Genomic DNA, 71,494 nt, shown 5'->3' on the forward strand with positions numbered 1-71,494 from the left:
ACCTCATTTCGCTTGACCTGCTTGGTGTCTGCTTGCTTTGCTCCAGCCACACTGGCTTTCTTTCTGTTCCTTGGACATCCCAAGAGTTTGTCCACCTGAGGGCCTTTGCATTAGCTGTTCCTCCTGTCTGAAATGCTCTTCTTCTAGATCTTTCCATGGCTGGTTCCTTCTTTCCATCCATAGCCCAGCTCAAATGTCACCTCAAAGAAACCGTCTCCAACCACCCACTCTAAAGTAGTTCCTTTAGATAGAGAGTACCAATTTTTTTTATCACTTCACCTTGTCTTATTGTCATCCTAATACTTATTACTCTCTGAAATCTTCCAGTTCATTTATTCATTGACCAATTTTAATCTGCCTCTCTGTGCCTACTCTATTGAGAGTAGAGACCATGCCTATATTATCAAAATGTGCAAGTCTGTGATTGAATGAATAAATGAATGCATGAATGAATGAATGAATGATTGTTGCCAGGCCTCTTGAGTTTTGACCACTCTTGGGTCCTCTTGAGAGAGGCTTAGATTCAGTGTGTATCTCCTTTGGACAAAACTCTAAGCCACTTAAGTTACCAACCAAGAGAACCAATATTTAGTTCTCAAATATCCATCAAGAGAAGTCAAGTGTAAGAAAGACCCAAACATCATCAGAGATGGCTGGTGACCTTCAGGAGCACAGCTTCAATGGAGTAGAGGAGGCAGTGGAATTAAATTACAGCAAAATGGGAGTGAATGGAAGGGAAGGAAGTGAGCACTGGAAACTCTTGGAAGAAATCTGTCAGGGATGGAAAAAGAAAGGTTCACCTTTTCTGTTGATTTTTTGAGATGGACTTTACTTGCTTATATAGTCTGGGGGCAAACAACCACTAGCACCAGCCAACACTCATAGGCCACGGACTAAGTTCTTTACATGTATGTTAGTTTTATATATTCACAATGTGTAGTAAATCAGCACAAATTTAGCAGCTTAAAACAACACTCATTTATTATGTCATAGCTTCTGTGGCCCAGGAGTCTGGCATGGCTTAGTTAGGTCCTCTCCTTCGGGTCTCACAAGTTGCAATCAAGATGTCAACCAAACTGTGTTCTTATCTAGAAGCTCAATTGGGGAATAATCTGCACCTAAGTTCACTCAGATAGTTGGCAGAATTCAGTTCCTTGAGGTTGTAGCACTGAGGGCCCTGGCTTCTTGCTGGCTGTTGGCTAAAATCCACCTGCAGCCACTATAGACCACTTGCAGCATCTAGAGGTCACCCACAATTGGTTCCTAGAGGCCACCTTCACCTCCTAGAGGCATCTTCAGCTCCCACAGGCTATCTGCAGCTCCTAGAAGCCACCTTCAGCTTCTTGTCATGTGGACTCAGGGCCACTTACTTCATCAAGCCAACCAGGAAAGTCTCCAGAGCAATTCTGCTAGGAAAAGGAGATCTCATACAATGTAATGTAATTATGGGAGAGACATCCCATCATCTTTGTCATATTCTTTTGGTTAGAAGCCTGTCCTGCACCACACCAAGGGAAGGGGATTACCCAGAGGTGTGAACACCGGGAGGGAGGGGTCATGGGGACCACCCTAGAGTCTGCCCACCATAACGTGCATTTAATCCTCATAGTATGTATTTAACCTTCAGAAATACCCGGTAAGGCCCATTTTATGGAGGAAAATGCTGGTGATAAGTCAGGGAAAGGATGATTGATGGAACAGGAAACTAAAGCAACAGGAAAGAAAAGAACGCAGAGAGCATAGCTGAGGGATTCTCCTGTAACCTCAGGAGAGACACCTCAGTCACTGATACTGGAAAAGAAGAAAGAAGGGAGACATGCAGGTAAGCTTGCAAGATTGAGGTGATATCCACAGGATTTGTTATCCTTGGTATTTGCTCAAAAGAAATGGAAGGATGTCCATAGAAAGACTCATATGTAAATATTAATAGCAGCATTATTCATAATAGACAAAAATGGAAACAATTCAAATATTCATCAACCAGTGCATGGATAAGGAAAATGTGTATATGTATAACATGGAATACAACTCAGCAATGAAAAGGAACAAACGACTGATACATGCTGCAACATGGATGAACCTCAAAAACATTGTCAGGTGAAAGAACCATACACAAAAGAGACACCAAACATGTCCAGAAAAGGCAAATCTATAGAGACAGTAAGTGGATAAGTGCTTGCCAAGGGCTGAGGTTGGGAACTGGGAGTGACTGTGTATGTGTACAAGATTTTTTTTGTGAGTTGATGGAAATGTTCTAAAATTAGAATGTGGTGCTGGTTTCACAATTCTGTAAATACACTAAAAATCATTGTATTGTGCAATTAAAATGGGTGAATTTTATGATATGTAAATTATACCTCATAAAGCTGGTTGAAAAAAACGATTGGGGTAGTAAATTGACAAAGTATCTCCCATCCCCTGCAAATGGATATTTTCTCTCTGAAGGAGGTAAGGTCGTATGCTGAGGATGGGAAGTGGGGAGGGATGTGGGGGCTTGTAGAAAAGGAAAGAAGACAGAAAAGGCCAGAATAGGGGACTGTAGGCAAAGTTAAAATGTGGAAGGACAGATTGCCAGCAGAGCCAAGGGCCCAGCCCAGGCTCAAGATCAGGAGTTGATGGTGGAGCCAGTCTACAGGGTTGTACAATACTTTCCAACCCTGCTGACTTCAGAAGCCCAATTGCCAAAGCAGGTTTGGTGGGTGGAGGACAGTTAGATTGACTCAGACTTGGCATTTTGCTGGGTGGAATGGAAAAAAGGGACAAGGAGATTGAAATACAGGCAAGCAAATCCCAGGCTCTATGGAGGAAGGGGATCAACTTGATGGCTGGTCGTATCTCTGATGGGTAGCGAAAGAAGCAATGCTGGGGCTCTTGGCAGGAGCCCGATGACCAGAGACACTGAGGAAGGTTCAGAGAGCGCGGGTCCCAAGAAAGGCAGGGGACAGGCTGGGTGGGAGTGAGGGCCCGGAGGTACGATCAGAAGGGGACAGCACGTATGCTGGCTCCTTTACCCCTCATTGTCCTCAATTGTCAATGTCCTTTGGAAAGTATGACACCCAGACCTGAACCTACCACCCCTCCCATTTCAACTTCTCCCTCTGCCAGTCCTGCTTTCTTCACTCCCTCCCAGGTGTTTTTTCTAACCACACTCCCCAATAAACTGTGGACACAAGATCATAGATTTTCAGAGTCTGTGTCCCGGGAAACCTGACCCCCCCAACTCCCACGTGCTGTGGCCTGAGCAGGGCGGCCCAGGTTTAAATAGTCCTTTGGGGCAGCTTGGAGCAGTGGTGAAGAACCTGGGTTCTGCGCGTCTGTATTTCAACTCCTGCTTCCACCACCAATCTCTAGTGGTGCGCCCCTGGAAAAATCGCTAAACTGCTCTCAGCAGTTTGTTCCCTTGTCTGCAAATTAGGGATAATAATAGCATCTACCTCTTCGGGCAGTTGTGAAGATCAAATGGGACATTGCTTTAAAACCCCAAGTATGGTGCTTGTCATGAATAAGACTCTGCACGGGGAGCTGTTATGTACCCGTGGCGGAGCTTTGACTGATTCTGGGCTTACTGTTAACTCACAGCCCTAAAGCTATGCGGTGGGGGCTGCTGTAAGCCAGCAATTGGGTTTGGGACCCAAGGGCAAAATTTCACATTGAGACTTATGACATTTCCTCTTGTAAATCAGCCTCTTGGTCCAGCCGGAGGAGGTCTGTTTGATTCCCTGTCCTCAGCAGCGACTCTGCGGCTGTGTACTGTGTGCCTGGTTGCAGGCAGGTACCTTGGCGGATCTCTGAGTCTCTGGGGGGAAATCTAGGCACCCGGACCCTCTGAATCTCTTCATGCCACCTCTGGCTGAGGTCCTGGACCACTCGGCCAAGAAAGGAAAATATAAAAAAAAAAATACAATCCCTTGGCTCCTCGAACAGTCTTTGGGGGTTGGGGTGGGGGGCAACCTCTTGTATTGGGTGACTCGCTGGGGCTCAGAACCCCCTCTTCCCAGTTATCTCAACCCTTTGGAGGCAAAGACGCCCCCACCCCCACCCCTGCCAGCCTCCCTCCTGGGGTGCCTTCCATTCACGCTCCACGTCCCCCAAGAAGGAGGATCGATGCTTTCTGTGTCTCCCGGAGACGGACCTGTGCGTTCCCGCAGGAAAATATTGACAGCCTCGCCTCCCTCTCGGATCTTCCATACTTCATTTGTGAAAAGAACTGTAATTACCCTCAAGGAGTCATTGGAGAAAAAGTGTACAAATTGAAAAGGACTGGAAATGGGCACCTCTGGCTGCGGAGAAAACACTTTCAATATTGAACCATTCTCTCCCCGGCCTGTGCATTCCCGTTTTCTTGGCACTTAGCATTTCTGCTGCAAACTGTGGCATTCTTTGTACCCACCCTGACAATGGGCATTTGACGTGGAGGGCAGCGAGATTAATGAAAGACCCGAGTTTTCCATTTCTCCCTTCAACAGCTAACTACTTTCTTTCAACTTCTACTGCTAAATAGCCTGGACAATTAATAAAGCTTTGGCTGTACTTCGGTTTTTTTCTCTCTTTCTTCCTTTCTTCCCACACAGTTGGTTGTTTATGCTGCCTTAACCTAACCGTCCAGTGGCCTTGTGAGCTGGCACGGAGACTTAGATCTTGCCAAGTGTGGAGAGTTCTGAGATCAAGGGAAGAAAAGGTCCCTGTGAAAGGGGAGTTAGCTGAGGACAAGATGCTCAAAGTTTTACCCTAGACCCTGAAAGGTAACCCCTAGCACCCTGTGCAGCTGCCCCTCCCAAGGTTTCCATGTAGTCTCGAGGTTGGTCTGTGCTGAGAACCAACACAACCCTTGTGTCCCCTGGAACACAGAATTTGTGCTGCCTCGAGTTCCCATTGTTTGACCCTTGACAGAGGTTCAAGGTCATCCCCCTGAGCCCATGTTATTCCCACACGGCAAGTGAGGATTGCTGTGGGGCAGACAGGGAAGGAATCTTCCAGAACACATCTAGAAGTTGAACGGTGACCATGAACCTCTATAGCAATGGACAGAGTGGGGGGGCCTCCTACTGCCTGCTCCCGTGGCGGGCACTTAGAGGGGACCTTCAAATACCAGCCAAGGGTGAGAAAGTTGCTCAGGGCTCCTCTGTTCTCAACCTATTTCCTTTATTTATTTATTTTTTTCACATGGGCAGGCACCGGGAACCGAACCCAGGTCCTCTGGAATGGCAGGAGAGCATTCTTGCCTGCTGAGCCACTGTGGCCCAACCCATTTCCTTTTAATCTTGCCTCCCCAGCTCTGAACTCTTGACTGTAGGACATGGAATTCAATCTGGCCATGCCTTCCCCCACCCCCCGCCACCCCTCCCCAAGGTTTCTGATGCTGATGCTTTGCTCTTACACAGACTCTGCTGGGCTCCCTCCCCTGCCCCAACCTCTTCTGGTAACAATTGTTATATTAACAGCATATGTTTATGGGCTCTTGATATACTTTGGCTTATTTAGTCCTCATATGGTCCTATGAGGAGGGTGCTATTGGTACCACCCCCATTTTAGAGATGAGGAAATGGAGGCACAGAAATATTCAGTCATTTGCCTAAGGCAGAGTTTCTCAAGGTCGTCACTACTGACAGTTTGGTCCAATAATTCCTAATCACTGGGAGCTGTTCTGTGCATCATGGGGTATAAGGCACCATCCCCAGCCTCCTCCACCCACTAGATGACAGGAACACAAAGCCTCATCCCAGTGGTAACAATCAAAGATGTCTCAGATACTTGATTTTTTGCTTCTCTCCTAGCTTAGCCTGGGCTTGACTCTCTGCTGGAAACTGGAAGCTCAAAGTTACGGCTAAGACTTTAGCCTACACTTCACGGCATCTCATGTCCATTCCAACCTCTCATATGGCACCAAGTCAGGCCAACTGGGCTCCTGGAGGAGGGTGGGCACACTTCCTAGACAGCACAAGACCTTTCCACGCCTGCACAGTTCCTGGCTGTGGCCAAGCCTCCTGGCTACCCGGCTGTGCTCGAGATTTGGGCCCAAAGAGCATAGCTCTAAGTGCACAGGGACTCTGGATTCACAAGTGTAACCCATGATTCCATCTCACCTCCTGGCCCACTGTTCTTAGGACAGGGGATAAGGAGATACACACACACACACACAACCACACACACACAACTACACATACACACAATGGTTTCCTAGGGACTGTGAAAGGATCCTACATTTTCTCTTTAAGAACATATGAGATTCCCATTTGTGTTCACTGACCTTGCAAAGGCTCTTCAACTTTGACTTTTGTTGATTCTAGAAATGGTAAGGGTTTTGGAGTCTGTGGAGAAAGAATTGTAATTAAAATGGCGAGTTAATTGCCCTCGGTGGCCATGGTTTCTGCCCTTGGCTTATGTCCATCTCTCCTTCCACAAAGGAGAAAGGAAGGTATTAAACTAGTGAAACCAGAGAATGTTGTTCATTCCCTCTCTTTCTCCCTCTCTGTTTCTCTCACACGCACGCGATGCACACCCTCGTGTATGTAGTGATTGTGAAAAGCTGTGCATTTCTTTAACCAGAGCTTTTCTCTGCCTGTTCCTTCCATAATGAACGAGAAAGGACTTGATCATGTCATTCTCCTGGGAAATGTATCTGCTCTTTCTAAACATATAGCAGCTCGGAGGTGCTCGCTGCTTTTCATCGCCTGCTATAATCACTCGTGTTTTATTGGCACATAAAAAGGCTTCCTGTAAAACATATCAAGGCTTCCAATTCTGAATGAAAAGCGCTTGATGTGAAATCTCTCCACGAACAGGAGTCACAATCAAGCCAGGGCAGATGGCATCTTCCCTGCGTGGACACGGGACAGAGCATCTGGGTGTGTGGCCTGGCGCCCACCCGCCCAGCCATCCTGGGGAGGCACAGCCTGGCCAGGTGCCCCAAGAATCCCACCCCTGCTCTTTTACCTAGGGCTGAGCCATCACAGCTGTGTTCAGACACATAGCAAGGGGAACTCAAAGCCCCAGGCAAACACGATGTCTGGATCCCAGATGGCTGTTTTATTAGGAGATTCAGAAAAAAAAAGTATTATTATCTTCATGTGCAAACAAACATGGCAATAGAGAGCAGAATACCAAATGTGTGTGCATTTTTGACGTTGGACCTCCCTCCCTCTCTGACCGCAGCCTCTGGGGGACACCTCTCCCCAGAGATGTTCCCAGAGCACTTCGGGGCCTGGACCCTGGCTTCACTGGGCCCTGGATGGATGGTCCTACGGCCTGGGAAGCAGACCTGAGGGCAAAGCCCAGGCTCTCATCTTTGGCCTATGAGCTTTGCAAAGGGTGGACTCTTGACTTATTTGTCTTGATGTTCCCCAATGCATGGATCCTTCCATGGAGCTCAGGTAACTGAGTGAAGAAAGACTAGAAATGGTTTGGGGTTGGGGAGGGCAGTTGAGGCAATGCCATGGGAAGTTTTATTACCCCAAAGGGAGGTTGGGAGGCGGGAGGAGGCTACTGTCTTGGTGCAGCTTCTCTGGTCACAAGGAACAGAGACCCATTCAGGAGTTTATGCCAAAAATACATGTCCTGGAATGGAAGTGTTTCAGGAATCGCGATGCACTTGGAGCCAACTGCTTCCAACGTGCAACTCAATCTTGGACCCACATCAAGGAGGCCTCTTCTCTCTGAGGCTCTGCTCTGCCCCCCTCCTTCACCAAGCAGCTCCTGCCCTCGGTGTCCTCACTCCTCACTCCTCTAAGAGGGAGGGGTCTCTGAACCACCAGCAGTAGCAACTTAGTCCCACCGCAGACCTATTTAATCAGAGTCTGTGTTTTACTGAGATCCCCAGGTGATGCAAATGCACGTTCAAGATTAAGAAGTGCCCTCAGTTATCATCTCTGCTCTCTTACAACCTCAGCTTACACGTGGCTTTGGCTTGCAGGGACGACTGGCATCCTTCTACCTCCAGCCACGCTGCTGGCTGAGGGGTCTCCCGTGTCCCCTCTTCAACTCCCTTAGAGAGGGAGTCTGATTGGCCCAGCTCCTGTTTTGACTCTAGACCGTAGGTCATAGGTCATGGACTCTGGCCCACTCTCAGGTCAGGTGCCCAACTCCGGACCGATCAGCTGTCCAGCAGCGTCACGTGGCATGCAGTGTGGCTTCCCAAGCATGAAAGTTGTCGCCTGCAGAAGGGGTGTGGGCAGCCAGGCACCGGCACAGCACAGGGAGGTCCTGGGGACAATTCTCATTCCGAAGTGGTTTCACTCTCACTCCTCCCATTTTGGTCTACAGCAGAGTGAGGCGATAGATGTCCTCCCTAGCAGTACTCCCACCCCACCCCTCCCCCAGTCATAGTAATAGCTCATATAGTGTATCCACAGTTAAGGAGGCATTAACATAGTGTCTCTTTTTACCCCAATGACCCTGTGCGGTAGGCAGGGCAGGGCCTATTTTTCTCAGGTGAGAGAACTCAGGCTCAAAGGAGAGCACGGAGGCCCCAGCCTCATACCGTTAGCAGCAGCAAGGTCAGAACTCAGGCCTGGGGCTTCTGTCCCCAAAGTCTGGTGCTCTGGCCTCCTCCAGTTGCTGCCTCCAATGAGGTCTCTGCCCCAGCTTCACAAGACAGTGTCAGGATTAGAGCTCTGAGACCAAGAGAGGAGAGAATAAGGACCTGCTATGAGCTGGTGGCATAGTTCACGGGTAGGGTCACAGAAGTTAGACGCGGCTTCCACCTACTAGCCGTATAAACATGGGTGACTACAATAACACTCACTCATGTTTATGAAGTGCTTGTATGTGCCAGGTCCTCTTCTAAGAGCTTTGGGTGTGTTAATTTGTTTGATCCTGGTAATAGTCCTATGATGCAGTTACCATTATTATGCCCATGATATATAAAGAAACTCTGGCACAGAGAGGTTGTGCAACTTCTCCAAGGTCACACAGCCAGGAAGCTGAGGAATCCGGGATTTGAACTCAGGCACCCTGGCTGCAGAACAAGCACAGAGCTGCCTCTCCGGTTAGCTTCATTGTACCTATTTTTCTTTCAGCGGTTGTTCCCCAAGGGTAGACCCCCGACCAGCAGCAATCGCATCACCTAGGGACTCGTTAGAATGTCCCATCCTAGACCTACTGAACGAGAAAGGAGGGGCCAGATCCGAGCAATCTGGGATTTCAAAAGTCCTCCAGGTGATTCTGACTCATGCCAAAGTTTGAGAACCAGTGCGTTACGATGTTTATAAAATTCTTGGCGCAGCATTCAGCAAATGTTAGCTATTATCATGACCAGCTTTATTTTGAGAAGAGGGAGCAATTGTTGTGGGAAAGATAAAAAACAAAATAAAACCCACCTGCTTCTCTGGTGACGTGCCATATAACGCAACTTAAACTGGCAAAAAAATATTCAAGCAAAAACTGGGGGGAGAGATTTTGACAAAACCTCACCATGGTGCACCTGGCACCTGGCACCTGTTCCTGGCAAAGTGGGCGCAGCCCGTCCAAAGGGGCAGAGCCCATCTTGTCTCTTGAAGGACGCAGTTACCTGCACCACGAACCCCATGTGCTTTGGTTAATATGCTGGCCAGCTGATTCACTACCTTCAGAGCTAGACCCACCTCTGGTTCCCTCTGGACATCCCAACAGCCCACATGGCCTTTTTACTCAAGATGACGCGGCCACAGCCCCTGTCTTTCTTGTCGCTCGCGTGTCACCCTCACTGGAGACAGGCCTTCCCTTCCTCTGGCCAGCTATGTAATTAGCTTGGAATTACCCAGCAGTCTCTGGGGAATTGCTTCTGTCAAGAGCATAACAAGCTTATCTGTTTAGCCTGAATTATAACACCATGTGCTCAGTGTACATCTGACCGCCTTCCCCACGCTCTGGGCCTGGATGGATTTGTGAATAATTTCGCCACCACAATTACTTTACAATTTTGAACCTTCGTTGGCAACTTAATGCATAGTTAGCAGTGAGAAGCTGCATTCATCGCGACTTCAAACAAAGGCTTTCCAATCAGGCGACGGGCTCCTAGTCAGACCCGAGGGAGGCTGGTGAGTCCCTTACCCCATGGCAGGGAGCCGTCCTTCCTCCCCCCACCTCGCCCAGGCCACACCCCCAGCATGGAGCGCCCTGCGCCAGGGCCTTTGCAGAGCTCTGTGAACTAACATTTTTTTCTCGTTTTCTTAGCATTTGAATTTCTATCCACTTTTGTGAAGGGGGGTGGGTGAGTGGAAGACAACGGCAGTTTCACCTCTCTGCTTCTTGCCTCCAGTATCTCTCTTCCTAATCGCGGCTCCCTCCAGCACATCTGTCCATCCACAAGTGTTAATTGAGTGGCATTCCTAGAAGGCGGAACTGGCTGGTCCCTTAGAGATTATCTATTCCAGCAGTTTTCAAAGTCTGATCCCCAAGATTCCAGAGGTGCCTCAGAGGCTGCTTTACGGGAACTAGTGAGGGAGGGAAGGGCTCTTGGCTCTACCCGGGTGCTAGTAAGAGAAGTTCCCTTTTCATTTATTTTACACATTGGAGTTCTGTCTGAATAATAGGGTTTACCCAGTAAACATTTCTGAAAACCCCCCATTCTAACTTAACACGGGTTAGAAACTCAGAAATCAGTCCCCAAATACAGCTTTGTTTGTTCACAAACTGTGTGACCCTGTGCTCAGGCTACTTAACCCCTCTGAGCCTCATCTATTAAATGGGAATAACAATAGATTTGTTCTGCAGATTCACTGAGCTAATGTGTGAAATATCCAGCCCAGTGTCTGGCGTGTACTAAGTCTTCAATAGATCAACAAGTATAAGCTGGTATTATTAATTTGGGTTTGCTAAGGCCCCAGGCCCAAGAATACATGTCACAAGCCGTTTTGCAACAGAGAATCCATCTCCAAAGGAAAGGAAAAAACCTGGCATGGACTGAGCAGGTTCTTATCACTTCATCTCCATCATCAGCGTGTGAGGGTAGACCTTCTGACCTGCATTTTACAGAGAAGGAAACTGCAGCTCCAAGAGACGGAGTAACCCAGGCAGCCTCACTGACACAATTCCGCCTTCCTTAGCTGGTCTGAGCAGGTGCTTCTGCAGTCACTTTAACTAAAAGGCTTCTTGCAGGCTCTCAGGAGAGAGCCTGGGTTATTGGCAGGGTCCTTAACCCATGTTAGCTGTTTCTCCCCCAAGTAGGCAGACTCTATTTAGTCTTAATGCTGCCATTTGATTGTGTTTGCTTTCATAGCATTCTACTTCTACAGTATGTATTGCTATTAGCTACTCCACAGCCCTGGTTTTGCTTTGTTCTTTTTTTTAGTCTCCCCACTTTCATAAGTGATGAAAGAGACTTCCTAAGGGGGCTTCCCATGTGTATGCATGTGGGGGCGGGGCACACAGAAGAGGGGATGGTGAAGCTCTTTGCAAATTCTGAAGCTGTAGGCAAATGAAAGTTGTTATTCTCTCTCTGTATGGATGCATGGAAAGGGGACTGGGTATTCAGTTGTTCATTAAGTTATTCACCTACTATTCCTCAAGGACTAAGGATACCGTGGGGACAAGACAGACCTGACCACTGCCCTTGAGGGAGCCCAGACTCCAATGGGGACAGCAGCTAGTTAAAAGAGAAGTGGGAAGGCTGGGTGTTGGTGCCACAATAACGGAACTCCACCTTGCTGGAGTCCCATCTTTGCACCCTGCTCAGGACAGGGTCTGGAGGAGGACACGGTCAGGTTTGCTGAATGAATACTTACGAGTAAACCGTGGTCTTCTACCTAACTGGTCTATCTGTTTCATACCTAGTCCTTCCTCTGGAGTCTTTAGGGTTTATTAAGACCCATATTTGTCCCTAGGACGATATCCAGTGTCGGGGTGCTGCATGGCTGCCACTAGCCCCCTCACCTCTTGTGTTGCAAATGAAGCCCTCTGGGAGAGTTTACTCTGCCTGCCACTGAGACAGAGTCACATTTCCAGGCTGCTCTGGTTCCCTAACTTCCCTTCTCTGGATTCCTTCTAAGAACTGAGTGATCCCAGCAGGGCCAGGGCGAGCAGAAGAAACAAAACTCACATTTTCAATACACTCAGTTACACGCACACATATGTGTGTGCAATATACTCAGTTACACACCACGCTCCTACACAGATGTGGATGCCCAAGATAGGCGTGGCCATCCAAACAGACCTGCTCCCCCACTCAGAGGCATGTGACAGACACACACGCATGCGTGCACACACAGAGCACAGATGCATTCGGCCACCAGGTCCTCGTGCAGAAACCTGCTACACACCCAGTGCTGCAAGACACGGAGGACAGTCTCCACCTGCATGAATTTTCAGTCTGGGGGAAGAGTCAAAGGATACACAAGATAATACAAAAATAAGTATATATAACACATGGAAATAAATGCATTGAAGACGTTATCAGGACACTGTGAAAAAATAGCAGGGACTATGTACATTAATTCGGATGAAGAAGAAAATAGTAGGGGAAAGGGGGTTTCAGGCAGGGGGACCACATGTGCAAAACAGCTTGACATATTCAAGGAACCTGAAGACGGAAGTCAAGTACAGGAGCACCTAAGACACATACACACAAACAAGGAAATATACACAGAGACAGGCAGGTGCCTCGAGTACATATACTGCATATACATAGAGGCACAAAGCACTCACATATATACTTATGCACATAGACCCGTGTGGACACACATGCAGACACACACACGTGTAAATACACAGAGCAGAACATAGCAGTACACAGAGCTACATACTTCAAGATGAACTTAGCAAGGACACACAAAAACGAGCCAGAGAATATACTCAGAAGCCCTGATACCTCCCAGATGCACAGATAGTCATTAACCCACAAATACTTGCACATTTGCCCACGTGCACATGTGAATGCATCCAGACACTAGGTGTGCACCTACCACACATACGCACGTCTGCCCGCATGCACTCATATGGTTTGTACACATGTGCACACATGCATGAGTAAGGAAACAGTATGCATTCCAGAGCTTCAGAAAGCTGAAAGACTCCTGAGCCCCACATTGTTAAAGTCAATGGTTGTTAAGTAGCTAATCCCTCATTCAAGTTTCTGAACATTTGGGGCATAATCCGTGGCCTCCTCCATTTCTGCGCAGCTTTGAAAGGATTCTGGAGGGTGAGGACAAGAGAAGGGAGATTGGAGTCTTGGAGTCCTTGACGCTTGTTAAGCCTTCTCCCGAAGGCCGCGTCTCCCCTGGGCTGTACGCAGATGTCAATCTCACAACGGGGCTTTGCTCTGTAATCCATTCTCCTCTGCCTTTCTTCGGAGATTAAACAAGTGTCCTGCTGGCCACCGATGCCAGCTACAGCCCCCCGGGGTCTGGAGGCTCTCTTTTTCCAGGTGGGGAGGGCTTCTGGAGGTTCTAGATATCCCCTCTCACTAGAGCGTGAACAAGGGTGAGTCTGAGGACCCTACTTTCTGGGGACATGTGACTCAGCCAAGAAGGCCAAGAGATTTGAGCAAAAAAAATGTGTAAATAAAATAAAAACCTCTAAAAACATCAGATCAGGCCTGTTTGGAAACAGTGTGAATAAAGTGTCAGCTGAGCAGCCCAAACAGAGAGTCACTTAATGTTTCTGAACCTCTACTTTGTCATCTGTAAAATGGGCCTAATCATAGCTTTGCTCCCACCTCATTGGGTGATTTGTAAGACCAGTAAGATAATGGATCTCCAGCTTCTTTACAGGACCTGTGAGGCCACTTAGTGATTAACCCTTGTGTCCATTAAAAACTATTATGTACCCCAGAAAAGCCATGTTTTAATCCTGATCCAATCTTGTGGGGCCAGACCTATTGTTTAGGGTGGAGACTTTTGCTTGGATTGTTTCCATGGAGGTTGACAATTGAAGGTGTGACCTTTTGATTTGATGGAGCTGTTACTCTGCCCATTTAAAGTGGGTCTTGATTAGTTTACTGGAATCCTTCAAAAGGGGAAACATTTTGGAGGAAGTTTAGATACTTAGAGAAGTGACAGAGTCAACAGGAGGTCCAGAAGTTTGGAGATGTAGAAAGTAAACGCCTGTGGAGAAGCTGTTTGAAACCAGAAGCCGAAAGACCCCAGCAGAGGACAGCTGACAGAGATGTTCTGGACCCCATCATCCTTTCTTGAGTCAGGGTGTCTTTCTCTGGATGCCTAAGTTTGGACATTTTTACAGCATTAGAACTGTAAACTTGCAACGTAAGAAATTCCCTTTATAAAAGCCAACCCATTTCTGATATAATGCATCCTGGCAGCATTAACAAACCCAAACAATCGTCTTTCCCTCTGACTGCCCCTTCCAGCCTCATTGCTTGCCTCCCTGTCCCCACCACCTCCCTCCTACATGTCAATTCAATCACATCAAACAACATGAAGTTTCTCAAATGCATCCTGTTGTTTCTTGCTGTGCACTTTGTCCAGTGAAATGCTCCTTGGAATGTTCTTCCCTCACTTGTTTCTCAACGAATTCCTCTGAAGAAGCAAGAGGTGTGGCCTCCTCCACGGAGCCTGCCCTGATCCACCGAAGCAGCACCAAATATTCCTCCTCTGTGATCCCTATAGCCCCTTGCTCCGGTCCTTAGCAAGGCAGCTCTCCTTTGCTGGATCTGCACTACCACATTCTCCTGCCCCATCTGAACCCTGTGAGCACAGGGCCCAATTCCTGGTCATCTCCCTCCCAGCATCCAGCCCGCAGGTGTTCAGAAATAACTTGTCAGATGTTGATTGGGCCATAAAGCGCAATGAGAATGAAAGATAATGTGGATTTCTTTTAAAGCAGCAATTTTCTTTCTTTCTTTTTTTTTATAAGTTGTAGGTTTACAGAACAATCATGCATAAAATAACGTTCCCCTATACCACCCTCATACAGACACCGTGCCTTAGTGCAAGTACATTTGTTAACAATTCATGAAAGAACATTTTAATAATCGTCTGTCATTTGCAGTAGGCTCACTGTGTTGAACAGTCCTTTTATTTTAAAGTTTTCTATATACATTCTAGCAATGTATATACAATCTAAAATTTCCCCTTTTAACCACATTCAAATAGATAATATGGGGGTGTTAATTACATTCACAGTTCTGTGCTGCCATCACCACCACCCAGCACCAAAACTTCACCATTAAACCAAATAGAAATGTGGTACAATTAAGTATGAACTCCCCATCCCCCTCGCCCACCCTAGCCTGAGCAGCTATTCATCTTTAAAAGTCAAATGTAGAACAAATTGTTGTGCAGTGCTTTTGACATTTATTACTTTTTTTTGTATATATGCTATTTTTCACAAAAAAAGAAAAAAACATCGATTGTGATGATAGAAAAAATATTTATTCCTTCTAGCCTCCTATGTTCTGGAGCAGCTAGAAGGAAAAATTTGAGATAATGGTATAGTAACCCATGCCAAACTTTGGGATCTGTCCTGTAACTACTTGTTGAGGGTGCTCTGAAAACTATTGCTTTTTTCTTTCTTTGCTTTGTATATATGTTATATTATACAATAAAAATAAGTTTTAAAAAAACATTTAAAAAAAAGTCAAATACAGAATTCCTCTTCGGGAAAGTCCTTTTGGAAATCAAAGGTTGAAGCCCACTGCCATCCTCCCCATCTCAGAACACAGCCAGAATAAGCTAGAAAGGGAAAGGGAGAAGAAAGAAAAAGGCGAATTGCAGTCTCCATTCCCACCCCCAAACTTCAGCAAAGTCAACTACACACAAATTCCTTCTGTTGGTGATGCTTAGAGGAAAGCAAAGAAAAGGGGTCATGCTGAATGGCAGGAGGGAGAGGCAAGTAGTTCCAGGAAGAGAGAGGCAGCGGGAAGCCGGAGGGAGAGGCAGCCCTGTAAACCCAAGTCTCCGGGAATTGGCAGGAATTTTGCAGCAGGCGCTGGGCTGCCACAGGGGTGGGCAGGACTCAAGTCCAGCCACGAGCCCAGAGCCTGAAGGATACTGGACAGCTGAGAGCTCAGTGAGGGAAATAAAAGGTTTCATTGGTCTGCAGAAGACCTGACCCCTGGGGACCAGAGGCAGGTGAGCAGGGGCCGTTTCCTGGAGACAGTGGGGCCTGGATTAGCTCTCAGAGGTGAGAAGCTAATGGGGTGTGTCAGGGGTCAGGGGGAGCTATAGCCACCCTAGGGGAGGGTCACCCTGCCGTGTCCTGGTTCATACCTGCCCCGTGGACAAAAGGGGCTGAGACTCTGTTGAACCACAACCCTTCTACTGCTGCCTCCTTCCTTTGGCCAGCCAGAGCAGCTGAGGTGGGGGGCAGGGGGGGGATGCGTAGTGAGCAGGAGGCTCCAAACATGCCCGGCACGCCTGCCCCTGGGGAGGCAGAGCAGGGTTCACCCGACTCACAGCCGTTCAGCACGTCTATTAAATTAAATTGAGCAATTACGCTCGGTGTAGAGGCAGAGGTGATGGAGCGGGAGGAAGGCCTGTGAGGAAAGGGGAATGCAAATGCCTCATTCCAGTTGCCCGTGCTGATCCTTACTTACCCGGCCCGGCTCCCCTGCCCAAGTCTGCCTGACTCAAGCCATGCTCACAGCCACGGAGCCACCCCCAGTGCTGAGGTTGGATGGATGGAGTGTGACCCGGGGGCTCTTGGGTCCCGCAGGTAACTCAGGATGAGCTCCAATGGAAACTTAGAACAGGGAGAGTGTGAAAATGTGAGCGACCGCGGGAGACAGCTGGGGGACTTGCCGCTGGTTGATCAGAGAAGACGGTGCAAGGAGCAGCACGCGGGGCTGAAACATATGGAGCAGTTGAGGGGAAACTCCTTAGGGACGGTTTTCCCAGGAAGGGGAAAGAATACAGCTCATCCTTTTCTCCAACAGCTACTTATTGGGCACCTGCCAGGTGCCAGTTCTCAGCCTTCACAGGAGAGTTCAGGAGACCAATTAGGTTGGAATTGAAGGGTCTGTGCAAAGGGAGAGGTGTCCCGACCTGAATGGTGCATTTGGAGCCCCCGGATAAAGTGCTCCTATCTCCTCTCCGATCAAGAGAAAACTTGGAGGAAGAAGCCTTGAATCGGCAGGGAGGTGGGGACAGGGAGAGAAGCCAAAGGTGGAAGAAGGAAAGGGACAGAGGTGTCTTTGGCGGCTGATTCATGAGCCTTCTGTGCCAACCCAGCAGAAATGCCTGTGTCGTGGCTGGCAGGCGGGGTCAGAGGTCTTCTGCTCAAGGACCGGCTGAGCGAGGCCGGCTGTATTGACAACGGCACAGAGAAGGGGACTGGAGGGAAGTGAGAAGACGGGGTGGGACCCAAAGCTCACCTCAGGAGTTGGCAGTCAAGTGGCCTTTGGTGCAGCGTCCCAGGCAGATCCCTGCACTGGGAGCAAGGAGGCACGGCTGCTGCACATTTGGACGAGGGCCTCCACCAGCAGCCAGGTGTCAGGGAGGGGCTTCAGCTCTAGGCAGGGCCAGAAGCTTCCAGAGAAGCTGGGTGGAGTTCAGGGCAGCTCGAGGCCCTGCGGGCACATCAGACAGAGCAGAACAGAGCCCTGGTGTGGACATGGCTCCCGATGGCCATCCCACTGCAGCCAGGCTCGGCCGGGGACCCGGAGAGTAGGTGGCAAGAGGGCAGAAGGGGTGGAGGAAGGCTGGCCTGCCTTTTGGGAAGAGATGTGGCAAAAATTACAAAAGCAGAATGAAATGAGTCTTTCCCAAAACGATGCTCTTTAGGTTTGCTGACGAGGCAGGAGCTCATACCATTCCTCACCCTAATCCCCGCTGGTCCTCACGGAACCCCAGGTGGAGGGGGCTTTTCAACGCCGTCTGCGGGCTGTGGAGGGGCCCTCGGGCATTCTGGGTCAGGGACTCTGAGTCGAGCACGGCAGCTCTTGTTGTGATACTAGAACACGAACTAGTGCAACCCATCCTGGCTGGTGACAGAACCACGACGCTGGAAGGAACTGCGAAGAGTTTGGGCCAAGACCGTGAAGTAATACCATTCGTGTCCATTCGATTGGTAAAAATTTAGAAGCCCAAGGATACCAAGAGTGGAAGAAGATGTGGATTTGATGGGACTTCAAACATTCCTACAAGTGCAAATTGGCACAACTAACCTGGAAGACAATTTGGTTTGATCTCGTAAAACTGAGCAATTCAAATACCCAGTGCCCTGGCAATCCCACTCCTAGGCTTATACCTGCAGAAACCACACAACAACCAGACAAACACATCCGTGAAGGCTGAGAGCAGCCGACTGCTCAAAAAGGAAAAGGAAAAACACTGAAATCTGGAGAAAACCCAGCATTCAATGCTGAAGGATGGCTAAATAAACTGTGGTAAGACTCACACAATAGAATGATGTGCAGCAGTGAAAATGAACTACAGTTACACACAGTGACTTGGATAAATCTCAGTAACATAACGTAGAGAGGGAAAACAAGTCTCAGAAAACTACAAGCCATTTGATGCCTTGTTTATAAATACCAAAAAGAAGCACATTAAAATAGCGGTTGTTGAGGTATTAGTGCATGTGTTAAGACAAAAGAAGGGAGGGAGGGTAGAGGGAGAATGAAAAAAAAGAAGGAAAGAGATAAAGGAAGGAAGGCTGGAAGGGAAAGGAAAGACGAGAAAATAAGAACCAACAAAACAGCCTAGTGATTATCTGTAGAGGGAGCAGAATCAGGGAAAAGCACATAAATTGACGTAAGTCACTGGTGATGTCTTAATTTGTGGATTGAGTAGAGGATTCATGGTTGGTCGTTAGATTATTAAACAAAAGCTAAGCAAATAAGTCAATGAAAAAGGATCATGACTAAACAGAATGTATTGCGAAGAAAAGTTTATGATTAAAACAATTTTGTGTTTTAAGGTTAAAAAACAAAAAGAGCTTAGAGCTCCCTTGGAGGTGCCTCTGAAGACCTTCCCCAGCTCTCCCAGTGTCCTCAAGGCGCTCCCACTCCCACGTGCCCCCTTCAATCATCACCCGCCTCCCACTGTCACCTCCCTTCACTTCCTCTGGGCTTCTCCCTGAACCAGCCTGGAGGGGCTGCCCAGAGAGCAGGGCCATGGAAAGAGGGGAGCCCCAGGGCAGAGGGGCGGCGCTGCTTGCTTCACTGCCCAGCAAGGGAGAGTTGCTAGAACCAGTGAATGCAGGGAAGGAGCAGGGGGCTGTTTCCATGTCTGGATTCAATTCTGTCCCTCCTCCTCCCTCTGACCTCTCTTACTGCACTTTTCTGCCATGAGGGGTAGGGGATTTTATGTTCAAGATCTACCCACTCCGAAGCCATAGAATTGTGCCCCCAGCCTTGTCAGGTCCCCGGCTCAGCCACTCCAGCCGTTCATTCACTCTCTGCTCATCCTCTGTTCTTCATTCACCCAAATATACTTTCTGAGAGCCCTCCCTGTGCCAGGTCCTGGTCTCCACCTGGAGGCCACACACAGCAGGGGACACAATGAGCAGTTGGGAGAGGGGAGGCTGGGAGACAGAAACTAAACCCGACCCGTGTGAAAAATGCACAGTATAGAGTATAGATGGTGATACACGGTGTGGAGAAAAACCAAGCTGAACAGAATGAGAGAGAATACCAGGGCTGGGGTAAGGAGCAGGCCACAGTCTTAAATAAAGAGGCCAGGGAAGAGCTTACTGGGAAGGTGACAATTGAGGGGAGAGAGCAAGCTCTGTGGACATGTGGGGAAGAGCATTCTCGGCAGAGGGAAGAGCCAGTGCAAAGGCCTGAGGCGGGAGAAGCTCGTGGGTTCATGGCACAGCAGGGAGGCCAGCGTCCCTGCATGGAAGCTACTGGGTGGGGGGAAGAGGAGGAGATGGGACCAGAGCTGGGAGTCAAGCAAGAAGGGTCTTGAGAGAATTTGGGCTCTTACTCTGGATGGCACAGGCGCCAGTGGTTTTTTTTTTGCACAGAGGACTGACCTGATCTGACCTCACCGCACCACTCTGGCTACTGTGCTGAGAATAGACTGCCGGGAGCCAGGGCCGGAGCAAGTGGGACAGGTTGGCTAAGGCCACAGCCCAGGGACTGGTGGGGTCTGGACCAGGCTGCTGGCAGTGCCGCTGGGATTCTGGTGCAGTCTGGGGGCGAGCAGGGGTTACGTCTTGGATGTGCTCAGCTGAGATGATTATTAGAGACCCACGTGGCTGGCCAGTGCACAATCAAAGATAAACGTCAGGAGTGAGCAGAGAGCCCTGAGCAGAGAGACAGAAAGTGGAGATGGCCTCCGACTGAGGTTTCAGAATATTCAACATCCCTTTATTGCTTCTACCCCACAGGGCCTGCAGGCTTCTGCAGGGCACGGGTTCATTTCCTGGTGATCTCCATTTCTCAGTGTCCACTGCAGGTTCTGGTCCGAGTATATTAACAAGACTTGTTACATGAGTGAGTGAATGAATAAATGGACAAATGAATAAGCTCACAAGCACAAGGGCATGTGAACTTGCTGGTCTGATTCCTGAGGTCCGTGTATGGCCTAAGGAGGGACGTAAAGGAGTGGGCCTCATAACTACAACTACACTACAGGGGGTTTCCTAGAGGCAGCATCCCTTGAGTCCGTCCCTCTATCAGGGGTCCACTCCCGAGGACTGGTGCTCTGGGGGGAGAGTAATGGGAGAGGCATCAGGGCAGGCAGCCGGGATGGAGTTGGCTCAGGGCGCCTGTGCTGACATCACCCCCCAGCCCCACCCGCCCCTCCACCCCTCCCACACACCTGGTTGCCACCCCAGAGAGTGAGAGAGAGACCTCTGCAGAGGCCTGGCTTCTGGGCGAAGACAGAGTGCCCCCTGCCAGGCCTCCTCATTCCCCGTGCTCCAGAGTTCCGCTGGGTCCTCCCTCTCCTCTCTTTCAAGGAGTTAGATTTAGCTGCGTGTTTTTCAAATATTCTTCTTTTTTTTTTTGTATGCTGTATGGCGAGGGGTCACATTTCCTTCCTTTTCCACGTGAGTGTGTGGTTATTGCAGCACCATTTGTTGAATTTTTGTTTGTTTGTTTTTCTTTCTTTGCTTGTTTGTTTGATTTTCAGGAAGTGCATGGGCTGGGAATCGATCCCGGGTCTTCTGCATAGCAATGGGAATTCTACCACTGAACTACCCTGGCATGCCCCCAAACATTCTTTTTAAAAGCCATGGAACCCTGTGGCAAAATCTCCTTGAGTGGAGAGAATCTCAAGTGCACCAACCCAGGCTCTCACAGAGCACAGTTCAAGGGCACGAGGGGCCCCTCGCTGGGTGGGGGTCTGGCTGCACGGCAGACTGAGGGAGCATCCAGCAACAGATTCCCAGACCTCCCCCCACCATCCCTCCACCCCCGCCCCGGAGATTCTGAGCCAGGGGGTCAGAGTTTGCCTAATGCGTAAGCCCCAGTCCTCTGGTTTCTAATCTTTTTTCTTCAGGTCTGAGATTTGCATGGTAAAGAGTTTACCCTCTCTGAGTCTCAGTTTCCTGCTTTATAAAAATGAAGGGTACCTTGTTGGCAGATGAAGATTCAGCAAGACAATGCCCCTAAAGCCAAGAGTGTTCGCTATTGTGATTATGCAAAAGGCTCCGCCAGGTGCTCCTGAGGTGGAGCCAAGTTTGGAGATAAGTAGCTGGGAGGTCACGCCCACCCTGAAGACGCCGTTGTGCCCCCATTGCATTGTGCTCTTCCACCATCCGCTCTGCTCCAGCTCCTACCGCCCAGCTGTGACTGCCTCTCAGCACCCTCTCCTCCTTCCCGCCCTCCCTGCCTCTCACCTGCCTCCTCTCAGCCCTACCCCCGTTCCCGGTGGAGGGATGCAGCCATTCTGCACGGCGTCACCTGGGAGACCAGCAGGTGCTATAGGGACAATGGACTTCATGTGAGCCCCCACCCCCAACCCACCCTGCAGCCTGCAGAAATCGGGGGCCGCTTCTGAAGGTGCTACTTTGGGCCCAGGCTCCACTGGCCCAAACAAAGGCATTTTCTATGGCTGCTGGAAGACGACAATTGTTTCCATTTAGCAAATGTTTGCTGCCAATGCCAGTGTGTTCTCTTGGAAGCCAACGTTTGGTTGAGAAAACAATGCCAAGCTAAATATTTTCTCTGCATAAAAATCCCTTTAATTTTTTAATCATTTGGCAAACATCTCCTTCCTCCCGCCCCTCGCCCTTCTGTTCCTCTCCTCCTCCCTTGCTCTCTGTCTCTGGCTGGGTCTCTGTGACACCCAACATCTGGGCAAGAAGGGAAAGGTGTAGTGGGTCACACAGATATTTCCAACCCTACAGAAGGTGGGCTTTGTGCAGACATACATATGGCTGATATGTTAACGTTGCATTTTTTTTTGAGCATCTTTTAAACTTTTTTTTTATTAATTAAAAAAAAGATTAACTAACACACTTAGAAATCATTCCATTCTACATATGCAATCAGTAATTCTTAATATTATCACATAGATGTATGATCATCATTTCTTAGTACATTTGCATCGATTTAGAAAAAGAAATAGTAAGACAACAGAAAAAGAAATAAAATGATAATATAGAGAAAAAATAAAAATACAAAAATACAAAAAGTATATATAAAAAAACACAAACAAACAAACAAAAAACTATATCTGGATGTTTTATATTTCATGTAGAGGTGGCTTTTTCGGGTCCGTGTCCTACCCTAGTCCCATTTTAGCTGCTTACAGTCAACCTTGGCTAATGGAGGCTGACCAGAGTTGAGGAAGTAGGGGTTGACAATAGTTCTCTATCAATGTGTGACTGATGACTGATGACTCACTTCCTGAGTGTCCCCGACGAGGAAGCCACCTATCTCATTCTCTGTGCCAAAGCTTTAGGGTATTTAATGCTTTGGGCCTCCAAATTCTCTGGATCTGTGGAGGAATTGTGCCCTATCCTGTCTCCTCCCTGACTGCACCTTGGGTGGAGGCTGGACCAATCTGTCTCTCTTCCAACACATGCCCACCCTTCTAAAGCAGCCCTCCTATCACTCTACCTGGGGTCAGGCCTCCCCCGGCATCACCTTAGGCTGCTAACGCATACCTGGAATGATCTTGGCTTTGCCAAGCCCTCAGTTTGAACCTGACCCATGTCTCCTTCCACTAGAAACAAGAATTTACCAGAGGGTAAATCATATCTGGGCAGGGTTTGCAAAATGAATGTATAAATAAATCAAAGAAAGGTAAATGAATGAGTTAAAGAACATGTGAATGAGCAAACGGGTTGAGTGAAGGAATATGTGAGAGACAAAATGAATAAATGAACTCATCTCTGCGTCTGTGCCCTAGGGCACAGCATACACACTGACATTGAAGCTGAGTCAGATAAATGTGAAATTGTGTGGAACAAGTTTTCATGGAACACCTCACTGGGAAAGGGTGATTGTGTTTATTCCTCATCAATGATAAAAGCTCTGCCATCTACAGAAACAGCACAAGCTTTGCCACTTGGGCCACCTATCTAGGTTTGATTCCCAGATCTATCACTTCTTGGCTTGGGACCTTGCTTTGTCACCTGTGTCACAGTGAGGAGCCTGGACTTTATTCTAAATGCATGGAGGATTTCAAGCAGAAGAGAGATGTGCTTGAATTTATATTTTTAAATTATCCCTATTTTGCATGGAGAAGGATTGCACCCCGGAGACAGTTGGAAGTCTCTTGCAGTGGTAGTGGTTAAACCTGCACTGGTCATGGTGGAAACAAGCATAGCAAACTGACTAGAGATATACTATAGACACAGCATCTACTTGCTTATTGGAGGTTGGAAGGTAGGAATGAGATAAAGAGGTGGCTTTGGGTAGGGCTTGCAGCTTTGGTTCCCACATACTGAAACTGGGGAAAGCTGGGTTACGGATAGGTATGGGAGAAGAAGAGTAAGAGGTCTGCATTAGACATACTCAGCTGGAGATGCCCGCCAGACATCCAGGAGAGCTTTCAAGTAGGCAGTTGGCCATAGAAGGTTAGAGTTCAGTGGAGAGGGCGTGGCAAGTGTGGGCATCACCAGTGCATAGATGTGATTTAAAGCCATGGGAGGGAATGAAGTCACTTAGGGAGGAAGAAAGAGAGCCAGGGCATTGGAAGACAGTTGGTGTCAGAGAAGCCAAGGAAAAGCCTGTCTAATTCCAGCACATTCTTAAAACAGCTCAGTGACTCTTGAAGCCTTTAGACTGTGCTGAGCAATATGGCGGCCAACAGGTATACATCATTTGGGCACTTGAAACGTGGTGGGTCCACACTGAGATACACTGTAAGTATAAAATAGATGCCAGATTTCAAGGACTTCAAAGTCTTAGTGTGAAAAACAGAACGTTTATTATCTGTATTAGTCAGGGTTCTCCAGAGAAGTAGAATCAACAGGGAACACTTGCAAATATAAAATTTATCAAAGTGTCTCATGTGACCGCGGGAATGTTGAGTCCAAAATCTACAGGGCAGGCTGTGAAGCTGATGATTCCGATGGAGGGTCTGGATGAACTCCACAGGAGAGGCTCGGCAGCCGAAGCAGGAAGAGAGCCTGTCTCTTCTGAATTCTCCTTAAAAGGCTTCCTATGATTAGATTAAGTATCACTCATTGCAGAAGACACTCCCCTTGGCTGATTACAAATGGAATCAGCTGTGGATGTAGCTGACATGATCATGATTTAGTTCTATGAAATGTCCTCATTGCAACAGACAGGCCAGCACTTGCCCAACATGACAAACAGGTGCCACCATTTGGCCAAGTTGGCACATGAATCTGACCAGGACACTACCTCATTGATACTTTTTTATATTGCTTACATGTGGAATTAGTACAGCTATATCAGGCTAAATAAAATATGGTTATGAAATAAAGTTTATCTGTTCTTTCTACTTATTTTTACTTTTTAAAATATAGTTACCAGAAAATTTGAAGTTACCACAAGGCTCTTATTGTATTTCTATCAGGCGCTGCTGGTGTCATTACCACATAATCATGTTGTTGCTGAAGCATTGCCCCAAGATGTCCCTAAGTCCCCACCTTCCTTTCCTGCAGGCTCCCCCAACCAAGAGTGGGTGTCAGATTTTTCTGCAATGACAAGTTCTCTCTTTAGTCCATATCTCCATGCTTTTATCTAGAAACCACACGCAGTTTTCATCAGGAGAAACACCCCCACACACACACACACATACACACACACAACATGAAACCAAAGAAAGGAGCAAAATTTCCCTGATGCTCTGCCAGGCAACTGCTCCACTTCCCACAACTCCCTGCAGTTTCTTCAAACACAAAGATGTTTGCCACAAAGACAATGAAATCATTTGGGAAAGTGTCAAAGACCATTCAATAGATTGGGAAGTTTGGGAGCCATGAGATTTCCCTGTTCCCCTTAATGGCTTCTAACCTGGGCCTCCATTGAGCTATTTACATTATCTTTCTAGCTCAGAGCAACTCTGGGGGCACCCCTGAGACTATTGAACTGTAAACCCACCAGTCCCAGTGCTCGCAAGGATTGCATTTAGGGTCTGGGGGGTCCTGGGGGTTCTGAGCAATTATTATCCCCGCTTTTGTGGACAGAACTTGGACTCAGTGGATTCAGGTAGTTTGGGGAAGAGTCACCTGCCTGCCCTATAGCCCAGATCAGGTATGTCACCCCACCCCTGAGCCATTAGACAGGAAGGACCCTCAGCGGAGCACAGCAGCGACCTTAGAGATCCAGAGAAAGGCAGGGCGCAAAGAGACACAGGATGAGAGAACCTGAAGATGGCTGATGAGACAGACAGAACAAAAAGAACACAGAACAAAGAGGGGGCCATGGTGACCCAGGGAGGGAAGCTCAAAGGAAGGGAGGTTTGGAAGAGGGGGAATGCTTTCATTCAGGGTAGTTGGCTGAATATCTTCCTCGGGCTAGGTACCGTGCTAGGTGTGGGGGATGCAAAGGTGAGTGAAACAGACCTTGTTCCTGCCCTTGTGAGTTTACGGGCCTGTTGGGAAGACATCAAACTAGCCAATATATATTTATATTGAAAGCTGATAAGTGCATGAAGGAGAGGGATAGATGCTGTGAAAGCCCAACAGAGGCATTTGCACTAATCTGGGAACCAGCAAAGCCTTTCCTGAGGAAATGACATTGGAGATGAGATCTGAAGTGTGATTTGGAGTTAATTGAACAAAAAATGAAACGATAATGCCAAGCAGAGGAAACAACATGTGCAAAGGCCCTGCGGCAAAAAGAGCTGACTGAATTTGAGAAACACACAGCAGTGTAGCTAAAGCAGATGCAGCTAAGGAAAGCAAGGTAGTAGGTAAGTGTAGAGTGGAAGGAAAGGACCAGAAGCCAGATCACATGGGGACTAGGACTAATCGAGATGTCAGAGAGAAGTGGAAACTGCCGAGTACCCAGGGAAGTTAGGGAAGTAGAGCTGAGATTCTGAAGCCAGAAGCTAGAAAGAGCAGGAGGCTTGTGCATCACTAAGGAGAGCAGGTGCGTGGTGACCCGTGGCCCAGGTAGGAATAGAGGACGGTGCCAACAGAGAGGACATCATAGCTGGAGCCAACCAGACCCAGCTCGCATCCCTGCTTTGCCATTACCTGGCTTGGTGGGCCAACTGGCTAAGTGCTTCAGCTCTCTGTGCCCCAACTTCCCCATCTAAAAAAGAGAGAGGTTTTTATTGTGAAGATTAAGTGAGATAATGCTTGGGGATTTCTTAGCAGAACACTGGAACATGGTGTGAACAAAAACTGTAAAGTGAGTTTATTCTATTATTAATATTGTGGCGATAGAATGGGAGACCCTGATGGGGAGCAGCAGCAGGGCTGAGATTTGGGGACAAGAAAGGGAGGGTTGGGTCCCTGGAGGGCCTGGATTGGTGGGAAGCAAAGCCGGAGACAAGGGAGGTGTCCTGGGCAGGGCACGGCCAGGTCCCCAATCCCTTAACTTGGTCACAGTGGTCATGAGCCTCAGTTTCCCTCTCTTCTCCCACACCATCAAGCAGGCAGACAGCGCTGGTGACTGGGCTTCCCATGAAGGAGGTGGAAGGAGAGGCTGTCCCAGGGCTCTGCTCTGGCTGTCTCCCTCCCTTCGACCAGTGACCTCAGCTTCGGAGCTTGAATTAGGTGGTGACCTGGCACCGGTTTCTGAACCTCCTCTATGTCTAGGAGACTTGGCACCTTCTGGGTGGAACATTCCAGGGCCTGGGAGACTGGGCTGCTGCTCAGACCAGCGTCAAAGGATCACAGTCCTCAGGGCTGGAAATTGATGGAGTTCAGAGCATATTAGGTTTTCTTAAAGGTCTCAAACCTTCAATCTACTTTTAAAAGTTACTTTTTGATTTCAAAGGTTTAGGGTTGTTTTAAAAGTGCTGCTTATGCCTGAAGAAATCTAAAACAAGAACTTGGGGATGTGGGAGGTAATTATTACACATGTAATGTGTATTGCTTTTGTCTTCATTATAAAAGTAGCATATGCTCTACCTGGAAACTTGTAAACACAGAAGAAAAAATTTAAAAATTGTTCTAACCCACTATCCAGAGGGACCCACTGGTAATTGTGTTAATTTGGAGTATATATATATATTTGAGCTCTTATATACTGGTCATTGCAGATGAGCTTTTCATACATGATCTTATTTTGTCTGGACAACAACCCTATAAGATAGTATTATTTTCATTTCACAAATGAGGAGAGGGAAGCTCAGAGCAGCTCTGCAGCTTGTTCAAGGTCATTCACATTTGGTGACGAGTAGCAGAGCTGAAATCCAAACCTAAGTTTGTCTGACACTGAGCCCACGCAGATCACCACTCCACTCAACTTCTTCCCCGGGTCACATCCTTAGGGGTTTTTCTTTTCATTTACGTTTATATTTACATTTACACTGACTGCATGTCATCCAGACTGTTTTGGAGTCCACCTTTATCATGTCACAATGCATCATGACTTCTCAAATCAACACAGAATCTTCTACAACCCTGTCTTTAATGTCTGCAGCACATTAGCCATGTAGCTAGCATCACTGGGGGAACCTATTAGAAATGCAAATTCTCAGGCCCCACCCCAGACCTACTGCATCAGAACTTCTGGGATGGGCACCCAAGAATCTGGGTTTTAACAAGACCTTGGGTGATTCTGTTGCTTGCTGAAGTTTGAGAATGGCTCCTTCACACGCCCAGATTTTTCATAACCATTTGTGATAATTGGTACATTTAGATTGGTTGCAGGTTTTTATTATCAAAACACAAGACAAAATAAGCATCCCCATTTGCCCATATCTGTATGATCAAGAAAATGGTTTTAGAATAAAGCAGGTGTCAAAACCAAACAAAAACATAAATTAATAAATGTTAAAGAATGAAGAAAAGCAGGAAAGATTTTGGTCAGACCTAGGGAAGTACCAAAATACCCTTCATTTCTGGAAGGGGTATCTGCCAGGAAGGAACGTTCCAGAGCACTGGAAAGTCACCCGTGGGATAGCCCAGCCCTGCAGACACCCCAGGAGATGCCCTGCTGATGAGCTTCAGGCCTGTTCTCACAGTCTCTGGGCTTTGCAGCATAATGGCTGAGATGTTTGTTAAACAGACATCTGCTGTCTGGGCCCACCCAGCAGGGGTAGGGCAGAGGGGATCAGTAGCTGAGAAGATGGATTGAGAGGGCAAGCTGGCCACTCACCTCCCAGCTGGTGATTTCATTAAGTGCCGGCTTGCTGAGAGGGCTCTGCCCTGCCAGGCTGCAGAGTCATTAGCCTGAGGCCAAGCCCAGACCTCTAAAATAAACTCCAGATCCTTCCCCAGGGTCTTGGGAGACACCCACCATCTGATGTCAAGTGGAGATCTGTCAGCAGCGCCTTTTGCTGCCTGTTCTGGAGCCCAGGCTACCACTGATGCCTGCCAGTTCTCATTTCCCGGACAGCTACTGAGCCTGCACGTTGGCAGAAAAACTTTCTAGGAGCCTGATGGATCTGAGGAGTGGCTTAACACAAAATATCGAAAAGCAATTTTAACTTTCTGGCATGTGTCAGAAGGAAGCCCACAGCGCACAGTAGGCTGCTCGGCAAGTGTTCTTTGAACCTGAGTCTCGATCCCTCCTGCTTTGGAGAGCTCACCAACCCCCTGCCTGGGAGACAGTGTCGTGGAGCAATCTGTGTTTCAATATCAGACACCTGCAAGTTTGGGGTCCGGCTTTGCCAACGAATGTACAGCCTAGGACAAGTGAATTTACCTCTCCATGCTTCAGTTTCCTCATCTGCAAAATGGGAGAAACAGAGAATAAAATAAAATCATGCTCTTAAAATATAAGTGTTGCTAGATATCATCATTATCATATTTCCAGGTGTGGCAAAGGCTGCATCTATGAATCATCAAACATCTGGAAAGGTGGAAACGACCAGAGAATTGATGCGCCTTTTCAGTTTTGATTGGGCATCTAATTGGCAGATATTTCTTGAGCATCAATATGTGGTAAGCCACTTACTGGCCCACAGGACCCTTTAGTTTGGGGTTTGTAGAAGACTATAAACATGACAAAGAAGCCCTGGGACTGGAAATGCAGGAGAGTAGAGGTGTTGCTGGAAAGGTCAGAAGATGTGGGGCCACAGTTGGCGAGGAGGCCAATCCCTCACCTTGTGTGGGCTCATTCTAAACAGCGGCCGTCACCGACAGCCCCTGTCCCACACTTCCAGAAAAGTTAGACCTTGAGAAATTCCGGGTTAAAAATCTGCCCTCAAACTCCACCGAAGGTTATTCAAAGGAGAAAAAGAAATAAAAATCAATGCGAACCCGGTCTCCAGTTCTGAAGAGCAGCCGCGTCTTGTTTGTAACCTGAAGGGATCAATAAGAGATGCACCTTCTGGTCCATTTTTTAAGCTCGATACCATGGATGCAATTTGGTTGACAATTATGAACAATCAGTTATCTGTACAGTTTCGCTCCCGCCGCTGGCTGCCCGTTCGGGCAATCATGAGCCATTACCGAGGGGGGTGGCATTGGGAGGGGCTGGCTCCTGTGCGCTCACTGCTGCTCATCCAGAAGTAAACGGAATCTGCTTGTTGGGTTGGAGAAGTTACGAGGCCTCCGATGCAGAAACCTTAGCTTCTGGAGTTTTCAGACCCATTAACCAGTGCATAGGTTCCTATTGATTAAATCTATCTTGCCAGCATTGGCAATCTCAGGGGTAGAGAAGATAGATTAGGACTTGCAAGAGTTCAGAAAGTCAGGTGCCCCTTGCTGCCAGAAAAAATGTAGTGGGCATGTGCTCCAAAAAATTGAAGACAAGGGCTCCAATGCATATATGTAAAGGACCGCTCACAGCCGCAGTATTCACAATAGCCAAAAGAGTGAAAAAACCCAAGGGTCCATCAATGGATGAATGGCTAAATAGTGTTATACCCATACCATGGAATATTATTCAGCCATTAAAAGTAATGAATTAATGATCCATGCTAAAACACAGATGAACTTTGAATACATCACATTAAGTGAAAGACATCAGACACTAAATGTCACCTACTATATGATTCCAGTAGAAAAAGCCAGAATGGGTAAATCCAAACAGCCAGAAAACAAATTGGTGATTGCTAGGGAATGGGGGGAGAGGAGAATGGGGAGTAACATATGTATGGGAATAAGGTTTAATTATGGGGTTAGGAAAATATTTTAGGACTGGATAGAGATGTAGTAAATGTCCCTGAATTGTTCACTTTAAAATTAAAATAAAATCGTTAATTTTCTCTTATGCGAATTTCACCTCAATTAAAAAACAAAACAAAACAAAAAAAAACCAAATGTGTTGCAGGCTGACTATTTTCGGGACTCGGACGTCTGAGTCAGGTGGATAAAATGCTGGGTGGTGCCCCCAGGAGTTAGTGGCTCCAGAGACAGGCCTGATCAGGAGCTCATCAATTCTCTTGGATACTTGGCTTGTGGCCTCATTGCTGCAGGGAACCCACAGGAGTAGCCCAGGAAGCATGGCTGGGAACCAGGGGCCTCGAACCCTTTGGGGTCCTGAACTTCTTCAACAACCCGGCAAAAGCTCTGCATCCTCTCTCTAGAGAAAATGCTCAGATACCCTAAGTTTTGCATTCTTTCAGGGACCTCCTGGAGCCTGGGATTAGGATGCCAAGACACATGTTTTGCAGTCAGATAAATTGTTTTTTTGTTTGTTTGTTTCACTTAGCTAACACCTAGGCATCATTCAAATAACAGATTTTATATATACATATATATATATATATATAATTGCAATCTAGGTTCTACCAATTGCGAGCAGTGTGATCTTGGGCAAGCAACCTTAGGTTCCCCATGATTCGGTTTCCTCCATGTCATGGGAATGATAATAGCATTCACCTAACAGAATCGCCAGACAGTTCATGTGAATCAGGAATCCATATTTCTAGCAAGTAGTAAGTGCTTGATAAACATGAGTTAATATCATTATTAGTATGAATGATAATTAATAATAAGAAATAGCTACAGGTCAGGTAATCCCTCTACACTGCGTCTGTAAAATGAAGATCTAAGAGGAGATATCTCACAGGTGCATTTAAGGAAGTATTACTTAAAACAATGTGTGTGAAGCATTTAGCCCCGACCGTGTGCATTGCAGGCATTCAACGAATATTGGCTGTTTATTATGATCAGGATTGCTAATATTTTTTTGCTAGTGAATATTACCGATTATTTCCTATGTACCTACCACCTGCCCAGGTTTGGCTTAGGGCTGAGGGGGATTCTGAAGAGGCCTCGACAGCAAGCCAGCAGCAAGGATAGTGGGGTTTATGAGAGACTTTGGCAGGAGAGTGGGGAAAGGGGAGACAATGAAGCAACCACATGATGCAAGCTGCCAGGTCTCAGCTCTGCCATGGACATACTGGGTGATGTTGGCTAAGGCACTTTCCCTCTCTGGGCAGCACTTACCCCAAGTGTATGGTGGGAGATTGAACTTGATCTTCAAGGGTCTAGACTCTAGTTGGTTCCAACACTTTAATTAATTGTTCGGGAGATTTTCTGTAGCTTATTTTGGGTCTTGACAGATGTGGCTTGATGAAAAGAGCAGACTTAGAGGAAGAAAGACTTGAACAAAAGCAGAGAGTTCCCTTCCTTTGCATTCTCCTTTCCCTCAGAGAAGTAGGATCCACTGTCTTCAGTACTTCCTGGAATCTCCTGGCCATCGTGGGTCATCTCCTTCCTCTGCATCTAGAAGCTTTGAGTTGGGCGGGGGTTGCCAATTCCCACTGCCCCAGCCGGTTAGGCAGCCAGTGCTGTGTCTCTCTCCATCCTCCCCAAGCCCCACTTGAGACCCAGGAATTGTGAGCAGCAAGTCCCATTGACCAGGTTGTCTCATGCTTGATGCCTTGGCCAAGGTGATGGGAGTCCCAGATTATCTGCTTCCACTGTTTGCTTATAGATCTCTCTGAGCCTTAATTACTCCTATTGGGAATAGGGTGGATAGCCCTCGCCTTGCCTTATCACTGGAGCAGAAGGACAGGGCCCCTCTACATAGAGCGGGGACAGTGATGTCATTACCCGCAAAGCCACTGACACTCCCACCAGCCCTTTGAACCAGCTTCATAGCCTCGTGACCCCTAAGAAGGAACTGCTGATGTTTGTGGGTGATGCAGACAGGTATCTGGTATCCTGGATCCCAATCCCCGGTTCCTTTACTTGAGTGCTTCTCCCCATTTCCAAATTCCTAATGCCACCTCCCAGCCTTTCATCTCCACCTCCATGGCCACCCCTGAGCTGATGTTCATCCAGGCCCTTTCCTGGTATTGGGCCTCAGGTCCCACCCCATTCCTGCTGGCCAGCTCCACTAGTTGTTCCTATCCCTCAGCTCAGGATTCTCACCTTTGGTCCAAGTCCTTTCCTCCTTGGGTCAATGCCTAGCCTGTACTCCTAAGAGGAAGTGGGAGTAAGAGGGACTGGGGTGACTCTTGAAACCCTGGGCTGTATTAATGGAAGCATACCAGCTAGGAGGAAGGAAGTGAGAAGCAGTCTTTCTTACCTGACCTTGCCAAACCCCCCAAGTGTTGTGTGTTCAGCTCAGGTCCCCTGCCATACACTCTCAGAGTCCTGGGGGAAACTTCCCTTAGAACCTACTTTTCACTGTTTATAATTCGCCATTTATGTATGCAGCTGTTTGATTCACTTCCTTACCTGACCGCATGTTCCATGAGGCCAAGAGTCATAAGATGGGGCTTAGTTCACCCTCGTATTTCCAGCTCCTGTCTAAAGTATTTGCCTCATATTAGACACTCATATTGATTAAATGTGTGGTTGGATGGATGGGTGGATGGATGCAAAAGCTAAGGGAAAAAGTAAAAACTTTCTGTGCAGTTAGCCCCTTACAGGTGCTTGCTCAAAGGAAGTCAGAAGGGAAAGAAGCCCTACGTTCAGAGGTAAGTGTCCTGGGAGAGACCAGAAGTCACTTCTGAATCAAAACCCAGGTTTCCTCCCAGCTCAGTGCATTGCCAGAAGGAACAGAATTGTGCCAAGGGGCTCTGGATGCATCTCCACATTCTCCCCTGTCGTTGCAACCCTGCCCTCACCTCTCTTCCCATTAGCTAGCAGCCTTTTGTTCTTCTCTCCTTCCTGAAACTCATTCTATTTTCAGGAAATGATCTGATGCACTCAAGAGTATCTGAGACTCACCTGAATTCCTTTCATGGGGTTATTTGCACTTTAATGAGCAGGAAAAAAAAAATAAGTTCAAAAGCTGGTGCTGAGATGGTGGGACAGTAAGCCCTTGTGTGGAGGCACTCCTGATGTTTAGAAAGGTCTCTGAGTGAGGAGGACATGGTCTGGTTGCTGTCCTGAGGACAGGTTTGTAGACCTGCAGCTTCTCTTCCCCTCTTCACCCCCATCTACTGCTCCGAAAAGGTTCTTTATTTCCAGCAAAGGGCTGAGCTCTCAAGGGTGGGTTCTATTCAGAACCCAGCTGCGGCATCTCTCCTCAACCCTCCTCTCCTCTCTGCTGGAGCCTTCCCTTCCAACCCCACTACCTGCCCAGGCCACCCTGTCTGGCTGAAAGCCCCTGCTTCAGCACCCCCCAGAGTTGTGGCTCCTGCATGGGGAAGCAGAGATGGGACTGGAGCAGCAAGGCTACTTAAGAGCCAGGACTGGGTTTGGAGGCAAACCCCAGCCTTCCCTGTAATTAGGCAAGCAGTGGCGGGGAAGGGGAGGGGAGCTGGAAGAGGAGGTGGCACCAGAAAAACAGCCACATGATGAGCTTTTTAAACCATCTCCCAGAAGGCCGAGAGAGCTATCAGCAACCCCCAAAGGGGAGGATCCTGGGGAGAAAGAGGTAGGAGGAGATGGATGGAGAGAAAAGGGGCATTTTTCCAGCCTCCCTGGCATGGGCAATTGCTTTCCCAATGAAAAGCAGGTCCAGTCGAGCTCAAGTGACTGGGCTGGGTAGTGCATTCATCTAGTATTCATGAGCCTGGCATTAGCTCTAATGGCCAGGCACTGTGCGCTCTGGCTTTGATATTCGGCACCCCCAAGAGATGTGGCTTCTCCAGGGGAAGCGGAGGCTGAAACACAGGTGGGTATGGTTGCTGTGACTTACTAACCTCATAACCCTCTTGGAGCCTCAGTTTCCTCATCTGCCAAGTGGAAGCCCATTGCTCCCCCACCTCCTGCATTGAGTTGTCATGAGTGTGGATAGCAGGCTAGTAATTATACAGTGATATTTTTAAGCCTCTTTGTGGTGTACATTTCTAGGCCAGAGGCCTAGATTGTGTGAGATCGCAAAGAACGTTCTGGATATTCTGTAAACCCCACTCCAATAACGTGAGGAAGTTTCTTTTCCTTGCAACCAAAGACTGAGACTGACGCATGGTGGAAGAAATGCCTTTTGTCAGGCTTGGCAGTCCCTAAAAGGGCTCAAGGTGAGGCATTTCTGAGAGCCTCCCTGACTTGTTTTCTTGAGGGCAGAGGAGAGAGCCAATGTGTGGGAGGTCCAAGGAAGCTGGCCCTTCAGCCTCAGGCTCCTGCTCCCCTCCCCAGAAGGCATCTGACCACCTTTGCTTTGTGACTTCTCCCCCCAACTCGCTCTCCCAGAATCTTGGCTAAAGGACATTTACTTTGTTTGTTCCTGAGTCAGAGACAACCAAGAAATCATGAGCGAAACAACAAAAGACAAATATCCTAGTTAAAAAAAAAATGAGTCAAGGACTTAAATAGACATTTCCCCAAAGACGATATTCAAATGGCCAATAAGCACATGAAAAGATGCTCATCATCAACTATTAGAGAAAAGCAAATTAAAAATACAATGAGATACCACTTCACACCCACGAGGATGGCTATTATTTCAAAAAACTGAAAATAATAAGTGTTGACAAGGGTGTGGAGAAATAAGGACTCTCAAACATTGTTGCTGGGAATGTAAAATGGTGCAGCCACTGTGGAAAACAGTGGTGGTAGTTCCTCAGAAAATCAAACATAGATTTACCATGTTCCCTGGCAATTCCTCTCCTAAGTATATATTGAACTGAAAGCAGGGGCTTAGAAGATATCTATACACTAATGTTCATAGCAGCGTTATTCACAACAGCCAAAAGACGAAGGCTACCCAAGGGTCCATTGACAAACAAATGGATAAACAAAATGTGTTATATCCGTAAAGTGGAATATTATTCAACCATAATAAGCAATGATGTACTGGTACACACTACAACATGGATGAAACTTAAAGGATGTCATGTTTAGTGAAACAAGCCAGACCCCAAAGGACAAATATTGTATGATTTCTCTTATATGAAATACTTACAATAAGCAAATTTATAGAAACAGAAAGAGAAAGAATAGTGGTTGCTAGAGGTGGCATAAAGGGAGATATGGAGAGTTATCACTAAATGAATATGACTTTTGATTTTAGGATGATGGAAATAGACAGTGGTAAAAGTTACACAGTACTGCCAATATACTTAATGTCAACTTCAAATGGTTAAAATGACTTTTATGTTATGTATATTTTATCACTGTTAAAAAGAAATAAATATATATATTATTTAAAATAAGGAAGGCTTGAGTGCACTTTTTAGGAAAAGAGATTGAGCACCCAGGTGGCTGATCTTCCTGTGACTCGGTGACCTCAGTAAATGATGGATGAAGCCACCAGGTCTAGGCTGAGATGGAAAGACGGAGGCAGCAGAATTCCTGTTCCAAACTGTGGCCCTCTCCTCCTAGGCATGAGCAAAGCCACAGCTTCCTACATGGTGGGTTGGAGGGACACCCGGCTGGCCAGGTATCACCCTACACTGAAATGTGCCACAGGGCTTCTGGAGGTGTCATGTTCCGAGTGAGAAAGTCACTTGCAAACCTGTTGGCACGATGAAGTTGATCTGTGGGGCTCTTAGGCTCAGAACAGGAGGAGGCCACAGGAGACATGAGTTCAGGGCACTGGAGAAAGAGCCGGGCAGGGTCCTCAAGATGAGCTTGGAGTCACCACTTTGCTGGCATCCCACCTCCCTTACACTTACCTGTTTTTTGCTCAGTCCCCAGGAACAGAAGAGCCAAGAGCTTCCTTACCTCATTTTGCCTGCAAGTCTCTTCTCACCACTTTTGGTGAGAAATTCTGCTCCAAGCAGAATTTTTTCAGTATACATTCATCAAGATGTGTGCCTGTGAGCGAGTGTATATACCTATATATATATATAGGCATGTGCATTTATATGAGTCTGTATATGTATGTGCTTATGTGAGCATGCTGATGTGTGTGACCACATATTTGAGCATGTAGGATGCTACGAATGTTTAATACAGGCAGGAGTCCACGTGCCTGCACAGGTGTGAGCATTCTCAGCTGCCTCCTCCCAGCTCCTTTCCCTCCAACCTCTTTTCCAAGCACAAAGCCTTATTTCCGATTGACAATCTGTCTAAATCTCAAACCTGATGGTCCCAAATTGTCCCTTATTACCCTTTTCCTCAACCCAGTGCTCACTCCAGGCCCAGTGGTGCCCAGGCTGGTACCGGTGCCTACCCAGCCTCCCTCGATGCTCACATCTAACCATTGCAGAAACCTGTGGCTCCTGTCTGTGAAATTTGACCTTCTCTGTTTTCACCGCTACCGTCCTAGACCAGCCACTCACCTGGTCCTCTCACCAGCCTCCGACTGGTCTCCAACCTCTAGGCTGTGAGGCCTCAACGCACCCAGTTAGGGGGAAATGGAGCCATTTTAAAAAGCACTTCCCATTCCAAACCTTTGGCTGGGCTCCTGTGACCTTTGGGGTCAGCTTCACCCAGACCCCAAACTCCCCTCTGATCCTTGCTGCCGGGGACCCTGGCCAAGTTACCACACAACAGTTGTCACAAGGTTGTTACGAAAATCGAACGAGACGACATGTGAAATTACCTGGCAAAGTGTCTGACACCTTTTATGTAATAATATAACAGAATATAATACAAAATAAATATACATTATGTATAATATAAAATGTTATGTATATATTCTTCATTGCAGTTCCTTGGCTTGGGGAAGAAGCAATGTGTGTGTGTGTGTGTATGTGTTTGTAAATTTGTAGAAATGTAGGGAAATGAGTGTTGCAGATAACCACATGCACAGAAATACTTTTATTTACCTACCCTGCTACTCATTCATTCAGCAAGCATCTGTTGACACCTACTATGTACCACGTGTCGGTGCAGATAGAGAAAATCCGGTTCTAGGCTTTAAGAATTTGCCATTCCGTATGAGCTTCTTCTCTAGTCCTAAGCCCTGAGCAAAGTCCAGATTTATCTGGCAGCCCCGAAGCCCCGTTCTCCAGCAGCTTCCGTGGAGGGCATGTGAGGGAGGCCTGGCTCACCCCTCCTGCGCACAGCCGGGGGAACCCACACCTGCAGTCACTGGCCTTGAAAATCGCCCACGAAGGGCTGCTCCGTAACCTGGGAGCCCGTTTTCTGCCCGCCTTTGCTCTGCAGAGTATGAGGCCCTGGGCAGTGCGGAGGGCAGGCGTGGGCACAGGGCCTGGGCCGGGGCGAGGCTCCCGCACAAAAGGATGAGCCTGGCACGGCTGCTCTTGGCTTTTCAGGAGGGGCGGGACGGTGGAGGTCGACGAGACTCCGCCCAACTGAAGTCTCTAATTTACTTTCAGGAAGGAGCTCCATTAACGCGCGCGTTAGGGGAAAAAAACAAAAACACTAATCACCATCCGAAATGTACATGCTATTTCCCATCTGGTGTGCGGAATTGGATCGTCTCAGGAGTCTCGGGAAAATGCAGCAGATGGGCTAGGTTTGGAGTGCTCATCTCCCCACAGGCAGTGGGGAGGAGAGGAAGAGGCTTGGCACGGGAAGGCGGCGTGTGTGAGGGATGCAGCCCCCGACGGCTCCGTCCACTGGGTCCCTAAGGATCCCCCCCACCCCCACTCAGATGCCTACTGCAGCCAGAGCAGCTGTGCCGGCTGCCTGCATGCTTCGTGTCCATTCCAGAGGGCAGCGTCTCAGCCTCTCAGTTTGCAGAAACTCTACTCTGGCTCCAGCGGTGCAAGGGACAGAGCCCGCTGGATTCAGATGCTTACTCATATTGCTTCCTGGCCGTGCAGTTTGGGCAAGACCATTACTGGGGATCATGGTCTGTAGCTCCCAGAGGCACTAGAGGGGCAAATGAAAACTGTAAAACCTGGCACTGCTCAGGGCACGCGTTAGGTGTTTGGATACCCCCCCCCAAGCGGGGGATTTGGGGGGTGCTCCGTCGGGGAGTGAATGTAATGATGTGGACTTCATGACATCATTTGCGTAGGTAGGGCCTGCCGGGCCGAGGTGACAGGTGCCCCAGGTCTCCCTGCTGCACCACAGCAAAGGGGCGTGTGTGCTGCAGACAACGGCTCACCCGGCGACTTTTGAGTGGAGTCAGAAGGAAGACGGGCATGCGCGGCAGGCAGGAGGCTGGGACAGCTCCCAGCAGGTGGAAAGGGAGGAAATGGGAGGAAAAGAATCATGGCGGGGGTGGGGGGGGGGGAAGCAAAGCCCCTGGTGTGGACCAAGGAGAGAGGGCAGGGAGTGAATGGCATTCTCAGAATTTTCCACTCACAGGGTCTTTTTTAGAGAGGATATGATCCCCCTACCCCCTTCTCCATCTGACACCCACAGACGACTGCTGTCCTGTCAGATGGTGGGATGCCACCAACACCTTCTCTTTGCAGTGAATTTCAGTCCCTCACCCTTGGGCACAACCACAATCCCCCCTCCCCCATGTCTAATTAAAGGGAAGAAAGTAATTAACGAAGGGCATGTAACATTCCCTGACACACTGAACTAATAACACCCCCTGCCCCCTCCCCCACTTCCGATCCATGAATATGACACACAGAACAACTCACTGCAACACCAAATTGTTTATTGCTTGCGAAGCTGGAAAGCACTTGAATTAACCTCCTGCATAAGTGGCGTTAGGAAAGATCCAGGCATCTTTAAGTGGAAAGAGGACGTGAGCCAGACAGAGCCCTCGTCAGGGAAGCCAGAGGATGGGGCCTCACGCACTTATTCATTCATACAAGTATTTACTGAGTGCCCACTGTGAATTAACTCCCGTGGTGGGGATACAGAAGAGAATAAGACCAGTATTTGTCCCTGCGGTCTGAGACATAGTGTCTACCACAGCTTTAAAAACGGCAACTGTGTCTCAGGGAGGGCAGGGTCTGCTACACCTGAGAAAGGTGTAGCAGGGATGGGTGGGGGGTTTGGCTAAAATTAGGCAACTGGCAACTCCCTATTCCTGGTTAGTGGAAGAACCTTATCTTCAACAAGTCTATTATGTGCCAGGCTATGAGATGGGCAGAAAAATAAAGCAGATGCTGCCCCTGACCCCAAGGTCATAGTTAAGATGGGGAGACAGACTGTAGCATTAATTGCAGCATTGAAAAGATCTACTCCTTAACTGAGCTGTGTGCAAAGTGCTTTTCTTTGCTTAGGGGAATTGTAGAAAAGATCACAGCTCCTGACACTAGAGTTGGGTTTTGAAGTTTAAATAAGGGTTCCCAGGGGAAAAATTGGTGGCAGAAGATGAGGAAAATCGAAGGCTCAAAAGCTTGAAAAAGTAGATGGCCTGTTTGGGCTGGAATGAAGAGGAGTGGGAGAGGGGAGTTTGTGAAACCGTGGAGATAACATTGGGAAGATAATACACAGCCCATGAGAGTGACGTGGTCTAGACGTTAATAGCCGAGTGGCCTGGGTTCAAACCTGACTCCATCATTTACCAGCTGTGTGACCTGGAACAAGCTACCTTTCTTCTTTGTACCTGAGTTTCTTCTTCAGCAAAGTGAAAATAATAATAGTACCTGCCTCATAGCATGGTTTTGTGGATTAAAAGAGTTAATGTGTGCACGGTGCCTGGCAAGTAGTAAGTATCCAGTAAGTGGCTCAGATTGTTATTTATTTCTTATTGTCACCCACACTGGAGCCATTGGAGGGTTTTAAGCAAAAAGTAGCCCCCTTCAGTTTGCATTTTTAGATAAGTTCCTCCCATAGTGGCCTAGTACAGTAGGTGCCCGGACACCTCTGTCCCAGAATCACCCAGGAATGTGTTTGAATACATTTTCCCAGCCCCCATCTCAGAGTTCCTGAGCCAAAGTTCCTAGGTAAAGGGTCACAAGGGATATATTGAGGATGACGGGAATGTTCTAAAATTGGGCTGTGATAAAGGTTGCATAACTTTGCAAATTTGCTAAAAATCATTGACTTGCATGCTTAAAACGTTTGAAGCTTATGGTATGTAAATGACATCTCAATAAAGCTATTTAAAAAAAAAAAAACCCTGTGTTTGGAGCTGGAGGAGGCTCGGGAGAGGCCCCAGAGCCTGACTCAGGGAGGCTGGTGGGTGGGGCCGGCACAAAGGACAGAAATGTCGAGTAAATCCTGCAGGCAGCTTGTTCGGTGCTCTCCTGGATTTGAGGCTGCTTGGCTGGGCTTAAACTGCTCTTTCATCTTTATCAAGGAAACCACAGGATTTCGCTGAGGGCTCTCCCTCCTCCAGGCTCCCCAGCGCCCGCATGGGCCGCCATTTCAGCGCTTGGCTCATTACAGGTAAAGCTCCATCTGCGGGCGTGGCTCTCAGGTGTTCCGAGAGCGCCTCGAGGACGGATGCACAGGACCCGGCACACAGTAGGTGGCCATGCAGCACACAGTGGGTGCTAGGGTGCACCATTTCTGGCTCCCTTTTCTGTGTGGGGTATGGATGATGCTTTGGTATCTGCTGTTCCCTGGGTCCCCACAACTTGTACCTGTCTTCTCCTAACTCTTATCTGGGTCCTGTTTTGGATCTAGTCCTTCCTTTAACCCTTTGTCCCCTACCTGGATTCTCAAGTTCTCATCTCTTTCTTCAAACCCTCCCCTGGCTCCCTTTGTCCCTTTCTCTGTCCCCATGATCCTTACCTGCATCGCATCTCCTCTGTTATCACCTGCGTCCCTTGCCCCCACAATCTGTCCCCCTGGATTCCACCTGTGGCCCTACGACTACACAGAGTCACCTCAGCCCTTCCTGGTCTCCCGTGGCTTGCTATGCTGTGGGCCACCAGTAACACCTGTTGAAAAAAAAATAAATGAATGGATGAGGGAAGCAGCTGTACAGGTATTTGGAACCAGTCTGAAATGTAATTGGTGTGAAAGTATTTTCCCTTGAACTATCTGGAAAATTGTTTCTCTTTTTTCACTCGATGGTATGTGTGCAGACATGGGCAAGGCCTCACCGTCCCCCACTGGGCAGCTGAATTCTCATCCGGGAGAGGAGTCATGTAAAAGGCCATAACGGACCCCTCCCAGCCACCCTGTCGTGCTCTCCCTTCCCTGGGGCCACCATTCATGACCCAGGTGTCCTGACCCTAAGAAGAAGGGAACCTCTTGTACTGTTAGCAGGGAGTTCCAATGGGCCATGTCAGATACTCCCATATCCCTGAAGAGTGGAGCAACAGAAGCTTGTTTCCTGTCCCCATCACTTCTCAGAGCTTTGCTGGGCTTTTCCGAGCTTCTCTTAGCATCCTGGTGCTCAGACGGGATGTGTGTGTGTATGTGTTTGTGAGCAAAGGGAATCTGCTGACTGAGCCAAGAGCCTGATGTGAAGCCAAACCAGAGAAACGAGGCAGTGGCCGCTGGCATCTGTCCCGGGCCCATTTACTCACCCCAACCAACCCAGGTGGAGGGCAGGAGCCTGGGATTAACTGATTGGCAGAGCCTTGTTCCCCACCGCACAGTCCTTCTGCTGCTTCAGAGCTAATGCTTCTGCTGGGCCTGCCTCCTGCAGCCAGAGCTCCTCCGCGTACCCATCCCGCACGCCTGCCCAAGCTGCCTCTCCACGCTGCCTCTGCAGCTGCATTCTTCCTGCCCTTGGGGAAGATGGCAGCATTTGGCCTTGGAGCCTCTAGATCCAGCCCCTACCTAAGGCTCCCTGAGGTTCCTAACTCTGCATCATGGTGGAGTTGGGCTGCTCCTCTGAGAATCCACCGAGAACCAGTGGGTGCTCCTGAATTGTTTTCCCAGGCTGGTAGTTGGACAGATCCTTTGGGGGTCAGTGGATCCAGGGCTGAGATGCAGGGAGGGGTCAGTCTCATCAACAGGGTCCGGACCAAGAAGAAACCCACGTGGGAAGAGGTGGGCGCTTGAGGGGAAAGGAGGAGCCTGGAGAATGCCAAAACCTGGCAGCAGCTTTAGGGAGCAAGCCCTAGAGATCCCTTCCTCAGCCAGCCAGCGTGCAGCACGGACACAGAGGCCCCGACTCAGCAGTGCCACAGCATCATGTGGGGGAGTAAAGGGACAGCTTGACATGTGTCAGTTCTATCTCAGCCCCTCCCCACCCCGATTGTACACATTCCAGGGTCCGTCTGAGTGAGTGAGTGAGTGAGCCCAGCTGTAAAACACACAGCTCTTTCTCCTTGAGGCTTAGAGGGGTGGATTTTCTCCTGAGTTCTAATCAGGAACAGACTTTGTCCAAGCAGGAGAGAAAGTGGTTCCCTAAGGTCCACTGTGTCCCTACAATGTGCCAGATGCTGTTCTAAGCGCATCACGTGTATTAATTCATTTAATCTGCATAATGACCCTGTGAGGCAGATGTTACTATCCCCATTTTACAGACAAGGAGATGGAGGCACAGGAAACTACATAAATTGCCAGAGATAGTCACCTATAAGAAACCGGGCTGAGATCTGAAGGCAGGCTGTCTGACTCCAGGGTTTCTGCTCTTATCAATCCTAGGAGGTGACAGCCGTGTGCATGTGTGTGTGTGTATGTGTGTGTGTGTGTTATGTGCAGTTGTATGGCCATGAACCTATATTGGTGAAACACCAGGTACAACACCAGGCACAGAGCCTCCTCCCTTACAGAACTGTCCAGCTCCCTTCAGTGAAAGCCTGAGGAATTTCTCCCTTTCTCCTTCCCGCAAAGGAGCCTGTAGCTCACTTCCCTGCCCAGGCTGCCTCTGCCTCTGTCCACTTCCGTGCTAAGCCTCCTGGCCCTCTGCTGCCCGTGGGGTAAGGCGCCAGAAGGAAGAACAGCAGCACAGCAAAGGTACTTCTGGGGGCGGAGGTCCCTGGGCATGAGGCAGGCCTGATTCCCAGCACCTACTGCATTTGGAATTTTGGCCAACCCAAGCCCCATCCCAGACACAAACACCAAGTGTTTCCTCCAACATTTGGCCATTGCTGGAGGAAGATCTTTCTCTGGAGCAAGGCGAGACAAGGTCTGTTTCCTTGGGGATCTGCCGGAACACGAGGTGGGGGGCTAGGACTGCCCCCCTGACCAGATTCCCCCCGTCTGACATCAATGGACAGCCGGGGGGCCCAGTACCCACTCCCCTCTGGATGTGGGGCAGGAGGTAGCCTCTCTTCCCAGCAGCCTGCTGCCCCAGCTTCCCCTGGATCCCCCTGCTGAGTGTTGCGAGCACGTGCTCTTCTCCACTTCCAGCCTGGCTGTGCGCCGCCCTGCCTGTCTTGCGGGCAGAGAAGCATCATACCTGCGTGCCAGAGAGGCACAGGTGTGCCTGCACCGCTCACACAGCGTACCACCTGCTGGAATCTTGGCGGAGGGCAGACTCGGGATGGGATCCACGGGGGAGACAGTCTGTGGCATAATTAAGAGGGAGCAAAACACAAAACAAAACAATGTTTTCCTTCTTCTCTCTTCTCTAGCACTTGCCCTAATTATTTTCCCACTTTAAAAATTCTACATCAACTTTAATTAAGCTGGCCTCGGGCAGGGAAGTCTGGCAAACTTGGAGAAGTTCACTTGTTTATTTTCTTATCACTCAGTGATTGGATTTTCATGGCTCGCTCTGTCTCTCTCTCTCTAAGGAGGGGTGACAGCAGCCTTGCGCCTGCGGGGAGACAGGTGCAGCTGAGGACCGACTCGCAGCAGCCTCCGAGGGAGGCCCTTCTCTTCCACTTCCTTTGTCGGCCAACTTAGACTTTACTTTTGCCTCATCTCCCCTTCGAACCCCTACTTCTTGCTGTACCCTGCAAGGTCAGGGAGTGGTAGAGGAGAGCAATTGTCAAGCAACAGAAAGAGCACTGGACATGGAGCCCAGAAACTTGGAAGCTCAGTTTTGCCACGTAATAGTTGGGGAAAGATCATTCATCCAGTCCTGTGCTCACTTGTTCATTCATTCGCTTATTCTCTCATTTATTTAACCATGCATTCATTCACTCTCTCATCCGTCTGCACACTCATCATTCACTTATTCACTCACTCATTCTTTCACCCGCTCATTCATCTACTCCCCCCTCATCACATTGAGCGAAGTTACCTGCCTGCTTCTACCCTTCCCAGCAAGTTATTTAGGGGCACTTATTTGACCCCTCTCAGCTCATTTCTTCATCCCTGCATCTCTGGGTGTTTCAAGGGAAAAAAGAGATCATGTAAATAGATGACAATGTAGCTGCAAGCCCAGCATGGGGCTACTGTGCAGCACCTCTGTTTCACAGCCAACACTTGACCTGAGCTCTGGATCTTTCTGGGTCTTGGTCTTTGCTGGCAGGACAAACACCCTGGCCCTCTCCAGGGTCAGGGATGTGAGCTGAATCCTGGAGGTTACTGAATTTTGTGATGAAGTGGAGGATATAAGGATATAAGAGCTGGGGTGCTGAAGGAGCCAAGGCAGCTGGGTGGCTTGCAGGGGTGCCCTGGGCTTTAATAGCAGGTTGGATGGTGTTTGAGTCTCAGCCTGAAATGTGACTTAGGCTAGAAGCAGTAGGCAGGTGTCTTTGCTCAGTCTGGTGGAGAAGCAGTGCATGAATGACATAGTGAATGAGTGAATGAGTGAGTGAGTGGATGATGTGTAAGTAGATAAATGAGTGAGTGGGTGATTGAGCAAAGGACTGAAGAAATGAGTGAAGGAGTGGACAACTGAGTGATAGAACAAAGTAGTAGAAGAGTAAGTAAATGAACGAATGAATGAACAAATGAGTAAATGAGTGAGAAAATTAGTGAACAAATGATTAAGCAAAAAACTGAATAAATGAATGGATGAGTGAATACTTGAATGAATCATTGAGTGATTGGATGCATGAACTAGTTAGGGAATGACCGAGTGAATGGATGAGTGGTTGAATGGACAAGAGACTGAGTAAATGAATTGATTGAATGAGTGAATGACTAAGAGGATAAGAAAAAGAATGGATGATCCTGTGAACAAATGAATGAATGTGAGTGAATAAGTGTCTGAGTGAGTGACTGAGTGATTGCGTGATAAATTAAGGAAGGCCTGAATGACTGAGTGAGTGAGTGGGTGGCTCAGTCCCGGGAGGCTGGGAGGTGATGCCTTCCTGCGGGCTGTTTGCCACCTCCCCTCTCCCCACCGGCAGCAGAGCTGGACCAGCTTCCAGCCCATCAGCGGCTGTTCCATTATGTATAGATACAAACAGGATTGCCGTGTATCACTTACTCCTCCACTACAACTGCACCCGGACTATTGAAACGCAGATGTCAGTAAAATAACATATCTCTGGTGGCTTGTCTACCTGTCTCCCTCACTGCTGAGAAATAACTTGCAGCAGCGGGTTAAGCTGACAATAAACACAGGAATTGACTTCAGTGGGAATGAACTTGCCTGACTGTTGACAAAAATCTAAGGTGATGCAGCCTTCGCTGTGCTCGCTGCTTGCTCAGGTGGCAGCCTTGCCACTGCTGTGTTTCTCCCTGCTTGGGATGGGGATGAGGGACAAAGGCCCCTGGTTGATGAAAGGGTGCCTGCCACAGCATCCTGTGAAGACGGCTTTCATAATTAGTGTGTGCTTTGCCACTGAAAAATGCCGTGCAATAAGAGTGGGTACTGGGGAAAGCTGCGTCCTTCCTTCTTCTAGCTCAGGCATTTGGAAAAGGTCAGGCAAGTGCTGGCAGCCACCTCCTTTTAGTCCCACCCCCACCAGAATGAGATGGGGGGTGGGAGAGTTTTTAACTCCCCCTCCCCCAGTCTCCCCCAGGCACCCCCAATCGCAGGCCAGTGGTCGCAAACTCTGGGGAGTGACCGGGAGTCCCAGGGCTTCAGCGTCCAGTTCCCACCAGCAGCCTGCCCGCCGGGCAGTTGGAAGGGAGCTGAAGGAAGGCAGGCTTCGGCAGAGGGCACTCAAGTCCTAGGAAACTGCACTCAGCAAACCCACACGTTTGCTTGGTGGAGGTTTCCCAGGGAAGCAGAGATCGTGAATCTCGCTAACTCGAGCCCCGGGCCTCATCACTCATCATGATTGTGGGGGGATTGAAAGCAGGAGTGGATCCGTCTAAACAAAACACGCACGCAGGGGACTCGTGCAAATGAGTCCGCTCGGCCACCATTGCAGGCCGCCTCCCTCCCCTGTAGAAGCTGGGGGAGGAGTCAGGGGAAGAATCTGGGGAGGGGGCCCGGGAGGGGCCTGGCAGTCTCCAGTTTTGCCCTCCACCCCCACCTGTGAGCCGGTGGGAGCCATGAATCTCCCTGGCAGTGGCTTGGGCCAGCTCAGCCATTTTCGGGGATGTTAATGAAATGCGGGAGCACTTGTCCTTTCAGACAGCAGCCCCTTTTATTTGGGAATGAAAAGCTGCATTAGTCTGAATGAGGTTTGGAGGCCTCATAAATCCGGCTCTGGCTGCCTCGTGGGGGAGCAGGGAGCCGCAGCCCGGCTGGTGGGTAGACTTGTTTACCAACAATGCAAAGAGCCGGGATTGGCAGCTCCCAGTCCCCTGAAATGCGGCTTGAGGTAGCGCCAGTCCCCTGCCTGCTCGGGGCTGGGCAGCGTGGGGTGCCCATGGAGGGAAGAGGAGTTTGCAGGCTTCCCTCCACGAGTTAGGAATGAGCTGGGCTCCCTAGTTTGCCCCAGCGAAGAGCCCAAATCCTATGCTACTTCTGACCTTTCTACGAGCAGCCAAAGAGCCCAGTGGACCACCAGCAGCAGTGAGGACTCTAGACGCTGTCTCCTGCTCCGAAGTTGAGACTGAAAACCTGGAAGTCAGAGGCCTGCATGTGAATCCTGGCCTCGTCATTCACAGGGCCTGGAAAACAGTGCTAGGCAATAAATATTTGTTGAAGGAAGGAAGGATGGCCACATACTAGCTGTGTGATGTTTCACCTCCTACGTAACCTCTCTGAGGCTCGGCATCTTCATCCATAAAATGGAAAAAAGACACAGATCCTATGACAGAGAGTTGTGGAGGGGGTTAGATGAAGTGATGCATGTTAGACAGTGCGAACGTTGTCTGGAACAGAGGAAATGTAATGAATGCCAGTGGTTATCATTATTACTGTTGTTGTCACGCATTTCTCCCTCCGCCAGGCTGCTGCCAGTTTGAGGGAAGCCTCTGTGTTACAAAATGGCTTGTAGCTAAGTCAAGAATAAGGCCTGGACTTGGGCTGGTGACGCCTGCTTGCCTCTGACCCCATGGTTCCAGCTGGGCTGCTGGTCCCAGTGAAGGACCCCACAGCCTCTGCAGCTGGGAGCCTGTTTCCCACGGCAGCCGCCAATGTGGCAGCACAGAGAAGCCTCCATCCACAGCACCCACTCCGGGATGCAGCAGAAGCAAGACCCAGCCTGAGCCACTTCCCTGCGGGTGGGCTCTGGTGGTGACAGGGGCCACAAGTCACACACCCACACTCTCACCATCTGGGGACTCCGCATCCCAACCCCTACCCTCACCCCTGTCTTGGCTTGTGGTGCTGCTTTCCTACGAGCCTTTTCGGAGGCTGCTCCTCCTTCTCCCAATTCCTACCCTTCTTTCCCACCCCCTTCCCCACTCACGCTGGCCCTTACCAGGGCCCTGGTGTGGGGTATGGATCTGCCACTCCTTTCCGCCACTCCTTTACCCTCTTGCTTCTTTCAGTTTCCCCGCAGGCCACTCCTCCTCTGCACCCCACCCCCTCCTGGCAGGGGGCTGCCTACAGGGAAAACCATTCAGAATTGACATCCAGGCCCCTCCACCTCGCCCATCCCCTAACCATCCTTGGGCATTGTAGGGGAAGCCTTTTTAGCTCTGCATCCTTTGCCCGGAGTACAGTTCCTTGTCTAGCCTTTTCCCATTTCTCCCTCATGGCACTTAGTTCTCTTCCTTAGAAAACAGCAAGGCCTTTTGGTTCCAAACCAAACCAGCTACAGAGGCTGATAAATGATGGGGAGGGTCTGTCAGGTGTGGAATGAAGAGGCTCCCCAACTTTATCCTAGAGGGCAGGAGCGCTTTTGCTACCCTCTCCAGCACTTTCTTTTTGCCCGTGTCCACTGGGGCCCCTTACTCTTTATCAAGAGGTGGCAGCTGCTGCTTCTCTGGCTCTGGCCTGCACGGCCTTCCCTCTGGTCCCCTGGGCAACATTTTCCAGTGGCTGTTTGGGAAACCCACCGTTCCTGCTTAAGGATGGCCACAGCCCAAGTATGGTGGAGACAGGCAAGCAGAAGCCACCATTTGCTGGCCGCTCCTCGAAGATGTCCTCAAGGCGGTCACACCTCTTTCCCTTCTTATGCCCAGAGCCCTGGGAGCCTGTCCTCCTCCTCTTCAGGTGGGAGGGAGTCCCCTCTTAATTGCAGGATTGCCTATGCCGTCATCGCCACATTCCCACACAATGCCGTGGTCCCCTGTGCCCAGATAGGGAGCGAAAGACAAGGCGGGGACATTAACAGGCGGGCAGAGCTCAACTAATAATATATTTGTAAGAAAATTAAAGATTTGCTCTTCAGATGTAGGGGACTATGCTCTTACCCGACAGCTGGCAAATGGGAAAGATTGGGAATGATGGAATAGATCAAATTATTTAAATGAGAAAAATAAATTCAGACACAGTCTAGCCGCTGCCCGGTGACAGATCCGTTTATTTATCTACTGTATGGGCATCGCTTTGTCTCTGTCAAAAAGGTCATTAAACTCGCCTAACTGCGAATTTCGCAGCTCCTGCTCCGGCCTCGCTCCACAGCCCTTCCCTTCCCTCGACACCCAGCGCCACTTGAAAAAAAATTCTTTTTATTGCTTATAAACAAGATTATTTTTAACCCTTTCCAGAGTCCCCCCCACCCCCCACGGGTGTCGCTCCATCTCACGGACAATTACCTTTATTCTTTCTTGCTCGGGTGGAGTGGGGGAGGGAAGTCCCAGCCCCTCTTGCATAGTTGGGGAAGGGAATGGAAAAAGCCCCAGGGACCGTCTCACGGCCCCCTAAATCTAAGTGTTAAGCCATCTTCCTCTACCCTCCACTTGTGGTGCGCGGGGCAAGTCCTTGCCTTCCCGCAGCGGAGGGTCTGGCCTTGGTTCCCTCACCCCGTCCAGCTCCTGAGGCTCCCCTCGCCCAGTGTGGACAATTCCCCTTGCATCCTCTCTTCCCCAACCTCCAGCCTCGACTCTGCTTCCGCGAGGGGTAGGGTTGGGGAGGGAAAGCGGTTCGCGATCTTCGGCAGCCGCCGTCCAGTCCACGCCGGCCGCGTGTAAGCTGGGAGGCGAGACTCCGCAGACGGCGGGCTCCGCGTCCCTCTGCTCCCGCCGCGTGCGTCTCCTCCCGCGGGTCGGGCCGCTGGGCTCCCGCCGTCTCTCAGCTCGCGGTGCCGGCTCTCGCGCTCCACGCGCGGCTCCCGGGCTCCGTGCCCTCTCAGTGGAAGGGGCTGTGGGCGGCAGGGCGAATGGGGACGTCTGGGAAGCCAAGAGGGTTCTCGTTTTCCGGGTGTCCCCCCAAACCCGGTGCAGAGTCCACTTCCCCGCCCCCAGCGTCCCCGCGCAGGTGTGTGCGCGCAAGCGACCGCTTCGGCGGGTGTGAGTGTGAAGTGTGTCTGCGCGGGGGAGTGCGCGGAGGGAGCGCGGGCGGCGGGCGGCGCAGGAGGCGGGAGGCAGGGCGCGGAGGAGGGGGCTGGGAGGGAGAGTGTGCGCGCGTGCAACTCCACTCCGGGGCTTTGTGCGAGCCCGGGCGATAGCATCGGCGGCGGCTGGAGGAGGAGCGGCGGGAGACGCGTGCAGCCCGCCAGCCAGCGCCCGGCAGCCGGGGCAGGTGCGACCCAGCGCGGGAGCCGAGCCGACGCCAGCCGGAGCCGAAACAGGAGCAGAGTCCGCGCGGAGCCCGGGCGGAGCCCAGCAGCCTCGCTTGTAGGCGGCCCGTGGGCGGCAGCCGGGCGGGGCGGGCGCCGGCTGGGCTGCCCCCCAGTAAGATGTGCGCGGCGCCGCGGGGCGCCCCCCACTCGCAGCGGCGCTCGGTAGCCGGGCGGCTGGGCCAGGCGGCGCCTCAGGGGCTGCTGCGCGCCCGCGCCTAGAGCTGCCGCCCCAGGGAGCCCGCCACGGCCGCGCCCCGGGTACGCTCGGCGGCGCCCAACGATGACCGCTCCCTGGCGGCGCCTCCGGAGTCTGGTTTGGGAATACTGGGCCGGGCTCCTCGTGTGCGCTTTCTGGATCCCGGACTCGCGCGGGATGCCCCACGTCATCCGTATCGGTAAGGGCTCCCTGGAGCCGGGGGTCCCTGTGCGCCCAGGAGGGGGGGGTGGCCATAGGGTATCCTCTGAACGCGATCCCGAGAGATTTTCCCAACCTCTCTCCGGGCTCCCCGGGGGCCGGTGGACCACCAGGACCTCCCGATGGGGACAAAGTTCCGAAGCCGAGGTCATGGGCCTGACTTTATTGGGAAAGAAGCAGCCCCGCCGCGGCGGGCAAGGGGCCCTTGGCGCGCTCCTGGGAGGTCAGACCTGGCAGTGTTGTGGCGAAGGTGCCAGCCCCACTCCGAGTGGCGAGCGCATTTCCCGGCGACTGCCAGCCAGCCTGACCGGCCACAGACCGAGTTGTGGGATCCGGCTTCGCGGAGTGGGCACCTTGGGGAACGCACCAACTTCTCGCCTCGCCAATGCTGCTTCCCCGCGGCTCCCGCGGCCCCACTCGGGCATGGCTTGATAGGCTGCGGCGGGGACGCAGCGTACGGATTCGCAGGACGAGGGCAACCGGTCCCTTCTTACCGTGGCCGCGCTCGGCCTCGGGGGTGCCCATTGAGCCTTGTGGCGTGGGGCAGGGGAGGGGCAGCCCTTCCGCAGATCGCTCCCAGCCGGGCCCTCTCTCTCCCCGGGGCGCGATGGGGGCGGGGGATGGGGAAGCGCAGGTTGGGGGAAGGGAGGAGCCGGCCCAACGCAGCGAGGCGGCGAGAGGGAGGCGAGTGTTTTTTTAAAGTTAGCCGAAACCCCTCTGCGGCTGGCGGGGCTGCGCGCGGCTTTCCGGGGGGTTTTGGAGTGTTCGCGTCTCTTGTCGCCAGAGATTCTTAACTTTTGTTGTTGTGGCCGCCCCAAGCACCCTGCGGGCAGCGCTCCTGGCCGTGCGTGATCGTGCAGGGCCCAGGCCCGGCCCGGCCACGCGGGAGCCTCTGCTGCCGGAGGGCCCTGCGCTCGCCGCCAGGCCGGGGTCCTGGGCCGCCTGGGTTCGTAAGGCGCCGCCACCGGCATCTCGCGGGCAGAGCGTGGCGAGTCGGAGCCACCTTCCTTCCCTGTGGCTCTTTTCCAGGCGCCGACCCTGGGCTGCCAGCGGCGTGAGGAGGTGCCGGGGACTGAAGTCTGGCTTGGTTACTATACTTGAGGTTTTCCTAGGAGACTGGAGGGCCTCTCTTCTCCCAGGCGCTCTTCCGGCAGCCCAGATCCTCCTGGACTCCACGCCTGGATGGGGGCAGTGCCCGGTCCTCAGCGCTGCCTACGCTGGGTCTTTCATTTCGTGGCTAGGAGCCCGGCAGCTGGACACCAGAGGCACAGGAGTCGGCACTGGAGGGGACTCTGGGGATAGCCCTCATGGGTCTGGCTTAACCCTTTGCAACCGAGGCTCCTTCCCGCCAGCCTCAGAGGTTTTCGATTTCTGCGCCTTTGCCTGTCCCAGCACCCAGCGTGGCCACCATTCCAGGGGCAGACAGCCCTTTCCTAGTGGACCAGCTCTTCCTTTATTATTCCTCGCCCTCCGTATGTTATTTGTTTACTGTTTTGGTGGGGAGGGGTCTCCATGGCAGGGTGTCCTTGGGAGTGAAGCGAAGAGGACCCAGAAGGTTCTGTGCATCCGGCCCACGCATTGCAGGTCCCTCTTCTTCGTCCTTTCTCTGCAGGGAGTGAGATGAGTCTGCTCTGCTCCAAGCCTCAGGGAAAGAGGTCTTTGGGGGCCTCAGAAAGACAGGAATGGGTGAGGACAGACCCAGAAGAATTACCCTTTCTTGCCCCCTCTTACTATGAAATTGAATTGGGTTCGGGGATTCCTGACCGCCTTGAGCATAAGCACATACCCTAGCCTGCCCGCCCTTTCTTGGATTCAGTGTGTAATAATGCAATTAAAGGATGGCAGAGCCCTCTTCTCTTCTAATCTTCTTTGTATTAAACCTCACGATTAATTAGCGTGTTGGCCCAGGCCATTTATATCCAAGAGCCCTGCCCCATTTGATTCCCAGCCTATGGACTGGGGTGCAGTTCCGATGCCAAACGTGACCGCCGGAGCTATGCCAGCTTGGGTGGAGGATGGGAAGGCTCTGAGGCCTCTGGGCTTCTCTGAAGATTCCTGGGGGAGTCCAGCTACCTTCTTTCGGAGCCCAGGCTCGAGCCACAGCTGGAGCCAGGGAGCTACAATGGACGTGGCAAGGAGAGGGAGCCTCACGTTGAAACCCAAACACACTGCTTTGCCTGGGCCTGATGCCATTTCCCTTTCCCTATCCCCCCCCCCCACCTCTGAGGTCTTGGGGCTCTGGCCGGGGGCTGCAGGAATCGAGGCCCCAGAAACGGGGCTCTGGAGTGTATTGGGTGCTTCTGCTTTCCATGCTGGAGGGCTGGTGCCTGAGCCTGCTGCTCATGGAGCTGAGTCCTTCTCCAGCAGGCAGGCGTTGCCGAGCGTTAGCCCAGGAGAGGGTTTTCCTGCAGGTGTGCAAGGGGCTTTCTGGACTGGGAAGCATTGTACCCGCCCCCTCTCTTTGTGCCTCTTTTGGGGGCTGAAATTTCCTCTTAGACATGGAGATGGATAGCTCAGCAGTGTGACAGAGTGTTCAAACAATCCGTCTTGAATAGATGAATTGCACTGCTCCGTCTTTTTGTAATTGTGTCTATCAGAGGGAGAGGTCAAGGCATTGATTGCTTGGATGGTTTGCAAGTAACAAAGGAGAGTGAGAGTGAGGGAGAGAGGAGTAATTGGATTGTAGTCTGCGGAAAAAAATGATCATTGATTATTTTATATGAATATGTGGAAGATGTATTCTGCGTGCGATTATCAAGTGCTGCTCATTGAAGGTTTTCAAGGCATATTGTTCATAATAATTATTATTATTATCATTGTTATTATTGTTCAGATAGATTCTGGTCTTAAATCATAGAAGGCAGTTTAATGCCTGGATCCTCTGAACCAAATGGCTTCAATGACCTCTCCCGGGGACCTGGATTTCCTGGTTACATGACCCAGAAGCTGAGTGGAGAACGTCCTGGGTTGGAAGCCAGGAGACCTGGGCTTCTGCTTTGTTCTGCTGCCAAACTGAACTCGTCTGATCAAATCACACATTTCCTCTGAGTCTCAGTTTCCCTATCTGCAAACTTTGGTTGGCCTTGATGGATTAGGATATTCTGTGGCTCCCGAGTTCCCTTTAGTGCAGGCTGGTGGGGACTGTTATCCCCATTGTAAGTTTCATAGTTAGCTCCTCCCTTGCATTATGTACTGGAGAGTGGGGTGCCAACCTGGAATTTGAAAGGGGCCCAGACAGTGGCAGGCAGCTGGGACATCCTGGCTGGCTCTTCCGTGTGATGAAGAGTTGGAGTAGATGGTGCTCCAGCCAGCTGGAGAGGGTGGGGGTCAGGGTGAGGTTCAAAGCCAAATGACTACAGAGACATTAAGCAGATATAGGTGAACATATGGAGGGAGGGGCCAGGAGGGAAGGGGACTCTGAGCATCTACAGACAACACTTGGGCCGGAGCTTCCCTGGTGTTCTGGGGCCAGGGGACCACAGCAGATCATCCCAGGACCGTAAGGCTCCCTCTCCCGGAGCTTCTGGACCAGCCCAATCTTGAACTCCTCCCATCAGTTTGGCTGAATGGCCCTAAACGTTGCTCTCTTGAGTTTGGGAGCCGCTGCATGTAAAAGAATGAGGGTTTTCTTGCAGTGACTGCTGATGCGTTGCAACATCGCCCGCCCTGTAGGAGCAGGCAGGAGCTGAATGAAGAGCGGTAGGGGTCCCTCCTGGAAGTAAATAGCTTCAGACCTGGGAGTGGCCCGAGGGGCCTTAGAAAAACATTAACTTGAGGAATTTCTGCCTCCACGTTCCAGCCCTGCTGCTTTTGTCAGCCCTAGCTCCCCTCCTTCTCGGATGGAGTTTAATTTTTGCTTGATGGCTGTCTCATACCGCGCTAAACAACCTTTTAATGTCAGAGTGACCTGGGGGGTTTAGAGGTTGTTGACTGCAGGACGGGCAGAGTGAGCCAGGCACTGGTGGCCTGACTGGGCTCTGCCAAGGTCACCCACATCGCACTGCTGCTGGGCACAATGGCTGCCTTCGGAAGCCCAGCCCACCGTGCTGTTTCCAAAGGGCTTTGAGGCACCGTGCTTCATCCCCGACTCCCTCCAGGAATGCAAGGCTGCTTGACTGCTTTCAGGATCTTTTGCGGTGTCTGGGAACGAACCTGAGTCCCCACATTCCCACAAGCGCTCCCGGCTCCCAGCCCCAGGACACAGAGCCCCCTCCGTGGGGGAGGAACACAGATGCCCCTGTGGCCATTAGAACACCTCCTCCTTTCCAGGGAGGTTCAAGGCTATGTTGGGGGGTTTGGGGGGAGAGCTGCGGGACTGCTTTGGTTGTGCTCAGCAGCCGAAGCTGCGTTTTTGGTCTGCCGAGGCCAAGCTTCTCCACCCTGTCGCAGTCAGCTGCCCTAGCCCCTTCCTCCTGCTGCTACAGCCTGAGCCTTGCCTTGCTTGTTCAGGACTCTCCAGAGGAAGCCGAGAGAGGGGATGGTCCACTTGATAGGCAGTAGCAGAGAGAGACTGGGAGCTCCCCGAGCCTTGTCCTGCAACAGAAAGGACTGACGCTCCAGAAACAGGACACTTCTGCCATTCCTTGTACCCAGCAGCCCCCGGCTCGCCTTCCAGAGGCTGACGGGGCGGGGCTGGAGCTTCGGGTGGGCGGATGGGCCGAGGGCCTGGTGTGGGAATGGAGCCGATGCAGACCCAGGCTGGGGCCCTTCCTGGGGGTTTGTTGGGCTGGAATCGTTCTTCTCCCAGGTGCTGTTTCCCCAGCAGCGGCAGCAGAGGGCAGTGTGCCTGTGCCAAGGTGGCTGCCTTGTCTTCTGCCTGGGGTCTCACCAGGGTCGGGAGGAAAAATGTAAAAATAAAACAGTACATCGTCTTGATTTATCGGACCTTTATTAGGTGCCAGACTCTGTGCTAAATGCTTTTCGTAGCATGACTAGAGATGCTGGTGAACAGTAAGTGCGCAGTTAATGGAGCTAGTGCATCTTTCCTAGCATCTTATTTAGCCTTTACAACCTTACAGGCGTTAGCCCCGTTTTGCAGATGAGGAAACCGAGCTCAGAGAAGTGAAGTTTTACTTGTTCATGATCACACAGGCAGCAAGTGGTGGAGGCAGGATAAGAGCTCAGGCCTGATTCCAATTCCTGTGCTTTTAGTTGGCTTGTAGTCTGAAGATGAAACAGCGTGGTTTTCAAAGGGCTGAGTCCAATCCATACCCCCAGCAACTTGAATGGTTCTGGTTGTGCCTCCCTTGGACTGCGCTCTGCTTGACCAGACTCTGAGAGTATGACCATATGGGCTCGGTCACATTTAACCCCACCAGTGCTGGTTTTCAGGGTCAGACTGGCCTTGCTGATGAGCCATGTGGGTGGTTTGTTTCTCCCTAGGAAAGGCATGGATGGTCTTTCCCCCCTTCTTGCCAGCACACATACTTAAACTTACTGTGCCCCACCTTGTCCTGGCTTCTGGACTCTGCCCTGGGCTTTAATCCTAGCCCTGTGTAAAAGCACTCTCCCTTGGGATCCCTCAGCTCTGGTCTAGGTCTGCATATCTCCCTAACTGTGTCTCTCCCTTGCCTTCAAGCTCATCAGCTAATGACCTGGCAAGAGAAGGTGGTCGATGAATTAGCTCTCTTTGTTCTTTCTTCCCTCCCTCACCTCCCTTTTACTTCCCTGACCCGGTCCCCTCTCCCCTCCAACATTCTTTCCAGGCTAATAGGTTTTATGGCCATTTTATTTTTAAGCAAGAGTCACATTCTGACCTTCTAAAGGGAGTTTGCTCGGCTGAGAATTGAGTCCAGTGTTAAGCGTGCAAGGGGTAAGGTCCGGTTGACATCATTGCCTGCAGACACTGTGAGTTGGGTGTGCAGATCTGGATGCAAAAACCTACCCAATCTGCTCTTCCCAGTGCCATCGCTGCTAGAGCAAAGGCAAGCCCCAAATACCCCTTCTCTGTCCACTGTTTCCTTTCTCGAGGGAACAAGGGGAGATTGGAACAGTGGCTGCTGGGGACTGCGCTGTTCTGGGAGTGGAATAAGCTGCATTGCTCAGGGTCACTATAGAGGTAACAGATTTGGGGCAAGCATGGTCAGAGAGGTCGTGCTATTTTCCTGGGCCTCGGTTTCCCTGTCTATATAATGGGGATGATTCTGCCCACCTCATAGGATCAGAAAGACGTGACATCTTTTCAAAACGGCTTAAATGCTGTCCAAAGACCAGCATTTCTTGTTGTTGTTTGAGGAGTGTAACACTGCACAGAACCAGGACTAGGGTAAAGCTAGTGAAGCACTTAGGGAGCTGGATTTCAGGAGGCCTTTAAATGGTGACCCTGTACTAGCACAGCCCACCAGGGGAGTGAATGCTTCCTTTAAATGGTGTGCCCCTAGGCCCCTCACTCTCCTCACCCTAGTCCTGGCTTGCACTAACATCTGATCAAGGCACCATTTTCCTCTGCTTCTCTTTTAATTTGAGAGACACAGTCCTGCTTGAGTGTGATTTGAAGAGATGAGACTGGATTAAGAGCAAGAGAACTGGAGTTGAGGACAACGGGTTGTTCTGATTTTGCGTTTCTTTCCCTTTAGCCATATTTTATACCAGCCAAGCCAGAGAGCACTCTGCCCCACCTCAGCTCGATTTTTACCTTTGGAATCCCCTCCGGGATTCATGCTACCTTCTGCTCCAAGCCTGAAACTACCCTCTCCTCAAAGCTCCATTTCCCATGTCCATTCCCTTGCTTCTTCTGGCCTTTACATCTTACTTACAAGGTTATTGACCTTGGCTGTCATTATGCTTGTAGGTATATGTAAGGTTTTCCCTAATATATGTTTGTCATGCCTCCCCCATTAGACAAGGAGCTGCCCAAGGGTGAAGGCCATTCCTTCTATCAGGCAAAGTCAAATGATATATTTAATTGAATCTAAGAGAAAAATTTTTTCATAATTTCACATTTATGAAATCAGTAGGTGTCTCACATTTCATGTCAGAGTTTATCTGCAGAAAATTTTCTTCTTTGGTGCTGCAAAAAATGATGGTGTGTCTTGAATTTGATGAAATGGGGTGGATATGAATTTAGTGTGACTCTGACATGTACTTGCTGTGTGGCCTTGGGCAGTGACTTCACCTCTGAGCCCCCATTTCCTCATCTATAAGATGGAACTATTGTTGTTAGGTTGAATCATAGCCAGAAGTTTTTGAAGTTGAACCATAGTCAACAGTTTTTGATCTATAAAGAGCAATTTCATAATATGAAAATAATAATATGATCTTTTAAGGTTATTGTGAGGATCGAATGAGAGAAAGTAAGTAAAGGTCTTTGCACAGTGCTTTATGCTTAATAAATATTAGGAGGAAAAAAGGAGGGTTCTCCTTGGGTGGGGTATGTGGCACTTACCCATTGCCCATGTGCCCTGAAGTGGAATGGGTAGCTCCAACAGCCTGTTTTTGCAAACATCCACAATTGCTAGGGAACATGAGATGTGTCCTTCCTAAGATGCTTCTGCATGTCAGCTCCCAGACTCTTCCTGGCCTGTTGTTTATCACACACCTGCAGCCCATGGGGTACTGATTCTTCCCTGCATTTGCAGCACTTTAGTTGAAATGAATTTTGCATATTTTCCGAGCTGGGAAGATGTGGTTGTGGGATCCTCTTGAGGGAGTCCTGATCAGTCCTTCTTGGATAGAGAGTCCAACTTTGCTTATGGGGCAGGCCAGTGGGGCCCAAGGAGAATCTGTGGCTGGAGACTGGGCCTCAAGAGGATGGACGCTGCTGGTTCTGCTGGGAGACACTAGGTAATGAGGCCACAGGAAAAAGCTGGGAGGAGAGAGTCCCCATGGTGACCATAAAGATCCGAGATAATGAGATGGAGTGAGATCTGGAGGGAGTGATGGCTGTGACTCGAAACCCTTTGGTGCTATGCTGAATGGTGGTTAAGGAGGGCAGAAGGAAGAAAGGACAGAGAAAGAGCTAGGATTCTAGTGTACGAAGAGGGTTCTAATCCATAGGAGACAATTAAGCGTTGCACTATTAAAGGAACAGATGTGGACAGGCAGCTGAGGGATGGGGGTTTCTAGAGATCTCAGAACAACTGCAGAAGTGAGCTCTTTAAGTGTGGGAATGAGGGAGACCTCTGCAGCGCTTTCTTGCATCTGCTTTGCAGAACTGAAATATGCTCTTCCAAAAACCCTGCCCAATTGAGCGGAAAAGCAGAAGCAGGGTGCCAGGGACTTCCCAGGGCTCGGGGCATCACATTGCCTTTCTGTGGTGGTGAAGAATCAGAATCCAGGCTGCAGAGAACTCCAGGGGTCATTCTAGACTCTGATTCTCAAACATTAAGTGGACTTCGTAATCACCTGGGACACTCATTAAAACGCAGGTTGCTGGGTCCCACCAGGTTCCACCGTCAGAGCTTGAGTCCGTGGGGCTGGGGTGAGGCCTGAGAATTTGTATTTTTAACAAGTTCCCAGATAATGCTGCTGCTGCTGCTGCAGCACACTTTAAGAATCACCGTTCTGGACCAGTGGAAGGGCCCACCCACCCCCACCAGGTGGATATCCAGTCTCTGATTGAATACCACCTGTAACAGGAAGCTCACGACTTTTTGGCCCCATTCCATTCTTTATTGGGAATGTTTTGACCCACTTCATTCTTTCTTTCTTTTTTATTTTTTTGCATGGGCAGGCACTAGGAATCGAACCTGTCACTTCATTCTTTGTTGCCATTTTTTCCCCTACAAAGCTGAAACATGTCTCCTTGCAGCTTCAGGATGGCAGTAGAACTTGGATGTTGAGGGCATGGGTTCTGAAATCCATCTGTCTGAAGTTAAGCCCTTGTTTCTTCCCTACTGCATATGTGACTTTGAACAAGTCACCCAACTTCTTGAAGCCTAGATTTACCCACCTGTAAATTAGGAATAATGACAGACTTCACCTAACAAGCTTATTGTGAGAACATTCCTGGCACAAAAGAAGCTTACAGTCCATCTTACTGATTGGCATCGTGGATACACTCCTAGGTTTGGGAATCGTCAGCCTGAGTTTGAAGGCTGCCTCTGTCACTTCCCATCTATGTGATGTTGGGCAAATTATTTAACTGCTCCAAATAGTAGTGATGATGGTACCTGCTTCATGGTGTTTTGAGGATGAAATGAGTTTAATACATATAAAGTAATTAGAATCCAACCATGGTGAGGACTCAATAAATATTAGCCATTATTCTAACTCTCACGATCACCCCGCCACTGGTTTTTGTTCCAGTTGCCTCCTGATCCACACCACAGCTCTGCAGAAGTGTAAAGGCATTTTTCTAGACTCAAGATGCCTCATTCCTCCAGCCTGATGTCCAGAGGAGACTCCTGTACTCCTTATGTATGGAAATGACAAATGTCAGTAAGATCATCACCTCATCTGATCTCAGCTTGTGTATATATTACTACCCAAGTTATTTCAGTCTTTTTAGCAGCCGTTTCGCTCTGTTGATGTATACTGAGCTGGTGATCTCGTGAGATGGTAGGATTCTTCCCACAAGCTTTGCTGCTAATCTAATACTTCTCTCATCCTCTCTTTGGCAGTTGATCTTCTGAGCCTAAAGATAGGACCTGGAATTGATCCCCAGTAAATTCTATCACTGAAACTTCAGCAGTTATTCCTCATTGTTTCTGGACCACCAAAGCCTATTTCCATCCTTAGAAGGATCCATGCCTCCTGGGGTGTGTGGCAGAGGTTAAGTGGTTTGGGGTCTATGGTATGATTGGTACCATAGTTGGAAACCACTATGCTGGACAGTGAAGCCGTTTGAGGCTCCCTATTCTGTTGCTTGGCACACTTTGTGCCATCTGAGCTTGGGCTAAACATGCCTTCCCTCATGTCAACTATGTCTGCCAAAAACATATTAGATAGGAAATGACAAATGTCAGAACCTGTTGACTCTGGGCAAGTGGTCTTGGATCGATTACCTTACTCTTTAACCAGCTTCAAATTCCTTTTGGCTCTCTTATACCTTCAGGACAGTCAATCTCCTTAGCTTACAAGGCCCTTTATGGCCATCTGTGCCTGATATCTCCAGACTCATGCACTGTTTCCCCTTCCCTCACACTCTCTGCACCTCAGTAATGAACATCTTGCAGTCCCTAAAAACTCTGTACTCTCCCTCACACTCTGGGCCCCTGCTCTTGCTATTATTTTTCCTTTGGGAATGTGCCTGTCAGATTTTTTCTCTCTTCCCCTGGTCATCCTTCAGCGCTCAGTGTCCATGTCTTTTCATCCAGGAAGGCCTGCTTGAACCCCACTTACTTCTGTAAGCCCCCACAGCACCCTGTACTTACCCTGCCATAGCACTTTGTGCATTGTAATTCTTAGTTATTATAGAGATAAGCACTCTGAAAGCCTGGACCATAACTTTCCTGTTCACTTCTTTATCCAGGGCCTCCAGCACAGGGCATGGCACATAATAAATATTTGTTGTGAAACTGAATGCGTCAGGGTGTATGGTCATTTGAATATAAGTCCGCCTTACTGCGCTGTCACTCAGCTGCATCCTTTTTCCATTTTGTCAACGAGGATTTCATGAAGATGTTAGATTCTTCTGTGAAGTCAAGACATGAATGATGTCCCTGGGGTTCTTCTGACACCTCAATTCAGGAATTCTACCCTGCTGAGACCTTTCCCATCTGGTCTGCTGGCCAGAGCTTGAGTGTCTGGGGGGAGTAATCCCTTCTTTCCTGGGTCTAGGTTTAGATTTGGCATCTATGGTCTGGTTCCTATCACGGAGAGAGACACAAGCTGTCTGCTTCAAGAAGAGATGGAAAAAGGCACCGTAGTCCTCCTGTTTTTTCTGACCGCACTCCTCTCTTCTTCCCACTTGCACTTCAGCATCTCTGCTGCTCCTTTTGGAAGCTGGACCAAGAAAGTGAACTTCTGCTGTTATGTCTTTAACAGGCTGATCATTCAGGACAGCTATCAGGCAGAACTGCTGCTGCCATTTGTGCTGTTGCCAGTCACAGGCCACATCTCCTCTTTTCTTGTCTTCACCGTGTTTCTGAGTCCTACTAGGGCTTGTAGACAACAGGTCTACATGACAGTTTTGCGTAGAGCAGAGGTGTTGACAGGTTAACTTAGCAACATGGGCCTCTGGAGAACATGAGTGTGGGTACATGTGTGCTTTTGTATAATTGTAAGAGGTGACCAACTGGAGGTTTGCTTCTTTAACATAAGCTTCCTGAATCAAAGCCCAACAGCCATTTTTTACCCCAAGACTGATGAGTGGGCACGGTGACTTTTCTTTTGACCAGTGGGGAAAATTAGGTTGAGATGGTCCTTATTCCTGACGACAGACGGATCTGTCTACTGTCATTGCATAGCTGAGTGTGAGTGGAACAGGGTTACAGGGAAGCCCTAACCTTCTCTTCCTGAACACGGCATGACCTGGCTCTGGAGTCGGGTCCTCCCCCTTTTTTGCTCCCCTTCCCAGGAAAATAGATGATACAACATGAGCCTGTTGCTACATGGCCATTTTTCCTGGCCAATTTAATAGAGGTGATAGCCATCTATTTCACTTGTCTTGTAATATTGAATCAGTAAATAAAATATGGGTGAACTCTTAGGTTTAGCTGAATTATGCCTGGTCCATGGGGGCTGAGGGCTGGGGAGCAAGTTGAGCGAGAGATTGGATCCCTGTCTTCTTACAAGAGAAGCTGAGCCTTGCACCTTCCTCCTGAAAATCTTCCAGTGCTGGAGAAATCCAGGCAAAGTCATCATGTTTGACAGTCTCTGAGCCCATGGAAGAATCAGAACACAAGTGGAGCTACCACAAATTTTGGAGCTTTAAGTGTAGACCACCTGTTCCCACTCCTATCACAGACCAGAATACTGAGGGCCTAAAAGGGGAAAGGACTTGTGCCTCCCCCCTTGGTCAATCAGGGGAAGAACTAAAGTAAACTATGGGCCCTTTGACCTCCCCCATCTATTAAGAAAATCCTATCCACCTTGCTAGTAAACACAGAATACAATTTGAAGCTTTACATTTGCATTCTTAGAAAAGCTAAATAGACAAGACTGCCGTTGTGGAGAAATGGACTTACTGAAACTTTTTTCTGCGTCGAGAGAGAAATAAAAATTGGATCCACATGTGTTTAGAAAAGCTCGTTGATGATGGATACACCTTCTGTAGTTCCGCAAGAGGCAGAGATATTAAGGGTAACCCCTGCCCCCCGCATTCAGGACCATGGAGAGCAGCCAGGGCCTTGGGTAGTGAGTGGGCGCCATCTACATGCTGACTTTCCTTGTATGGGTGACGTGTTTATTGTAAGGTCTTGCTAAACAAGCATTTTTTTTTTTCAAATGCAATTCCTCTAGGACTGTGGTGTTCTCGAACTGGATGGGAGGTGTTCAGTAGGCACACAGTAGCCTAGTAAGAACTGTTATTTGTGGTCGTTCAAATTGAGTAACTCGTGGTAAAAGAAAATGAAGTTAATGGAAAGAGTGTTCTTTTTTTTTTTTTTCTCCCACATAAATTGTTCTTAAACCTTTGGTGCTTTGTACAGCTTGTCTGCTAGGGAGCAGTAGCAGATGACAAAACGAGTGAACGTTCTATTGTCAAATATCACACCTGATATCCAGCGTCTTTGCTCAGCTTGTCAGCATCGTCTTTCACATTGCGTTTGGTAAGTAGGTTTGTGTTATGTATTTTTATCCTGCTAAAATGTGATTCTTTAAAAGTATCTTGTGTGCTGTTATTTCCTGAGTTGTGGAGGTTTGCATACCTACTGTAGAGCCATGTTTTCTGCTTGTAAATAATATTATGCCTTGTTCAGGTGATGGGATTAACTGTCACAGCTTTCTGTCATTCCCCAAAGAACCCCAACAGTACCAGGTGCCTCACCACCTGGATGTGTCTAAGGAACCTTCGCCTGGGGTGAGCATCGACAAAGCCTTCCCCTTCTCCATGAGTGATCTCAGCATGCTTCCAAGAAAGGGATGGGAGGAGGGCTCTCCGTCACTGGATTACTGAGCGTGGGCTGGAGTGTGGTGGACACTTGGATTAGGAGCCAAAGAGTCAGAAAAGGTTAAAAGTGTTAGAATCATAGAGTCAGAGGAGTTGGCTTTGGCCTCTGAACACGGACTGAGGTTTAGGTAAACGGGCTCCAGGGATTTGGGAGGCAAGATGATACCTCAGAGTCATAGAACACGCAGGAAAATCCCAAATGGACGGGGAGGAAGTGAGCTGTGGTAGCTACAAAGTAGGGCCATTTCAGGGACCCCGGCTTGAGATATCTCAGTATGAGAGGATTTGAGGCTTTTTGCAGCTCCTGTTTGGATTCACAGAATCTGAAAAATCTGCTTTGGAAATGTAGCTATTTTTATGCTGTTTGTAATTTAGTGTTTATTTCCTGTCTTTTTCACATGGTCTCTGAGCTGACTCATTGATTCACCAAACGTTTATGGAGCGCCCACTCTGTATACTGCAGAGTACACAAGGCAGGGGATTGGGGGGGGGGGGGCAGCGGTGGAGGAGGAACAGCTTCCCTCGGCTTGGTGGCATCTGAATGTCCCCATGGCAGGTCCAGCAAGTGACCTTCAGTGATAGCCATGGTTCCCTCCACATTTAGGAATGTATGTTCAGACCAGAACCCCGCACTTGGATCTTCCTCATTCTCCTTTGTTCTTGGGAGGTGCAGTGAGGCTCAGAGAGGAGAGAAGACAAGGTAAAAGCCACACAGCAGAGCCAGATGGGAGCCCTCCATTCCCTTTCTCCTTCCTGCCCTTCCCCCTTCCAAATCATTTTTATCACTTCTCTTGTACCCCTGAGCTATCATACTCCATCCTCAACACTTACCCCCAAACTTCCTTAACTTTTCTATGTGTTGGGGGGGGTGTAAGTAAGAAGGGGGAAGATAGGAACAGGGGTTAACATCCGACTTCTAACACTCACCAGGGGATTCAATTTTGGTCTTCTGTGGTGAAAAAGTTCTTCTTTCTGGCTAACTCAGATCTTTCCTGCTGCAGTGAAAATCCATCTTGTTGGTGACATGATGTCGCCATTGGTGGAGGGTGGGAGGAGACGTCTTGGTTGCCAGCCAGTAGCTTCAGGGGCTTTTCTTTCTGGGGCTATAGCAGAGAAGCTTTCAGGCAATTAAATTGAAATGGGTACACGTTCTCTCACATGGGTTCAGACAGATTTATAATATTTTCTTTTTTAAAAATTGTTTTTTTTCCATGGAGACAATGATTTATAGAATAATCAATTCCTTTATCTACCTAATACATTGGAGTGAGCTGTCAGTGCAGGCATCAATCTCCCCCTGAGGCTGGGGAGGGCAGACAGGCTTTGAGCTGGACTCAGCAAGCAAAAGGCAGCTTTTTCTGTGGGCTCCTTGGATCCCAGACACTCTAGATGGAAGGCCCCCAGAAGGAAGGTTTGGGGCTCCTGCAGCCAGGTGCTTGGAGAGATGTAGCAGAAGGGGCCGTCTTAAAATCTCTGAGGGCTACGGCATTGAAGAAGAAGCAGCCGTGGTCTTAGAGGTCCCAGGAGAGAAAATTGGGGCCAAGAAGAAAAGTGGAAGGTCCAAGAAGGCAGATTTTGGTGCACCACCAGCTAGCTCATGTTCAGAGGTATTTGAAGATTAAGTAAGATGCCCTGGTGGGGAGGTAGTGTGCCTTGGTGGTAGTGAGCTTTCCATTATGGAAGGTATTCCAGTGCAGATTGGCAAGGCGCTCTACAGAAAGGCTCTGGATTCCTTTCACTATGAAGTGCTAGGGAACTCCAACTGTATGGCTTGAGAGGCTATAAAAAAAATCCAGATTTTCTGAGTTCCCTGTAATGATCAGCGTTAGGCTGACTCCGTTAAGGCCGATTCAGAGTGATAGTTCGAGAAATACACTCAGGGTCACCTTCTCTCTCCTGCGTTCACCCTACAGCACCCAGGGTCAGAAAGTAAACTAATGGCTACATCCTGCTACATCCTGCTTCAAGGAGGACCCATCAACATGTTTGGTAAATGCCAAACACACTCACATATCTCATATCATTTAATTTCCACATCCCTCTGATGTGGCTACGATTATTTTCTTTTTGCAGAGACAGAAACTGAAGTCTGAAGGAGATAGATGGCCCACGGTCAGGCCAGTTGGCCAGGGGTGGAGCTTTACCCATTTACTCATGCAGTTGTTTACTCAGCCAGCCTTTTCTGAGCACATACTCTGTGCCAGCTGTGCATCAGGTGCTGGGGCTACCAGGGTGAGGAAGACAGACGCGATCCTTGCCCTCAGGGAACTTGGAGACTGGCAGGAAAGACAGATCAGAGAATCACTGCAAATTTGGTGCATGTTGCGGAAGTGCAGGCTGCCGTGGGAGCTTCCGCAGGGGCATTGGGCTCTGGCTGGGGCATCAGGGAGGCTTCCCTGAAGAAGTGACTTTGGGCTACATGCGGAAGGAGGAGAAAGGGACCTTTAGGTGAAGGTGATGGGAGGAGTGAGGGAAGCGTTCTAGGTAGAGTGTAAATGCCCAAAGGGGCAAGCAGTTTGTATTAAGTGAAACCATACAAAAAGGACAGTTTTGTAGGTCCAACAAGGTCCAATATGAGTAATTTCATAGGTTTCAAATTACAAACTCAAATTTCATGTTTCAAATTATAAACTCAAATATTAATAATTTCATATGTTACAAATTACAAACTCAAATTTTAAACTCAAATATGCGTTTAAAAAACTCAGTGAAGTCCAGTGTGAATGGAGGAGGCTTTGAAACAATATGGCCAGAGTCCTGGGCTTCATGGCAGACCTTTCCTGCCAGGGTAAGGCGTTTGGACTTTATCCCAAGGGCATTGGGGAGCCACTGCGGGCTTTATGGAGGAGTCATCCTGGTGACTGTGTGATATGTGTGATTGGAGCGGGGCAAGAGTGGAAGCGGGGAGACTATTAGGAAGCTGTTTAAATAGCTTGGGTGAGAAAGGTCAGGGTTCCAGGAGATGGCTGTACATGGACAGATGGAGAGTTGTTTAAAGATGGAGAGTCCTGATTCCCAGTCCAGGGCGGCTGTTCCTGTGGCCGTGGGCCTGGGCAGTGGAGGCTGGCTGTGACATGCATGAGCAGGCCCTCTCTGGAGACAGGTGCCTTTTTTTGAGTCCCTGTCTGCTACATCCCCACTGTCTGCTGTGCACAGCTGGGTCTCCAGTCCCATTTCCTGGCTTGGCCAGAAAACCTAGGCTTGTTTGGCCTGTTTTTGCCAAGGCAGTGTGCCCTTCTTGGGTGGGGGCTCTTCCTCTCTAGTCTGTTCCAGAGAGCAGAGCTGGCCTGGTATGTCTGGCTGCCCATTCAACCCCCTCCCCGCAAATCCTAAGCTCCTTGTGACAACCTGATGGGGAGGTTTGAGAAAGAAGAAAGAAAGCAGCACGGGCTCTGTCTGGTTTCTAATTTTTCCTTGGAGGTTTCCAAGGAACCAGGAGCTTCCCTGTGGCTGAACTGAGTCGCCTTCTATAGAGGTAGAGCTGCTCTCCTTGTCCTGAGTGCACAGGACCGAGGCAGGAGGAGGGGCCTTGGCCTGCAAGGCAGCAGCAGGGCAGTAAATTTGCAGGACTGCGTGGTGGTGGTAGCAGGGGCTGGAGCTGCAGCCCCACACTTGTCCGGCTGGGCTCTGCTTCCTTCCCTAATGCTTAGATGCCCAGCCCTTGTGCAAAAAGAATGCTACTATGCTAATAAAACAATAACAGCAACTTATTGAGGACCTGCTGTTGTACTAATGATCTTCCAGACATTCAATCATTTCATACTTATAGCAAATCTAAGAGGCAAGGAGTTTACGGCCCCCACAACCACCTCATGTTATAGATGAGGAAACTGAGGACCTGGGATAATGCTCACAGAGAAAGCACTCCATACATGTTAGCTGATCTGAATATCACCATCATCATCATGACTGCTGCTATTATTTTATTTTATTTATTTTTTACATGGGCAGGCACCGGGAATCAAACCCGGGTCCTCTGGCATGGCAGGCGAGAACTCTGCCTGCTGAGCCACTGTGGCCTGCCCTTTTAGTCAGTCTTTTTTTTTTGCTATTATTTTAAATGATGGCTGCAAAGACCTTTTGCTCCACACCTGACTCACTGGAGGTGCTCAGGACACCTTTGTTGGTCCTGCTGGCTTGTCTGCATGACAGAGTCTGGTGCGTGGGCCCGGTCCAGAAACCAGCTTGGGAAACACCTCTTCCCAGCTCCCTCTCTCCTTGAGGGTCTTTCCTGCTCTTGCTCAAGCCCATGCTCTCCTCAATCCAATCTTGACCCTTTCCGTTTCTCACCTCCTCACCTGTCCCCCATTCCTCTAGCCAGTGTACCTAAATTCTCTGGCCTCCCAGGACGCCATATCCTGGAGACACAGCCCCAAGGGCACCTTTCTGGGGGAGGCAGGAGCCGACCCTTTTAGGACTTTACCCTGCTGCCAGCTCCTCCCACGCCTCAGTGCCTGGCAGGGTCCTCCCTTAGCTCTGCTCAGTCAGGATGTCACCTAAACCAGTTCACTTATTGATCCGTTGGCAGCTTAAGGCAGGTCAGGCTGTTCCTGGTTCTCCACCCAGAATGCCCTCCCCTCTTTGGCCTCCTGCTGAATTTCTTCTTTGCCATACTTCATGACCTATTCTGAGCCTCACCTCCTTCGGGAAGCCTTCTCTGATGCACCCAAGGCAGTTGATCATGACCTTCCCTGCGCCTCCTTGGAGACGTCCTTTAACCCTGTTTTCAGATCACTTCTCATGGGTGCCAAAATTATCTTCTTCCCCACCCATCTTCCTCCCTGCCGCAGAAGTCACCAGGTGGAAGCTTCTGGACTTCTTGTGTTTGTTGCAGACTCTTTTCTTTTTTTACCTTTTTATTAGAAGAAAGAAAAAACAAAACACCTTTTGATAGTTGCCCCTCTCGAAGAACAACTCTTTCACCAGGAATTCAAGGAATTCTCTTTCTGAACTCTATTTCTAGGTTCTGCCCTCCTCCCTTCAGTTTTATTTTAAGTTGGATTGGATTTTTAAAGTTAAGTTAGCCAACATTCAAAAATTGGGAAATTTTACATAAAACTTGGGTCTTCCAGCTTCTCTTGGAAAATGGCCACCGCTGCACCCACATTCCCGTATGCCGCAGTCCCTGCCCTCTTAGTGGTACCACCCCAGTGCCAGGGTCATTCATTGGCATGGCTGTGCTGGTTTTCTTTCAGTAAGAGGGAAAATAAAACATTTTTGTACCTGCATTTTTCTTATCAGGGAAACACAAAAGGACTGGCTAAGAGGGCCATTTATTTCCAAAACTTTTGCTCCCACTGGTCCTGCTTCGTTGGCTTCTACAGGCGCTGGTTGCTGCCTCTCCCCACGGACAAGGAGCTTCTCCAAGGCAGGGACCTTGTCTCATCCCTCCTTCTTCTTGAGCCTTTTTCTAGTTTTTATTTCATCCTCACTGCAGCCCTAGGAGGGTGTGATTATTCCCACTTCCCAGATGAGGAACCAGGCGTGGGGAAGTGAGGGTCCCCAGGAGAAAGCGATGGGTGTCACACATCTGCGAGGCTGCAGAGCCTGTCCTCTGTGCATCTCCAGCAGCCGCCTTGGGCGAGCCCCGCAGGGTGGGTTGAAAACGCACCCAATAAATCAAATTGAATTCCAGAGTCGCAGGCGAGGTGGAGCCCGGTGGGAAACTTCCACCACCCGGAGGGGTGAGGGGACATTTAGGCTGCCCCTGGTCCTTCTGTCCTCCTTCTGGCACCCGGCTGGCTCCGTGCTGGTGCAGGGTATCTCCAGGGTGACATGACCCACAGTTAATTTAACATGCGCCGGACAGAAACTCCACCGCGAGTTCCTTCGCATTACCGTGTCTCTGAGGCACGAGGACGTGGCGCAGGCATCAGAGCTCGACAGGAGCATTTTAACAACCTCTGTCCTTGCTCGCTTCCTGTCGTCGTCCCCGTGGCCGCAGGCCCATCTCTCCGACACAGTCCCGGCAACTAATTGGGCCTGGATAATAGGCCACACAGACGCACACCCCTTAGCAGGAGGTTGCAAAGGAGTATGCTTTGCAAAGCTGCTACCTTCTGCTTGGGTGGGAGTTGAGGGAGAACGGAGAGGGGGCAAAGGAGGCTGCTTCTCCCGACCCCAGGCAGGCTCCGGATGCCGTCATCCTGGCCAGGCTGTGGGCCTGGGGCACGTGCAATGAGAGCGTGGGCTGTTTGGGGTCGAGTCCCCTGTGGACATTACCAGGAGGTGGCTGCAGAAGGAAGATGTAGCAACAAATGGAGCACCCGCTCTCCAGCCTAGAAAAGTGCCTGTCAACCTTGCCGTGCCCCAGTCCTACAGTCGGCAACAGGGGGCTTCCAATTAATCTGGGAGGGTTTTTTTTTTTTCCCCTTCCAGAACCTCAGGTTTTCTGTTCGAGTGGATTAAACACTGAACCAAAGGAGGGTTCTTACTTTCTTGGCATTTGGTGCTGACCTCACCTCTCTTGATGTTGCGATATGCTCTGTACATGGATTGTTCCCGGAATCTAAACTCTGGGAGCCTCTGACCCAGAAGTGCCTCTGGTTTGGGTTTCTAGACATCTGGCCTTTCTGGGCCCAGAAGCCGGCCCCGCTCTGGAGAGAGGGTGCCCTTGGCTGTCACGGCAGGGGTAAGGAGTGAGTGTCTTACTCCTGATGTCACCTGAGAGGGTGCCAGAGGCCTCCTGGGAGCAGAATTTAGGGTCTGACTTCCCTGGTCTGATCTCTGGAAGGTCTCGAACCCCTGGAGATGACAGTGGCCCCAGTGGTCAGATTGGAGGCCCAGCTTTCATGCACGTCTGCCTGAGCCCCTCGTTCTTTCCAGCCCCCGTAGGTCATCCCCACTCATGGCTCAGCAGACCTGGTATCTCCACCTCCCAGGTGCGTGGAACCAAAAAGAAGGCAAGCGAGGACCACAGATGTGACCTGGCTCTGTCCCAGTTTGAACTGATTTCTACCGCAGTCCAGGGGTGAAGCACAGGCCCCCTTCCTGCTGCAAAACCCCACCCATATCAGGGCGAACTCTGCAGGGTTAGAGACGTGAAGAGCCAGGCAGGTCTTTTCCAGGGTCCTACTGGCTGCTCCCAGTGCTGGCGGCCACTTTATCACATGGCCCCCAGACAGATAAGTCTCCTTTCTTTCCCACCTAAAGTGGACACTACTATTTTTCCTCATTGCCCCAACCGTGGAGATAGGCTAGTGTTAAAATAAACAAATAGACAAGATAAAAACTTCTCTAAAATCAGGAGAAAAATTATAGCCAGTATTTATTGGGCACTTGCTATGCCAGCTAGTGTTCTAGTAGTTTTTTGTTTTTTGTTTTTAGTTAATAGACTATTTTTTTTGAACAGGCTGAAGTTTTACAGGAACGTTTGGGCAGATCTTACAGAGTTCCCATATACATGCTCTCTTCCATATGGTCTCTCCTATTACAAACGTCTTGCCTTAGTGTGGTACATGTTTTACAAATCATGAGCCAATGTCACTACATTATTATAAACAGAAGCCCATAGTTTACATTAGGGTTCTCTCTATATGTTGTACAGTTCTGTGGGTTGTTTGTTTCTTAATATTTTCATTGACAAATGTTCACACATATACTTTCCATACCTGGTGTACAATCAGTAGCTCACAATATCATCACATAATTGTGTATTCATCACCATGATCATTTTTAGAACATTTATATCACTCCAGAAAAAGAAATAAAAAGAAAAAAGAAACTCATACATACCATGCCCTTTACCTCTCCCTCTCATTTTGACCGCTAGTATTTCCATCTACCCAATTTATTTTA

The 71,494-nt window shown here is 49.6% G+C and overlaps 1 long non-coding RNA gene across 1 annotated transcript in view; it reads right to left on the reverse strand.

Annotated features, from left to right (window-relative positions):
* Positions 1 to 70,939: 70,939 nt before the first annotated feature.
* Positions 70,940 to 71,494, reverse strand: part of LOC143663707 (uncharacterized) — a 4,599-nt gene continuing 4,044 nt past the window's right edge. Inside the window, exon 2 of the long non-coding RNA XR_013166127.1 lies at positions 70,940 to 71,494. This exon is cut by the window's right edge and continues 3,133 nt beyond it. This is a non-coding gene — a long non-coding RNA (uncharacterized LOC143663707).

The sequence above is a fragment of the Tamandua tetradactyla genome, chromosome 2, assembly GCF_023851605.1.
Source record: "Tamandua tetradactyla isolate mTamTet1 chromosome 2, mTamTet1.pri, whole genome shotgun sequence".
NCBI lineage: Eukaryota > Metazoa > Chordata > Mammalia > Pilosa > Myrmecophagidae > Tamandua > Tamandua tetradactyla.